This window comes from Setaria viridis, chromosome 5, assembly GCF_005286985.2.
Source record: "Setaria viridis chromosome 5, Setaria_viridis_v4.0, whole genome shotgun sequence".
Taxonomy (NCBI): domain Eukaryota; kingdom Viridiplantae; phylum Streptophyta; class Magnoliopsida; order Poales; family Poaceae; genus Setaria; species Setaria viridis.
In genome coordinates, this window is record NC_048267.2 from 2,553,292 (window position 1) to 2,622,896 (window position 69,605).

At 43.9% G+C, this 69,605-nt stretch overlaps 6 protein-coding genes, 1 non-coding gene and 1 pseudogene across 11 annotated transcripts; 2 read left to right on the plus strand and 6 right to left on the minus strand.

The window, feature by feature from the left end:
* Positions 1 to 6,230: 6,230 nt before the first annotated feature.
* LOC140222720 (uncharacterized) lies at positions 6,231 to 7,721 on the minus strand (annotated as a pseudogene).
* On the minus strand, positions 7,106 to 7,243 carry LOC117859383 (small nucleolar RNA Z247). The gene has a single exon (XR_004641181.1). It is a non-coding gene; the product is annotated as a small nucleolar RNA Z247 (small nucleolar RNA).
* Positions 7,722 to 7,829: 108 nt separating the features above from the next.
* LOC117857797 (disease resistance protein RGA5) lies at positions 7,830 to 11,555 on the minus strand. The gene is made up of 2 exons (XM_034740657.2): positions 10,191 to 11,555; positions 7,830 to 10,022 (listed from the first exon to the last, which is right to left on the minus strand). Exons 1-2 carry the CDS (start codon positions 11,024 to 11,026, stop codon positions 8,045 to 8,047), a joined length of 2,814 nt encoding a protein of 937 aa, XP_034596548.1. The 5' UTR covers positions 11,027 to 11,555; the 3' UTR covers positions 7,830 to 8,044.
* Positions 11,556 to 12,107: 552 nt separating this feature from the next.
* On the minus strand, positions 12,108 to 20,167 carry LOC117857798 (MADS-box transcription factor 23). Of its 5 annotated transcripts, none has more exons than XM_034740661.2 (8): positions 19,891 to 20,167; positions 19,345 to 19,426; positions 16,755 to 16,816; positions 16,407 to 16,506; positions 16,289 to 16,330; positions 16,100 to 16,180; positions 15,791 to 15,960; positions 12,108 to 12,598 (listed from the first exon to the last, which is right to left on the minus strand). In XM_034740661.2, the coding sequence occupies exons 1-7, from the start codon at positions 20,070 to 20,072 to the stop codon at positions 15,820 to 15,822; spliced, it is 690 nt and encodes a 229-aa protein (XP_034596552.1). In that variant the 5' UTR covers positions 20,073 to 20,167; the 3' UTR covers positions 12,108 to 12,598; positions 15,791 to 15,819. The 5 variants fall into 5 exon arrangements, with proteins under 5 accessions (XP_034596552.1, XP_034596551.1, XP_034596553.1 ...); XM_034740660.2 differs by having other exon boundaries at positions 15,782 to 15,960; XM_034740662.2 differs by lacking the exon at positions 12,108 to 12,598 and adding an exon at positions 15,312 to 15,693 and having other exon boundaries at positions 15,782 to 15,960; positions 16,407 to 16,467.
* Positions 20,168 to 34,353: 14,186 nt separating this feature from the next.
* Positions 34,354 to 35,122, minus strand: LOC117855240 (calvin cycle protein CP12-2, chloroplastic). The gene has a single exon (XM_034737547.2). It carries the CDS (start codon positions 35,023 to 35,025, stop codon positions 34,648 to 34,650), a length of 378 nt encoding a protein of 125 aa, XP_034593438.1. The 5' UTR covers positions 35,026 to 35,122; the 3' UTR covers positions 34,354 to 34,647.
* Positions 35,123 to 36,507: 1,385 nt separating this feature from the next.
* On the minus strand, positions 36,508 to 42,152 carry LOC117855239 (gamma carbonic anhydrase 1, mitochondrial). The gene is made up of 5 exons (XM_034737546.2): positions 41,853 to 42,152; positions 39,334 to 39,477; positions 37,725 to 37,850; positions 37,337 to 37,488; positions 36,508 to 37,015 (listed from the first exon to the last, which is right to left on the minus strand). Exons 1-5 carry the CDS (start codon positions 41,965 to 41,967, stop codon positions 36,761 to 36,763), a joined length of 792 nt encoding a protein of 263 aa, XP_034593437.1. The 5' UTR covers positions 41,968 to 42,152; the 3' UTR covers positions 36,508 to 36,760.
* A 264-nt stretch (positions 42,153 to 42,416) lies between these two features.
* Positions 42,417 to 48,551, plus strand: LOC117855238 (uncharacterized). Its single transcript, XM_034737544.2, has 3 exons — positions 42,417 to 43,084; positions 46,448 to 46,611; positions 46,817 to 48,551. Exons 1-3 carry the CDS (start codon positions 42,487 to 42,489, stop codon positions 47,891 to 47,893), a joined length of 1,839 nt encoding a protein of 612 aa, XP_034593435.1. The 5' UTR covers positions 42,417 to 42,486; the 3' UTR covers positions 47,894 to 48,551.
* Positions 48,552 to 53,081: 4,530 nt separating this feature from the next.
* LOC117856123 (tubulin beta-5 chain) lies at positions 53,082 to 56,842 on the plus strand. The gene is made up of 4 exons (XM_034738561.2): positions 53,082 to 53,239; positions 53,855 to 54,270; positions 55,044 to 55,313; positions 55,946 to 56,842. The coding sequence occupies exons 2-4, from the start codon at positions 53,877 to 53,879 to the stop codon at positions 56,617 to 56,619; spliced, it is 1,338 nt and encodes a 445-aa protein (XP_034594452.1). The 5' UTR covers positions 53,082 to 53,239; positions 53,855 to 53,876; the 3' UTR covers positions 56,620 to 56,842.
* The last annotated feature ends 12,763 nt before the right edge of the window (positions 56,843 to 69,605 follow it).

Below are 69,605 nucleotides of genomic sequence, written 5' to 3' on the forward strand. Positions count from 1 at the left end.
GGGACGAGAGGGGGGTGCTGGCAGCCAAGGGAGAGGCCAGGCCAATCGGCCTGACCTCTCTAGGCTGACCGGCCTAGCCCCCTCTGGTGACCGCTGGCGTTTCCCTTTGGGTGGAAGTCAAGAGGTGGTCCTAAAACTCCACCAAGGACCTCTCGCAATGCTCGCATCAACGTTGAAGGAAAGGCGCCATCTGGAAAGCTCGCAAGGCCAAAAACGAAGAACGCTCCCACAAGGCGTTCAACAAGGCTCCTCAGGATCAAGCGCAAGAGCTACATGGAGAAGATGCCCAAGTACATGCCAGTTGACTATGGAGTTGATAGCGATTGGGAGGACGATAGGAGCCTGGGATCATGGTGTGTTGTAGGTCGTGGCGACGAAGAGGATGACTACACATACTGGGATTAGGCTGAAGAAAAGAAGGAGAGCAAGGAGCAAGATGGCCACCGTAAAGGCAATGGCAAAGAGAAGAATCTAGAAGACGACAGGCCGGAACCGGAGGAGCATGATCGCTCTTGTTGCACCGCTTGCAGGAAGAACATCTAGTACGTTTTGCTTTGATAAGTCTTTAAACACCCATACTTTGATTATCTTTGCTGCTCTGCTGATCTTTTGTTTGAATGGCTAGGTACTTGACTCGCTTGCTCAGGTTTCGTTCAAGATCTTTGTTCAACCCGTTGGAGGAGTTTATAGTCGCCTGACTTGCTCGAGGACAAGCAAGAGCTAAGTGGGGGGGTATTATTGATGCTCGTTATTGACACACTTTTAGTGCTATTTAACTAGTGTTTTCATTCATATTCTTATACTAACCCGCCACTTGGCACTCGAAACAACCTTGTTATTGTATATGTATTGTATTTTGGCAGGAAATACCACATAATTAAGGGGGTTTCATAAAGAGATTGACGAATATTTGGACATGGGTTGTCGAGGGAAGCTAGCACAAACAAGGAGAGGACTAGAAGGGCTAGAAAAGGCCCATGCTGATCGGTCTGGGACCCTCTAGGCTGATCAGCCTGGCCCATTTCGGGGCCCGGTCGACCTCCCATTTTTTCAGCGTGAAGTCTACAACGTTGTCTAGGATTTTTTCACCGACATCGACCTGGAGCCACCGCCTATGAAAGACTATAAATATGCCCTCATGGATATCAAGGTAGGGGAGTTGAAGAAGAGAGGAGAACACCACGCAAACACCATTTACCGCCGCCACAAGATCAGAAAATAGAGAGAAGATTAGATCTACAGGAGGCCACGTGAATAGGAGTACCAGGGGAGGCGAAAACCCCCCAAGCCGATCGGCTTGGAGGTGCCCAAGCCAATTGGCCTGGGGCTTTTCTGCCCCCGTTCGTCGATGTCTTCGGTCCAGTTGATCTACAGTGCGTCCTTTATCCCTTTTGTGTCAACATGTGTAAGATCATGTGGTAATACATCTGTTTATCCTTGGGGTTGTATGGAGATCTTGATTTGTAATCGTCGAACCGTTAGTTAAGATCTGTTTTGTTATCATTCATATCTTAATGATGCTCTTTCATGTAAAGGCTGGCTAACGCTACTTTGGGTTGCTTTATTGCTTACCTAGAACAATCATCATGCTGTGTTTTTATGTTCCAATAGTTGAGTACTCCTATGTAGTGACAGTATTACGGGAGGGAAAGTGTTGGGCATGGTTCACATCCACTCACGATACACTTAGATCTAGTTCTTTCATGTATGGCGATCGCATCTGCAAGTGATCCTAAATCCTTAGGACAAGCGTTTAATCTATCTTGTTCACACCCTCTATTCTCTATCTTCTTGATCCTGACTACTTAGTTCTTTTATTAGCATAATCATACATTATATAAAGAGCTTTTGATTACATCGACTAGTCCTTAGTTAAGTATACAAATTCCTTATTTCGTGGATTGATAAACCTTAGGGGAATCTCTAAGGAAAATTCTATAAGTGATCCATGCGCATGTGGTACACAATTTGGCGCGCTAACTACCGTTTACATCTACCACGACAAAACTACTTTCCTTGCGGATTTCTACCCTGTTTGGGCAAGGCCGGCTCTATAATTTTAAGGGCCCTTGGGCAAGCAAGAAGATAAAGGCCGGTTGAACTAATTTTTAATATCAAAACTAAAGTATATAGTACGAATAATAAAAATTACTTTGCAATATATGTATAGCTCATAAAACATAACAATAGTGTAACAAAAAAACTAAAAATAATAACCATTATGATTACCTCAAATAAAAATATAATGCTTCAGTGCTTTGTAAAAAATCGTCTTCGGGCATTTCTTGATGCAAAATCTTCAAAAACAGTATCAAGATTAATGTCGTCCAAAACATCCTTCTCAATGTTGCACATAGCCAAGCCATTCAATCAGTGTGTTGCTTACTGTGACGAGCGAATCAGATCGGTGTCCTTGCCGTTGCCGGTCGCCACCTCGTCAGGTGAGGAGCCAATCGGATTGGCGCAGGCATCTCCTCTCCTCAGCCAGAGTGCGTCGATGGGCAGGCAGGGTCGTGACGGTAGGAAACGATCAAACAAAATCAAGGCCGGCTCTATAATTTTAAGGGTGCACTCAATCAATTGCAAGAATGTCAGGACACATTCCCATGTTGGCTGCCTGCGTTGTGTGATAGATCATAGATGCATACCTTGTGAGGAACTCAGAAATGGGTTTGCCGGAGTGGATCGGCGATGTATCACTGCTGGCAATGCGGAGTATGTCCGGCTGGAGGCCCTCGTAGGTGACGAGTGGGACGAGGTGGCGGAAGGCTTCGACGGCATCGTCGTCCGTAGCTCCGGAGACGTCGTGCCAATGCAGGTACTCAGCCGGCACGTTCTGCGCCAGTATCTCCACGAAGACACGTGGCTGCGAAACATCGCCTGCTTACTATGCTTTGTGATGGGCCTTCTAATGTTTACTATATTAAATAGAAAATTATATAAATTATATGTACTAATTACCTATATGGTATTGAGCCCCAGCTTCATGAGCTCTCAACGGTCGCACTGCCTACCCCTCCCCAACAGCCGGGCATATGCATGGGCGGCTGCCTATTTCTACCCTGCCTGGGCGGCTGTAACAACAAAGAACAAATTATCAGCCATGCACATAATAAGGATAAAAAGATCAAGAGGTCGAGCCGGCGAACATACGACTGGAGTGTAAAATTAGAGGTGCGGAAGCTACGTGGGAGGAACTATTTGTCCCTATCTTGGGTACGGCAGGTTACGTGTTTCTTTGGCACCTTGAATAGATGCAAACAAATACATATACATAGTCCCTGGAGATACATCGGCTGGCCCCTTCTACAAGCTGTTTTAGTTACAACAAATATCTTATCTCTTGTAATCTATACAGCCGGTTACAACAACCTACAGAGGCCAATCCGATTACGTCCAAGAACCTGTTACAAGTTTGTTCAACAAGTATATCTAACACTCCCCCTCAATCTAACCTTTGGAGGTTGAGATTGTTCTTGAACAACTCAAGTTGTCGAACAGTAATTGGTTTTGTAAACCCATCTGCCACTTGATCCTTTGTTGACACATATTCAATGTCCAATAATTTTCTTGATACCCTTTCTCGCGCAAAGTGATAATCAACCTCTATATGCTTTGTTCTTGCATGAAAAACTGGATTGGCAGATAAATACTTAGCTCCAATATTATCACACCATAACTTAGCTACTCTTGGCGCCTGAATTCCCAACTCATATAACAAGGTTTGAATCCACATGACTTCATCTGTTGCATTAGCCACCACCTTGTATTCGCCTGTTTTCTAGCACTCCAGGATACATGGTTAGACCCTAAGAAAATAGCAAAGCCACCAGTTGAACGCCTATCATCAAGGCACCCTACCCAATTTGCATCAGAGAAGGCACTAACAAGCAAGGAAGATGATCTACAAACCTTTAATCCAAGCTTAGTCAACTGCTTTAGATATCTTAGAATTCTTTTTACCGCTGCCCAATGCACTGTAGTAGGTGCATGCAAAAACTGGCACACCTTGTTAACTGCAAAGGATATATCTGGTCTTGTCAAGGTCAAGTATTGCAAGGCCGCAACTACACTTCTGTAGTGAGTAGCATCATTAGGTCCAAGTAAAGATCCTTCATGAGCCGAGAGCTTTTTTGAAGTAGAAAGTGGTGTGCTAACATGCTTGCAATTGATCATTCCCACTCGTTGTAATACATCATTAGCATATTTTTGTTGTGTCAATATAATACCATCCTTTACCTTGTTTACCTCTATTCCAAGAAACTAGTGTAACTCACCAAGGTCCTTCAAGGCAAACTCTTTATTCAGATCTTGCAGAAGTGCTGCAGTTGCATCCTTAGTAGAGCTAGCAACAATAATATCATCAACATAGATTAACACAAACATGCTAACCGACCCTTTACTATAGTAAAATAGAGATGTATCTGCTTTTGATGACTTACAACCAATGTCATGCAACTTTGTACTTAACCTTGGATACCAAGCCCTCGGAGCTTGCTTGAGTCCGTATAGAGCTTTGTCTAACTTACAAATATAACTTGGTTGAGATGAATTCTCATAACCAGGAGGTTGTTCATGTAGACATCTTCTTCAAGAAATCCATGTAGAAAGGCATTTTGTACATCAAACTGTCGAAGGCTCCATCCTCTGGAAATAGCAATAGACAGAATGACTCTGATAGTAGCTGCTTTAACAACAGGACTAAAAGTATCTTCATAGTCTATACCATACCTTTGTTTAAACCCTTTTGCAACTAAGCGGGCTTTGTATCTATCGAGACTTTCATCAGCTTTTCTTTTAATCTTATATACCCATTTGCAGTCTATAACATTGATGCCTTTCTGAGGTGGAACTAAATGCCATGTTTTATTGTTCATCAAAGCTGTATATTCTGTATCCATAGCTAACTTCCAATTTTTATCATGCAATGCTTCATCTAGATTCTGTGGTTCACCAGAGGCAGTAAATAACCCATACTTAACGGTACCATCAGTGTATACCTTTTCTTTTCGGATGCCACTTTGTAGACGTGTCCTGGGGCGCATCACAATATCAGGTGCTGCTGGTGATGTAGAGGGTGCAGAAGATCCCGTTGCTGCAGGCGAATCTATCGCAGGTGTTGTCTGCGTCGGCGAATCATGTTGCTCCCCCTCGCTTGCAGGACTGGTGGGTGAAGCTGTGTCGTGCTGGGACGTGGCAGGCGCAGAGAGGCTGGCTATTGGCAGAGGCGGAGGAGGACACGGAGACCGTGGTGCATTCAGTGCAGACTCCGGAGCTGCGGTGGGCAGGACTGTCACCGTATCCTCCTCAGGATCAGTTCCTGTAATTCCAGCGCCCAAGTAATTATTTGTTGTTGTTCCTTCACTGTTTTCACCAGAACTTCCACCAAAAATATTAGATTCATTAGGAAAATTAATCACATGGTCAGATACATGTTCCATCCCAGTAGAAGGGTTAAGAAGGCTGGTTGGAAGGAGGGAAATTTCGGATCAAAGATGGGCTCCAGCATTCGAGTGAAGCTTTGAGAAGGGAAATTGAGTCTCATCAAAGACAACGTCTCGAGAAATAGACATGCTATGTCAAGACATTTGAAGCCTTTATGAATATTGTTGTATCCTAAGAAGGCACATTCTTTGGAACGAAACTCAAGTTTATGCTTGTTGAAGGGACAAAGATTGGGCCAACAAGAACATCCAAAAATACGAAGAGAAGAGTAATCAGGTGTTTGTTTGAATAGATGTTCTAAGGGAGTATCATAGCTGATGACTTTGCTAGGAACACGATTAATTAAGTATGTAGCGGCTAAAAAGGCTTCATCCCAAAATTTTAGGGGCATTGATGCATGAGCTAAAAGAGATAAACCAACTTCTACTATGTGATGGTGTTTTCTTTCAGCTGATCCATTTTGCTGATGGGCATGTGGGCAGGATACACGATGGGAGATCCCTATTTTATCGAAAAAAGTATGAAGGCGTTGATATTCACCGCCCCAATCAGTCTGCATAGAGATAACCTTGCGATCAAATAAATGTTTAACGAGACTTTGAAACTCATGAAATTTCTGAAAGACTTCAGATTTAAATTTAAGGAGATAAATCCAAGTGAACTTGCTGTAATCATCGATAAAGCTAACATAATAATTTCTTCCTCCAACAGAATTGGGTGCAGGACCCCAAACATCAGAATAAACAAGTTTCAAAGGATAACTCGAAGAACTTAAAGATCTACCATAGGGCAACTGATAAATCTTGCCTTTTTGATAGGCATCACGGACTGACTCTTTATTGGACTCAGTAGAACAAGGAAGATTGTTTCTACTAACAATTCTAGCAACAACAGGAATAGCAGGATGACCCAAACGACTATGCCACCGCTCAAGGGATGGCTTGACAACTCCAAAAGCTTGCTTTATTGATGGTGCCGAAGGAAGAGGATAAAGTCCATTGCGGCATCTCCCTCTAAGGATCGTGCTCCTTGTTGCCTGATCCTTGATCACAAAATAATTAGGATGAAATTCAAGAAATGTTGATTATCTTTTGCAAGATGATGGACGGAAACTAAATTCTTTTTAGCATCCGGGAGATGTAAGATATTGTTGAGATGCAAATTGCGAGTATGGGTTGGAACAATTGTATGACCAATATGATTAATTTTCATACCTTCACCATTGGCCGCATGGATCTGATCATTGCCTCGGTACTTTTCACGAACAGCGAGCTTCTCCAAGTTGCTGGTGATGTGGTTTGTTGCTCTTGTGTAAGTGTACTAGTTGGCATCTGTCCCATAGGAGTAGGCAGAGGCAGCTAGCTTCTCATCAGGGATATAATTCTTGTCGAAGCGGTGCCAGCAGTCGGACGCAACGTGCCCTTTCTTGAGGCACACCTGACAGCAAGGGTGATCTTCAGAGGTGTTGGAGTTGCTGCTGTAGCGCTACTGGAAGTTGCCACGCCCCTGGTTGCCGCGTCCATGGCCTGAGCCACGTCCATGGTTGCCATGGCCACAACCCTGGAAGTCACGGCTCGGTGCACGACCAAAGTTGCTGCGCCCTCCTTCGCTAGTAGAGTTAGCAGATGAGAATGAGCCCCCTACTGCAGATCAAGCCTCGTCTCGAAGCTCAGTGGCTGTGAATAGAGTTCTCCAACAGAAATAGGCTCAACTCTAGTTATAATTGCAGAAATAATTGGATTAAAATCAGCATCCAAACCATTGAGAATGAATGCCACCAATTCATCATCTCCAGTTGGATTGCCCGAAGCCGCCATCTCATCTCCGAGAGATCGCATCTTCCCGAATTATTTAGAGACCTTTATGGCCCCCTCCTGTGTAGTCGCCAGAGCTAGACGGACGTTGATGGACCGTGCGCGTGTTTGGGAGGCGAACATGTCATCGATCGCCTTCCACGCCTGTGCCACCATCCTTGCAGTAGACACGTGAGACATCACCTCCCTTGATAGGGAAGTTAGGAGGAAGCTCAGGATCTGTTGATCCCTGGCCTCCCACTCCTCGTACGCCGGATTGGGGACTTGCACCGTCTTGTCACACTGCTTCTGGTTGATCTCGCTGTCGGGGGCAGCGGTCTTGCCATTGATGTGGCCTTCAAGGCGTGCGCCGCGAATAGCAGCGAGAACTTGTGCCGCCCACATGGTATGGTTTTGCTTCGTGAGCTATTCCATGACCTGAGTCCCGAAGAGAGGGTTGGAAGTGGATGAACTAGAAGCCATGACACAACTTAATTCTTGACAGCTCTGATTACCATGTAAATCAGAGGTGCGGAAGCTATGTGGAAGGAACTGCTTGTCCCTATCTTGGGTACTGTTACAACAAATATCTTAGGAACTATGTGGGAGTTACGTGTTTCTTTAGCACCTTGAATAGATGCAAACAGACACATATATATATATAGTCCCTGGAGATACATCGGCTGGCCCTTCTACAAGCTATTTTAGTTACAACAAATATCTTATCTCTTGTAATCTATACAGCCGGTTACAACAACCTACATAGACCAATCCGATTACGTCCAGGAACCTGTTACAAGTTTTGTTCAACAAGTATATCTATAACATGGAGTTGCTGTGATACGAAGGGTGGGGTGGTTGGGGTGGCCTTCAGCCGCGCGCCTCAGCACCGCCGCCACAATCTCCACCTGATCACCGCCACCACTGTACCAGAGATCCACCTTAATCTCCTCCAGCGAAGGGAGATGCTCCATGCGCAGGTCGTCCAAGCCAATTAGCCCGCCGCTGCCGCCGGCGAGATCCCAGGCCCGGACGCTGAACTCGAGCTGCCGCGCCACCGGCATGGCGCCCCCCGGGAACATGGACGGCGCCGTCACGAAGTGCAGGAACGCGCAGGCCCGCACGCACGGGAAAGCGCCGGCGCGCACTGCGGGGAGTCGCTCCGTACCGCGGTCGTCATTGAAGCGGCCGGCCGCCCGCAGGCGGAGGCCGCGCAGCGCCGGCAGCGCCCCGAGGGCCTGGAGGTCGTCTCGCCGCACCCGGCGGACCCACACGTCCAGGGAGGTGAGCGATGAGCTGCTCACCCACGCCGGCAGAGTCGAAAGCTCGCTGGTCGGACCTCTGGACAGGAACCTGCGGAGTCCCGGTGGGGGCGCCCAGGTCCGGATGAGGTCGCCGCGCCCGCCATTGACGTACACATCCAAGCTCTGGATCTCGCGGAGATTTCCTAGGGATTTCACCAGATCTTCGCCCAAATCCGTGTCCTTCTCCCAACTCATCTTTAGCACCCTCAGCCCCGTGAGATGGCTGAGCTCCTCTCTCACAATGTGTGCAGAATCTTGGCCGATCCTCAGCCCGGTCAGCTCTTCCAGGGACGTCAGATTGCTCAACCCTTTTGGTAGCTTCGTGTCCCAATCAAGATGCAGGCACATCAGCTTCCGCAGCCTAGAGATGGTCTGAGGCAGTTTTTGTATACCATGAGCTCCTCTGATGTCCAGTGTCTGCAGAAACTGTAATTTTCCGATTTCTACCGGCAGTTCATGGATGTAGGTTCGTCTCAGCCCAAGGTACCTCAATTGAGAGAGATTGCCAACATGCTTCAGGTTAAAATGGTCGCCACATTTCTTGAGAGCACAACCTTCTAGGTCCAGTACGCGGAGAACTTGGAACTGTGAGAGGGATGGCATCGAATCGACGGCGGGACTGAAGGCTGTAAAAGACCTCACTTGCAACAAGGTGGTTGTGGCAGATCCTGGTGCACTAGAATTTTGGAGGGATAATCTACGGACCTTGAATTTTGAAGATGTGGTCTCAGTGTCGTCCCATATCGTGACGAAATTTTCTTTCGTTGATAAGGAACGGATGAGATCGAGCACAATGTCATGCACACGGCAAGACTGGGCTCTGCCTTCGAAGTCGATACCTACTGGCTCGACCATACTTCTGTTTATAAGCTCATTAAAGTAACTCTCTCCCACCTCATATAAGTTGTCATTGTTGTTTTCATGTTGGACAAAACCTTCGGCGATCCACCTCCATATCAATCGATCCCTCCCAATGTCATGATCTTCTGAAAATATGCTTAGATATAATAAACATGCCTTCAGATGAAAAGGAAGATCATAATAGCTGTAGGATAATATCTCTCGCATGTTCTTCACATTATCACCAAGTCCATGACCAATAGAGTTGAGCACAGTGTACCATTGATCTTTTGCTTTTATCTGCTGGTGACTAGCCAAAAGACTAGCTATGGAAATTATGGCCAATGGTACCCCGCCACATTTCTTCAAGATATCTCTAGATACCTGTTCCAATTCAGGACTACATCCATTGCGGTGCCCAAATATTCTCATATAGAAGAGCCTCTGGGAGTCGCTCTCAGATAGAGTCATCATCTTGTAAATCTTATTATGATCATCAGTGGAAGGGCAGCATGCTTTAGCAACATCGTGTTTGCGGGTTGTTGTGATTAGTGCACTACCAAGATAGTTCTTAGGGAAAGCGTTCTTGATAAAATCCCACGCTTCTGCATCCCATATGTCATCAATTACGATGAGGAACCTACATCAATTGTTTTTTTTATAACGTTAGTAGTAGTTGTTAATAAACCAAGACATGTTCCTGTTTTCTAGAAGAGTAGAATACTATTTTTGTGGAAAATAATATGCTTTTGACACGCAATCTGCACCTTACCGAAAAGAAAAGCAATCAGCGTTTGCTGAAGCGTACCTCTTATTCTGTAGAAAACCTTTCAGCTCATTGATGAGCTGCATTGCATCCCATACAGCTTCATCAAAGTGCGCATACTGTTCCTTGTCAAGTTGAAATAGTATCTTCTTGAAAATTCTGGTGAAGTCAGGACTCCGAGACACGGAAACAAAAGCAGCACAAACAAACTGATCTTTCACCGTGTCATATACCGCTTTGGCAAGCGTCGTCTTGCCCAACCCACCAAATCCAACAATTGAGACAGTCTGCGCATGCTTCTTTGACCGATCGGATATCCTCTCGATCAGCTCATCCCTGGAGCCGTTGACGCCGACGAGCTCCGTGACCTCTCTGAACATAGCCGTCAGGCGAGGGTCAATAGAATCACCGCCGGTACCTGAACCCGTGCCCCCGCCGTCCTTTACCTCCAGCCTGTACTTCTGGCTCCATTCCCTTAGCTGATTGGAGAGCCTCTTGGCGTCTTCGACGGCGCCGGCGATCTGGTGCAGCTCCTTGCCCTTGCCGAACAACCGGCCGGTCTTCTTGAGGAACTCCTGGACCCTGCTCTTGAGGTCGCCGCGGGCAGGCTCCGTGTCCCCCGTCACGCGCAGCATGAAGGCGTCGACGGCGTCCTCCATGTCGTAGGAGAGCTCCCGCACCTCGCGCGCCCAGTGAGCGTCCTGCTTGTCGGGCTGGTCCACCTTGGCCACCTTGCGGAGCGCCTCGTCCATCCACTCCATCTCCGTCTTGAGGGAGACGACATCCTTCCTCACGCGCTGCTCCAGAGTCAGCTCGCCGACGAGCAGCTCGCCGAGCTTCCGGAGGAGCGGGCTCACCGCCCCCGCCGCCAACTCCATCGGTCGCTCGACCTCGATCGCCTCTCGGAGTCTCGGTAGGTGTGTGGTGGGAAGGAATGAAACAAGCAAGGAAGGAATTAGCTAGGACGCGAATCGCAGTCAGTTAGCTTGCTGATCCTTGCAGTTGCTGCTGCGGAGAAGCTGTGTGGGATTCTGGACGGAAATAAGAGGATGACTTTCTTCCTAGTCCATCGGCTCGCAGCATCCTAGAAGGAGGATGACTTTCTTCCTAGTCCATGGACGGCGGTTGGGGCTTAGCTCCAGCGCTACGCGGTGGCCGGTGGGTGAACTTTGACTCGATTCCGCCTCTTTCTAGGAAGCTGCGAGTCGAGCTGAGCAATTTCCACGGCCGAAGGAAGCTCTAGCGTTCGATGCTTGGAACAGACACGCGGCAATCATCAGACGCCAGACTGCATGGATGGAGGTTTGCAGTCGGCTGCACGAAATTTTTTTCCGTATATACTCCTCTCAAATATGAACAAAGTCCAAAGAAACCTTTCAGAGTTGCTAGTTGCTGCAGCGGATCCGCGGCACAGCACAACGAAGTGGACTACATCGCACTCCCGTGTCCCTGATCCGCAGTCGGCGAGAGTTGATTTTTTGGCAGCAGGGGTTGGCCCGTCGCCTTCCGCCGCTGGATTGAGAAGGTGCTACAGGATTGTCGACGGAATGGCACAGAGCAGTGGTGCTAGTTCCAGCTGCTTTCGACACTACTGATGTATCGTGTTGGTTTTGGCAGAGCTTCCGGAGTTTTTTTTAAGAGAGAAATGATTATTTGCTAATTCTGTGAGGTGATTCTCTGAAATAAACTAAGATGCTGGGAGCTGAAAAAAAATAGTTTTTCGTGATCCTCCCTCCTGATTTTAAGAGTTTACGCTAGAGAATAAAAAAATCACTTTTAGCTACAGAATCACTTCTCTCAGAGAATCAGCTCCCATAGAGAATCAGAATAGATGAAACTCTACCAAACAAGCTCTATGTATGTTCCTGACTCTACTTGCGCAGGAAATACGAGAGGGCTTTGCCAATTTATGGGCGCCCAGCAGGAAGACTCCCAACAAGCAATTCAACGATCCAACTGTGAATTTTCACTTCTGGAAAATTTCTTTTTCTGCAACTTGTCATTTCAAAAGGGTCTAAACATATATAGATTACAGACTCGTAATATTTTCGTACAATTTTGCCGGACAAACTTCTCGTCATTATTTTTGGTAGAAATTTTTTAATAATGTTGTCATTAAAATCTTTACACACAACTTTTATGTATAAGTTCTTCACAAAACTTCTCGTGGCGCCGTCACAGCACATCGAAGTAGAATGGTACTCCTGAATCCCTATTCCACAGTTGTAAGAGTTGATTTTGTCTTCACATTGGAGGTTGCCCCGTCGCCTTCAATCGATGATTGAGAAGGCGCCCCAGCTCACAACAGGATTGGCACAAAGTAGTGGTGCTGGTTCCAGTTGCTTTCGACACTGACGTATCCTGGCTCTCCTTCTAAGGCGGAAAATATCATGAGGGCTTCCTAATTTATGGGCGTCCAGTGGGGATGCTTCCAACGCAGGATCTATCAACTGCAAAGAGACATTTTATTTTTGAAAAAAAAATTCGCATAAATATTACGTATTATCAATAAACCTATCATGATTCTTTTCAGCTAAAATTTTCACAATAATATTGCCAAGAAAAGCTACCCGCGTAACGTTTCCCATAATTTCTTCACATAACTTCTCAAGGCACCTTTTCAGCACAAGTTCCACCAAATATTGTCAAGACAACTTATTCATACAACTCTATAATAACGTCTCCATACAATTTCTTAGTACAACTTCCATGTTAGCGTTGCTAGGATAGCAAGGGGCTTTCTATTTTGTAAGCTTTTCCAGACAACTTATATACATCACTTGTTCAAAATAAATCTCCAGAACTGCTCAATCAACTAAGTTTGTAAAAAAAATTCAGAACATACCATCGACATTTTTTTGCAAAATCTTGTTAAAATTATAAGTAAGAAACAATAAAGCAAAAAGGTTGATAGAAATCTATATAAATAGATCAATATTTATTAAGTGTGATGGAGACAAGCGGTATGGAAAAAAAAGAAAGAAAAAACATGACGAAAGGAAAGGTAAAAAACTGAAAAAGGAACAAAGAAAAGAGATCACGTCAAGGGAGTAGCCACCTGACAAACCACCACACACTATTAGTAGGAGATCACGCCAAGCTGCAAGCTTGAAGTCGATACCTTTCCCGATGAAGAAGTTTTGTAATTTTCATTGACATTAGCAACACATCAAATGGCATACTTTCAAAACCACTATACCACAACACCAAACTGCCGTTCGACGTGAACCGCTAAAACTAGAAGATTACCGATGTACTGGTAGTCAGTAAAGATTTCTAGCAAACCATCAGGTGGTATATATATCAAAAGTTTGTTGAGTGATCCATCGTATTCATATTTATAACTTCGTGTTGAATCATCATTCAGCAATTCCTAGTATTCGGGCCCTACAATCAGCCGGCATATATGGTCCAGGCTATGTTTTCCATCGGCATGCTGCACCTATCAGCCTCTCAACTCCTTCAATCCTAGCCTCCACCAAATTCCCCAACCTCACCCCCTCCAACTTCCCAAAACATCAACACAGCGCACTTCTTCTCCTGAATCACCGTGCATGCCGCTCTCCCAAATCGTCATGCGCCTCCAAATCCATTGCATGACTACACCGGACACATGGAAATAGAACCACACTCCATTCCAAACCTTGTGCACACCCAAGTGATGGTTGGTAGACTTCAGGGATCATCGAATGATCGATCGATAAAGTAATGCTAGCCGGTAAAACATTATACCGATGCCACTTACAATGACTAAAATGTGGAGTCAGCAAAAATTTATACCGACTAATGGTAAAGTCATGGGGGATTTTATCGGCTCCAATGTAGTTTGTGTTTTGTGTTCTGAGACGGTGGCACTACGATAACAGACACTACTACTCGATAGCTAGCGGCCCAATCATCATAGTAGCAAGTACAACCAAAGCACCAATCCAATTTCTCAAATAGGAGGTAGACGTACCTCACGGGAGATGCAACAGAGATGGACTGTTGAAGGAGATCACTTGAAGGGAGGAAAGCACGGTGGTTTTTGGTGAAGCCAGTGCCAATGAGTAAAGCCTAACCCTAAAGCTATTAGGTAGTAGGGGATATGTAAGAGCACCTCCGGTGTCGCAAACACCACATGAGAGGAAGAGGAACTAGAATAGAAGCCGCTCAATCTTCTCTATCTGCTGCTGCTATAGTGTACTCGAAACGAAAAGAAGTCGAAAAAACTGGGAGGATTGGCTAACTCAGAACTCAGTAGGCTGCAGTTTTGAAGGTTTTCTTAGAAGCTACTCCCTACATTTCAAATTATAGGTCGTTTTAGCTTTTCTAGATATATAACTTTTACTTTGTATCTAGACATAGCCTATATTTAGACGTGCACAGCAAAAGATATGTACTAGAAAAGTCAAAATAACCTATAATTCGGGAAGAAGGGAGGGAGGAGTACCATGTATCTGAAATTATTTGCAACCGCATCTATCAGATACCATGGCACATACTATGCGCTGGTCGTTGGACTTCCTGTGAGTCATAATGCCCAACAAATAGGCCCACTAGATATGCTAATGAGGACCTAGACTGTGCAACTCTTTCCACGTGCCAAACAAACACGGCACTGAGCATATATGATCCAATTGTAGCTTTTGTTACAAAATGCTTCAGCTATATTTTGTCGATATTTTGTTGTTCCTGCTTCCTCATCCACCAGTTTCGCTGCATCACATATTATTTCTACATCGCAGCAAAACTAGAACAATATAAAACAGGGAAATATAATTGTATTTTTTTTTCAGCAATGTCCATAGAGAAATGGCAGCACATTTTGATAGTTTGGCTCTAGACAACCCAAGCTTCACTTTTTTTTAATGGTAAGTTCGTGATCGTAATAGTTGCTAGAGATTATCAGCACCTAATGAACATTAAGAGGGTATTAATACCAAATAACACAGCAGATCTTTAGTTTGTAAAAGGATTTCCAATAAAAGATTCCCTTGCTATATGTACTTATCATCTTTCCCCTGCACCAATCTAGGGACCCATACAACTACGTACTAGCAAATTTGCTCCACTGCAACAACACCATTGTGAAAATTATCATACATTTCTAGATCAAATGTGTACAGGCCACACTAGTTAATAACACAACAGAATTGCATTCTAATATTGTATCCCAAAACATAAGAAATCCAAAATATATATAGCAACATAATGAAATGACTATAGTAAATTAAGGAGGTTATGATATAAACACATCCACCTTGAGTTGGATATGATGTAATATAAAACCCCCATCCACCTCTTTGAGATGGATACTTAATACAGTACAGAGAATGTGACTATCAAATGTGACCTTCTCTAACCCCCTTCTTGCAATCCAAGTATTAAACAAAAAGTTTCACTTATAGTACCTAATGTAATCCACACTGTTTTACTGTACTTAAACTTATAAAACAAAGTAGTATAAAATCTAGGTTTTGAAGTTAATTTCCCACACAAACAGCATCGATGAAGGGCCAAGCTTTGTCCTTTGGAATGGCTCCTTATTATTAAATTATAACATCTGTTCAAAATGAATCAATCAAATCTTGATCACGTTATTTCTTCATTCTCTTGATGGCATACTATTCTATTTAAAACAACAATCTTACCTCCCTTACTTTGTATTTGTAGATTTCGTGCACAGGTGTCATTCATCTGGATGTCCTTCTATGCTTAAAGAAAGGTTAATATGTTCGGATGCATCATGTGCAGTTGATCTACTAGGAACTTTATCAGAGCTTCCACTTTCTCGGTCACCATCACCTGATGATGTGCTTTCCCCGGAGAGCTGATGAGGGTAACATATTGTGGAGTGATTATTATGCAACACACAGAATGGCTTAATGTGTTTACACTATTATAGATGAGCCATGTAGAAGTATTCGATTAATAAAGAGTGACATGCTTGTATGACATTTCATGTATACCTTCTGTAACTCTATTTTGTGCTGATGAGCAATGCTGACCTCCTTTTTAAGTTCAACATTCTCCTTTTGAAGGACAATTCCCTATATGGAAAAAAATTGAGGAACCATATATCGATGAGCAAATTTTATCCATCTCTATAGTTTTGTACATCAACAATATTAGTTTATATAGTTGAACATGGTTTCAACCTTTTTGTTGAGTTGCATGATCTCCTCCGCTAAAAGCTGCTCCTGGAAAAAAGAAAGTATTCACTCTTATTAGTTAATTGGATGTCACGGTCCACGAATTCTATTAAGAGCAAGTTACCTTTTTCTTTCTGACCGACTGCAAACTAATTTCAATTTGGCTCTGGAGAAACTGCAAGTCTCTAATTGTCAAGTCAGAGAGTTCCTCTCCCATTAGTTTACTGTCAGTGCAAATATGTACATAGTTTAATAGCATAACTAACAACAGACAATGCTTAGTCTACATATATGAGAATTAGTGTATTTGTCTTCAAAAGTATTTTCACAATATCATTTTTCTAGGTTTTATGCATATATAGAAATTAGTGCAGAGCTATATTTGGAGATCATATGGATATGCAAACTGATAGTTGTTTTCGAATGAAGGAGAATTAATTATATATACCACCAACAAAAGTAATTAAGTTACCGATTGTTGTTTTGTAAGTTCTGCACTTGCTGCCTGAGAGTTGCAACCTCCATCTGCCAAAACTGCCCAATAAGAGCACCAAAAAAAAACAATAGAAGGGTCAGACCAATTTGTAGGGTGAATCACCCCATGCTTCCGAGGCCTATGCAAGCACCGTATCTTATCTTACTAATACTAATTGGAGGCTCCTTTTGAAGCCTCCGCATGAAGCTACCTAGGAATCCTAGAGGGACACTCTAGAAAAAGAGAGACATCTTAGAAATTATCTCAAAAAAGAAAAATATCTAACGATCAATTCAGTATCTCAAATCGTCATAGCCATTAGATATATTATATTTTCTAAAAAATTACCCACCTATACCATTATGAAAATAGCCTAAAGTAACCTCAAAAAATATATCTAAATTACACATCTCTATCATTATATAAATAAACTGTAGTAACCCCTCTAATCTTCATCCATATTACCCACTTATGCCATTATAAAAAATAAATAAGCTCCTAATTTGCATCTAAATTGCTCACCACTAATATTATAAAAACAGCTTAAAGTAACTCTTTAAATTTGAATTGAAATTATTCACATATGTCATTATTAACAATTATATATCTTTCCTTTCAAAAAATAATTTTATATCTATATAAGTATTGTGTTAGAATATTTAACAAATAAGATTGCTCAAGCTAACAATGTGCCCCCCTTTTTAGTTGGAGACTCCATATTAATTTTCATCGAGAGGCGCTAGGAGAAAAAATAAATACTATAAATTCTCATAAAAATAAAAAAATATCCGGCCATCAATCCAATAGACTCTAATAATCATAGCCATTGATCTATTATATTTTTAAAAAATATGCCCACCACTGTCACTATAAAAATATTCTAAAGTAAACCCTTGAATCGACCTGAATTACCCACCTTTGTATTATAAAAAATAATTTAAAATAATCACATAATCTTCAGCTAAATTATCCACACATATCATTATAAAAATAACTTTAAATGACCTTCTAAATTTATATCTAAATTATCCACATACGTCATTATTAAAAATAATCTAAAGTAAATGCCCAAATCTTAATCTAATTATCTGCATGTTCATTATATAGAAATATCCAAAAGTAAACTTTATATGATTCTAAATTATCTATTTTTAACATTATAATATAAATACTAAGTTAAGGTATATATGCATGATGTGTGTCACCATGTAAACTATTTATACATGTACGGGAGGAAGCGATGAAAAATACTGATTTTCATGTTAAACACATTGTATGGAGGTGCATTGTAAATGAAAAAAGTATGAATGTGGATGAAAAAGTGTATAGAGTAATTACTAATTAAAAGTCAATCACAACTTAAGTATTCTGTTACAATATTAAATAAATTAGAGTCTTTGACTTTCTAATATAATATTTTTAAAAATTATTAGTCCATGCCCGGGTTGATGAACTAGTGTAGTTCTAATCAATATGAGAGTTATGATGGAATTCTCATTGAGCAACAAAACACACATCGATTAACAATTTTATTTGATATGTGAGTTACGGGATATATGATGAAGATTAATTAAGTAGTAAGTAAGTAGCAAAAAAAAGAAGAAAAGAAGAGTCTAGATAGGTTTGGTTTCAATTAAAGTGGGCGTGCAGTTGTGGAACTGAGATTTCCATATCCTTAAGAAAAATAGAGTGCATCACGTGATCTGCACGACGGGAGCTTATGCTCAGCAACTAATTTCACGAAACAATCAAATTTTTAGTCTCAAACTTCGTTCAAAAAAAACTTTTTAGTCCCAAATCAAACTCCCGGTATATATAACCACCCAGACAGAGATACGGAGTAACTCCCAATCTGGAACTCAGCCATCAACCACAAGCATGCAACGCCGCAAGACCGAACAGATGCCTCCTCCCGAATGCCTTATCTCTGCCACCTTCCCAAAGCTTTCTACTACATCCCCGTTGTCCCCTCCGTGGTACAAACCCTCTTGGTTGGAGAGGGCACTAGCTGGAGGAGCCGAGAGGACAGAGGAGGTCCCTCTGCGGTGGCACCCTAGCTCAGACAGTGAGTGAGTGGTCGACTTTGTGGAGGAAAAATAAAGTGAGCTAATGGAGCACAATCTTCCAGCGAATAAAAACATGCCATCAATATGTTTCCAACCAAAATGTTGATTACCAGTACACTGAGTCCCGGATGACAAACTAACTTTAAAATTTGTTTCCTATATATGTTGCCGCACCCTTTTCTAGTCCACTGGATTTATATCTACAACAATTCTGCTTCATAAATGCATGTTGGCAAGTGATACACATTCTAGGAGGAAAACATTGTTTCCCTTACACCGACGTGGCTGCACTGATACTCCACGGATGAGCGATTTGTATGCGGAATTCGTGTGTCCTTGCATGTACTTATATGGGCAGCAAGCAGTTCGTCCAATTAACTTTTTTTCTCACTACAACGTAACATTATTCGGCTGACAGTTTTCGAATTAACCTGGTAATAAGGATCACACGATGTCTAGCACACCCTAATTTCCATTCTACACCAGAAAACATACAGATAAGATTAATATGCATAGCGCACCTTTGCCTCAGAGATTGGATTTAACAATCGACAATTATTGTCCTCTCTTGCCTCCTGGTAGCGTTCGATTATTGGTTTCATGCTGATAAAAAGGTGCATAAAATTATATTCATCTTTAAAGTAACACAATCTAATAATGGGCATCCTTAGAATGATTCATTTCTTTGGTTCAAGGATCAAGCCTAGCTAGGCATCAGGATGCAAATACTATATCTTTCTAGTGCAGTTATCGATTCGCAATCAAAATCAATTATACTCAACGGCATCAAATAATTTATAATTTTATCTCTAGTTTATTAACCCTACTATACAGTATATATCTATACTCGTGAATAACATGTGGATACAGGTGAATCTTTCATGGGGGAGAATCGATCGACAGAAGGATTAGGGAGAAGGTAACAAAGATACAGTAAGAAAAGTTGCAGTTCCATGTTATTAGCTGAAGGGGTTCAGAAAACCAAAAAAAAAAGAGAGAGGGTACTGGGGAAGAAGCATCATATGAGCTTATGTGTGTATGTGGATCATGGACTTTTGTCACCATACCTGGAACTGGTGAACTCGTAGAGGCGGCCGGTGCAGGAGAAGACGATGAGGCCGACATCGGCGTCACAGAGGATGGCGAGCTCCCGGGCCTTCTTCATGAGCCCGCTACGCCGCTTGGAGAAGGTCACCTGCCGGTTGGTCCTGTTGTCGATCCTTTGGATTGCGATCTTCCCTCTCCCCATATTCACCTCTCTACTCTTGCTCACTCGGCCGGCGAGATCTGAAAATAGTGCTGGCTGAACAATACCCAGCCGTGAGGTGCGTGCAAATGATGCCATCGAAAGGTAGGTGTTTAATAAGGAAGCAAGTTGGAAATAAAAAAATATTTCGACCAGCTGCATGCTGTTGCTGTACGGCTGCTTGCATCAGGTGATTGTTTACTAGGTCAGAAATCTATCTTTCCTTGGCTTGCATCTTTCCTCTGCATTGACGTATAGATGTGTTATTATGTTCAAAAACAAAAACGTATAGATGTGTTAATCCGTTCTGTTTGCGAAGATAACGACCACTTGTACAAGTCCATGTGTGCGTAGCCCTGACAATAAATAAAGAATAGTGAAGCACCACTAGTCTTTTCTAGGAAATGTGATAGGGACGCCCATTAAGCTATTCTTCCTATCGAAATTTGGCAACTTCTGTGTGAAACAGAAATCACTACTTGTAATTGCCAGATTTTCAACATAATGTACATAAGTATCAAAACATGAGATTACATAAGTAGATTTTTGTTTCACAAGAAACATAAGTCAAACACTGAGAAGGTCAAAAATCTATGAATCACTGGTAAGTCTGCTTGTTTCTAAGTATAACATCCATAACTCATTTTCTCTCGTCAGCACCCTTATAAGTGAATGTGATGTCCATAAACACTTGATAATCATCAAAGTGCTCCTGCTACTTAGTATGTTCTTGTGAAGGAATTTGTTATATATATAGTCTTCAAAACATATACTCCCTCTGTCAAAAAAATAAGTCAATCATCATAGGAATTTTAGGACAGGTTAACAAGAGGTAAAATGATCTCAATTGCCCCTATTTATTAGCCATATTTGACGTTAATTGACTGCTGCATGTCCACATTCACATGCACACATGCCAAATTGAGTATAATGACTTGTTTTTCCGAAAAATTTTGAATCGCAGAATGACTTATTTTTCTGGGACAGAGGAAGTATCTTGCAACCAAAAAACTGTGTATCAATCCACATAAACATCAGCCAATTACATGGGAATTGAACTCATACGAACTGACCATTAGATTTGAGCATTATAGTGTCATATTAGTTAAATTTGTGTATATCATTGATCCAATTCAAAATACACAGGTTGATCATATGAAATATCATGTACAGTAAAGAATAATGGTTCTTTTTTTGTTTGGGTTGTGGGGAACCAACATGTACAATGAAAAAACAATATTTGCTACATTTTGTCTGGGGAATGTGGGTGGGGGGGCAGTTGAAGAAACATTTTCTCGTATACACCTAAATAGTTGTTTATTAGCCCGTTTAAACGCAATTTAAACGCTATACATAGTGGCCATCCATGTCTATTTAATTGGCTATTTATCCATTTAAACAGATGTTTAAACAGATAAACAATAGGCAACCCACTATTTAGCGTTTCAGTGGACACTATTAAGCATAGATGAACAAAAGGATCTTGATTGGACGCAAGTTGCAAATTCATGCAATTTAAATTTTCTAAAATGAGAATCGACCGAACCCACAGATCAAGTACTATGGTTTATAATGAAACACACTATTTAGTAGACACAAAATAAATGGATACCATTAAAACTGTGCTCCAAGGCTAGATTAGTTCTGAGTTCTGGCTAGTGGAGCAGTGTCGTACCGTGAAAATGTATAAGCAAACGGATTGTTCTGATTTTCTGTCAAAATCAACTGAGAATTATACATTTTCTTTGGAATTGCACGCCAACCTGTGACTTTGCCGTACCAATGGTATCTCGACACGTTGGCTTGTATCATCATGAGAAAAAAAAATTGAGAAATTGTAAGGGGTTATTTGGATACTAGGGGCTAAATTTAGCTCTTGTCACATCGAATGTTTGGATGCTAATTAAGAGGACTAAACATGAGTTAATTATAAAACTAATTGCAGAAGTCCTAGGCTAATTCGCAAGACGAATCTATTAAGCCTAATTAATCCATCATTAGCAAATGGTTACTGTAGCACCACATTATCAAATCATGGACTAATTAGACTTAATAGATTCGTCTCATGAATTAGCCTCCATCTGTGCAATTAGTTTTATAATTAGCCTATATTTAATATTCTTAATTAGTATCCAAACATTAGATATGACAGGGCTAAAGTTTAGCCCCTCGAGTCAAAACGCCCTCAGCCTTTCGGAGCCAAAACGCCCTAAGCCTTTCGATGTCATTGTCTTCCGCAGTCAGAATCATCGTACAAGATTCCAACTTCCTCCATATAAAAAGCTAGATCCACCTCGACCAATGAACATGAAGTTAGCGTCTCGACCAATGAACATGAAGTTAGCGTCTATTCTATTCTGTGGCATTTAGTACGGAGCAGTAACTTATAAGTAACTAGTCAACTACTAGTTCCTCTATTCACCAGGTTTCCTCTATTTGGGCTTAATTATCATATTGTGCTAGGTATTGTTGGTGGCTTATGAAAACTGGGAGTATAATTGTAAAAAGGAAGGCCTAGTTGTTTAGGTTTTAGGTGTGTTTTACTATATTTAGTCAGCATCTAAGTTGAGACTGTTGAAAGTAGGAAGATAGACTGAAAGAATGAATCTGAGGATTATCTTCATTGATTGAATGAATAATCTGGTTACATATTTATAAAGGGGAAAGGGTATGCCAAAAGGGCATCATGTCTCTTGGGAGTTAGCCCCTTCATGAAAGGTCCACACCCTTTCATAAAAGGTCCTCTACAATTATCTAATATTAATTGATCACTAACTAAAATGTTTCACAACACTCCCTTGATCAATTAGCTCCTTGTAAGCTTCATGTAATTCTTGTTCAATCATCTTTGATTATCATATATGAAAACTCCTCCAAAAATCATGTTCAAGTGTGCTCAGAGGAGGCACTGCTGCTTGCTGCCGTCGGCGCACTGCATGGTACAAGCCTCGAGGGGCCAGGACAGACTTGGTGGTGGATCATGGCGAGGCGTCCATCGATGCTGACCAGTGAAACAATATCCACGGCCACCACGGAAGCAGTGACCATTGCACCACGACGTCTAGGAGGACGATAGCCATGTCGGGCAGAGAAGAGATGGTCCCTGGTGCGGAAGCAAAGCCTGGGGCGCCGTCTAGTGAACCATTGCCGGTGACCATGAAGAGGAAGAACGAGGAAAACGTCTTATATGGCAGAGAAATGGAAGTGACTGGGGTCCATTCTTACCTAGCGTGATGTTGAGGCCTTCTGGCCTGTCACCGTCTTTTGTGCTTAGTACAGAGCAAAGTGCATGATAACATGTTGAAAGTACAAAGATGGACCGAAAGAATGAATCTGAGGATCCTCTTCATTGATTGAATGAATAGTCTGGTTACATATTTATACAAGAGGAAAGGGCATACCAAAGGGCATCATGTCTCTTTGAAATTGACCCCTTCAATTATCTATATTAATTGATCGCTAATTAAAAGATCCATGCCCTTTCATGCTACAATTATCTATATTAATTGATCGCTAATTAAAAGATCCATGCCCTTTCATACTACAATTATCTATATTAATTGATCGCTAATTAAAAGATCCATGCCCTTTCATGCTACAATTATCTATATTAATTGATCGCTAATTAAAAGATCCATGCCCTTTCATACTACAATTATCTATATTAATTGATCGCTAATTAAAATGTTTCACAATAGAGGCACTGGCTTTATAAAAAAAAAGTTGAGGCACTGGAGGCACATCATTAAACGGCATTTTGCATCTTTCAGTTAGGGAGATAATGTGTTTGAGGTGTGGAGTAGTTTGATAAGAAAGCTAGTCTATCATGTGCGGCTGCAATTGGTTAGCTCGTGCAGTGTGCCCGCATGTGGTGCTTCGCGCTGTCCAAGGTTGGAGTATATCCAAGCACGCAGCAGCCACAGCTACATGTGGTGCTCCATGTGATCGACCAGGTGAAAATTGGCAGGCAGATCGAAAAGGCACATAAGCACATGCAAAGCTCCGAGAATGCTTAGTTTTATTCTTGTTCATTGTATCAAGAAAGAATCATCACTGTCGTCTTGTATAGTACGTACACACGTACCCTAGCTAATCAAAAGGTTCGTACTCGCCATCGTCTTAATAGATCCTACATGTGTTTAGTAGGATGCAAGCAAGTAGTACTCCATCCGTCAAAAAAAAATAAGCACGTACCCTAGCTAATCAAAAGGTTCGTACTCGCCATCGTATTAATAGATCCTACATGTGTTTAGTAGGATGCAAGCAAGTAGTACTCCGTCCGTCCAAATAAATAAGTAACCTAAGAAATTTAGGACAGATTAATAAGAAGATAAAATAATTTTAATTGTCTCTTTTTATTAGTAATAGTCGGTGCTAATTGATTGTCGCTCGCACGTATAACAAACTAAGTATAATGGCTTGTTTTTGATAAATTTTAAATTGCGGAATGACTTGTTTTTAGGATGGAGGAAGTATATATGAAGACCCATCCATTCCCTTTGATAGCTAAGAAATGGCTGTTCAAGCTTTTTCCAGAATATAGAATATTATTAGAAAGAATGAACGGAAATGTGTAGTGTATTCCATAGAGTATACAGTAGAGAATTATTAGAACATTTAGGTCCACTTTAGATACTCTACAGAGTTATGGCCCAACAAGATGTGGCTTTACCCTACCCAAGACCAATATTTATGTACTGAATTCCCTGTTTATTATTGAGCCTGGGAGCAGCTAACGAGCATAGAGATGGAGAGTAGCGTGTACTATAATCTCCCATCAATACAAGTGGAGATTAGTAAATTACATAACAACTTTCATAACAAGGAATCTAAAGATGATTTCCAGATAGTCTCCGCCTCGCTTCAAAGTCCTATTTGACATATCACGTGGTTACCACCACAAACGCATGACAAGTTGGTCGCTCAGGGAAATGAAAACAACAGCTGAACAGCCGTGGAAGGAATCTTCGGTATGATAAGAACGTGTGGCGTGTAAATGTTCTCTTAGCATCTTCACTAGATCCAATTCGGTGCCTTGTACGTAGCAGTGTAGCTGCTTGTTCATGGATGCATGGCTTCCTCCCTCAAGCTGGCCTATTCAAGTACACCGAAGCACCGTAAGCAATGTTGAAGCACCTGGCATTTTCCTCTTTTTCCAAGTTGATGAGTTCAGAAGTTCAGTCCGGCCTCAAAGATATTACCTTTGTTGTGCACATCTACGGTGGCATATAAATCTCAAACAACATAGTCTCAGCTACAAGCTCAAGATGAAGTTTCTTTGTGAGGGCTACAAGAAACTACGTAAACACAACAAGTTGTTGAACAGGATCAAATGTTGAGTCACTTGAAGATAAAGGCACAAGCTTCAAATGCAGCAACGAAAACCACTACAAGAAATGTGTTGATCTATGACGAAAATTCTATGACACATTTGTTTTCATCATAGATTTATGACATTTATGACTGAAAACGTCATAAAGTTTCACATCCGAGCAAATTTAGTGACAAAGTTACGGAACATCATAAAAGTTACCACAGTAGCCAAAAAGAAATCGTCATCGCTATTACACGGTGGTCTTGTGATGATATAAGGTCCGCGAAAATGTCATAAACCAACTAGGATCCCACATGTAAGCATTTGTTGAAAAATAAGGTGTGCAAAAATATCATAAACCGAGGGGGGTCCCAAGCAAGCATGAGTTGAGAAATAAAGTGTTCCAATTCATCATAAAATCTAGTAGGGTCCCATGAGTCAGTCTGTGATTAAAAAAAGGGAGGAAAATTAAAAGGTAAGAGTGTTCAGGTCCGCGTTCGAACATGTGACCTCTTGATTGTGAAGAGTCAGCACCACCACTGAGACATAATGTAGTTTATAGTTTTTGAACAAGGCAGTTTCTTTATATTACAATTCTAAAAAGTGTGGTCCACTTCCCAGTTGCAGGCCAGAGCAAAGGGTATATTTGTAATGACGTACACCGCAGGGGACTCACCGGCACGCTCTTATTGGTTGTGGCAAAGACTTGAGCCTAGAGGCGTCGGTGCGTAGATCTGCAACGGGCGGTGGGAATGGCGCATCCTAGCAGCAAAGGAAAGAGTAGGAGCTACGGTCAAGTCAGTCCCCTATTTTGTGCTGCTACTTTCCCCTTTCGTCAAAGGGAAGGGGATTTCTGGAATTGGGGATTTCGGTTGAAGGCAGTAGATTTTGATTTCGTCCTACCCTTCGATTTGCATTTTGATTGGTGTTAGAAGTTGATAGGCTATAGTTTATGAAGTGCAAAACTAAACATTGATTTCCAAGTTACAATGACTTTTATGAAGCATCCAAGTATTCCATCATCTTCTTTCGTTGGTAGCTACTCCTCGGAGACATCTTCCTACAACACTACCCATTGGCATCCTGAAAATAAGTGCAATCGTGGGTTGAGAGCTGTGGTGAAGTATTCTTGGACCTTTCTCAACCCTGGCCGCCGGTTTGCTTGCTGCCCAAAGGTAATGGCTACCTGCTTCACAAAGATTTTGGTTCTGTGGTTTCATGTTACTTTCGTCAACGGCGATTTGTAAAGGGGCATTTAATTTGCAGGAAGAACAAAAAAGCAATGCGGTTACATGATCTGGGTTGATCCAGAATGGGGTGATAGGGCCTTTGGTGTTCTGGTGAAGCTCATGAAGAAGAAGGTGCAAGCTGAAGAGGATGCAAAGAAGTGGGAGGAAGAATTAGGAAAAGCTAACTGCGAGCTTAGAGAGATTAGGAATGAGCTCATGATGGTGCGACAACAACTTCAGAAGGCTACTGCCGAGCTGAAGTCAATTGGGAATTATAGGCACAATGTCAAACTTGTGCATGTGTTGCTTGCTTATTTGTTGTTGTCACGGGATTGATGCTTGGTGGCAAAGCTAATTAAGTAGATGGTTCAGAGGTGGGATGGTGCTCTTACATTATGCCGATGATGTACTGTCACTTTTGCCAATCTTATTCCATGATTTCATTTTGTTATTTCAAGAGTGCGACATCAACAAATAAAAATGAAACCATGGATGAAACTCTAGGTCTTCTTGGTTGTCTTGCCCAAGCTTGCCCACTAGCCTTGCTTGCCAAGACTTGGCAACGCAATCCTTGCTATGCGGCAGTTGCTATCCACCACGGTGCTACTCAAATGTTTTTGACTAAAACTCCACACTCATAACAGTTTAGTCCACTCTATTCATTTTTCCGACAATGGAATTTACATCTAGCTTTGTCAAGAATCACAACCAATTGTATTCAGATTGAAAGGTGCCCATTGCCTAGCTTCCTAATGAAGCCGACGTAACTTCCCATGGAAGGCGAGGAACTCCTTATTTAATCGCCTTCTGAACCTCACTATTCCTTCTTTGCTATCACGTAGCTCCCGGTGCCTGTTCGTTGCCTCCGCCAACATTTCCCCCAATGGACAGCACCGTTCCTCATGTCCCTCGCATCCGAGCCGAAGCGACACAATGGCCATCCTTGACGCTCCCCCTCCCACCGTCCCCGCCAGCCACCATGACGGCAGGGAGATGCAGCGATTGCGGCGCGACGAAGGCGTTGCAGTGGAGGACTAGCCCGATGGGCCCCCGCACGCTCTACAGCACCTGCGGGGGTCGTCGATGGTCAGCCAGGGAGTAGTGTGGGAAGCTCCGACGTTGCTACCAGAATACCACGACCCCCGTCTCCCACTAGGTGCCATCACCACCTGGAGCTAGCGTGCAGTGGGTGGAGTGCCCTAGAGGCCGGGTTGGCTGGGCGTGGGTCCCGTGGCCGGTCGTTCAACCACTGATGTTAAGTGTGCCCACCGCATCGACTGTCCCAGTGAGCGAGGGGGTCCTGCTGGACCCGTTCCTGCTCGACGGGCCAGCGCCACCCATGATCATCGATGAACCGTACTGGATGGCTCCATAATCCTATATACACCTCACCAAGAATAGCAAGTGTCACTTTGGTTATGTTGCCTTATGTTTATCTTTGCTATGCTGTTAATTAGTAACGTTAGATTTCATTGGAACCCTAGCCATCTTTGCTATGCTATTATCTTTTGTTTGTAAGATCAATGGACTGTTTCCTTTGGATGGAAGATCAATCCACTATTTTCCTGCTCTATTTTATGTTTCATTTAATGTGAATGTATTTGGAATAGAGCATCGGTTTCATTTAATCAGGTTGCCGCACCGGTTCCAGTTCCTGCACGTTCTTCGAGGAGTCGGTTGCCATCCTTGAGAGGCGCCGGTTGCCTAGCTTCCCAAGGGAGCTAGCGCAACTTCCTATGGAAGGTGAGGAACTCCTTATTTAATAGCCATTTCCCCCACCATCGGTGTTGTTGCTAGCTCCACTACCATCCCATCCCCAACATGTGCGCCTCACCCCAACAGCCCAGCCGACGCCATCAAGCGATCTGTCTCCCCCTCGGCCCCCGCCTGCTCTGGCTCCCCGTCGCGCCGCCTCTCCCCCACCAGCTCCCCCTCGCGCATCGAGCAATCCTTCGGCACCTCCTCCTCATCGTTGCCCTACCGTGGCGGGTTGTCGCCACGCTACCACCGCGCTGCCCCCTGCAACTTAACGGCAGCGCTATGGCGCTACGTCCACGTGGTAGGGTCGTCCCGCTACGGCGGCACTTCCGCATCAGGACCCCGCTCCGACGCCGGTGACCTCGGGTGGCCATTGCGCTCGTCGTCAGGATTGTGCTCCAACGTTGCCGACCTCAACTCACGTCGCTTATGGATGGTCGCCGCGGAGCCGCTGGGTGCTCTCAGGCACGTTCCCAGCCTCCTTCGGCGGTGGGGGCAGCCTCCTCCACCCCCACGCCCTCGCCGCCACCTCGGAAGTTGACCTTGACAGTAACCCTTCCAGCTGATGCGTTCAACTTCGACTCCAACTCCTAGAATGAGACGGACTCGTCTGAGGACCATCACCGCGGCTACCGCACTCCCTTCCCCCGAGGTGACACTCTGCGCGTCTTCCGCCACGCTGACAACACCTTCGTGTGCCCCTTCTGCCCTGGCACAAAGCATCGGTGGAGGATCTTGAATGAGGTCAAGGACCACGTCCTTGGGATGGCAAAGTCCGCGCCCCTGCGGGGCGAGAACAAGGAGAAGTGGAGCCACCACTGCATCGTGGCTCGGAATGAAAGGTGGATGGAGTGAGCGAGCCGCGTCGATGGAAGATCAATGTTGTTATCTTTGCTATGATATTAATTAGTAACTTTAGATCTCATTGGAACCCTAGCCATCTTTTCTATGCTATTATCTTTTGTTTGAAAGATGGAAAGATTGATCCCTGTTTTCTAGTCCGAAGATCAATCCCCTTTTTTCCTACTCCATTTGCTCTGTGATGGGATATCGGCAAGAATCTGTTCATCTTCCATGGTGCTTTGGTTTTCCATGGTCATGATGTTGCGTCATAGCCTGCCATGCCATGTCTTGTCATGTGATTATTTATTTTTATCCCACCGCACCGCAACTAACTACAAGCAACGGTTATCCTATACTGTGTATTTAGAAACAAATGACTATCTTCCCGCATTGATTTTTTGAGTGGATGAAAATCAATATGTGATGAAAAGTTTAATCCATCCTATTTACTTTTCCAATAACGGATCATACATCTGTACCTCACCAACAATTGCTATTTCTAATCATTGTGCCGATGATGTATTGTCACTTTGGTTTTCTCTCGGAAGCAACGAAATCCTTGCTCACCTTGCCAAAATTCAAACCATTTTTCCAACAAAGGATCGAACATCATGGTCCGTCCTATTCACTTTTCCACTAACGGATCATATTTTTCCCAAAACTTGTAACGAATTCTAATTTGTACCTGAGGATTAACATGGCAACCGTCCACGTTCTAGCGCCGTGTAATGTTACATCCTCCACGTCCACGCAGCCAGTCTTCCTTGCTTCTCATGTAGGCATGGTTACTTGAAACCAATTTATGTTATTCCCTCATTTAATGCCCAATGGGTCGTTCTCCTACTCGCATACCCCTAGAAACCAAGATGGATCGAATTTTATGTTTCATTTAATGAGAATGTAGTTGGAATAGTGCATCCTTCTTTGAGAAATCAATATGGGACGATTATTAACAATGTGATCCTATTTGATTTTCTCTCAAAAGCAAGGAAATCCTTTCTGACCTTGCCAAAATCCAGACCAAGCATCTTTTTCCCAACAAAGGATCGAAAATGTTAGTCCAGCCTATTCAATTTTCTGATAACGGATCATAAGTCTACACATCACCAAGAATCGAATTCTTTATTTTACCCGATTATTAACGTGGGAACCATCCACATTCTAGCGATGTGTAATGTCACATCGTCCACATAGCTGGTTATTTTGGGAGGCTTGCCAGCGAAGGAGCAGTGGTTTTGTTATAAATGCGACACGCTTCAACTTCTTCTTCTTCTTCTTCAGCCGACCTCAAGCGCAAGAAAACCCTTGGGCATCTCCTCTCAGCGCAAGAAAACTCTGTCGCATCTCCTCTCGGCTCAAGTACAGTACTCTCTCCCTAGTCTGTATCAATTTGTATGTGCATTTGACCTTGCCCCCTCTTTGATCAAACTAATTTCTATGCGCATTTCAGGATCGTGGACATGGTTGCTGCACCTCCGCAGCAGGAACTGACCGTCTCCTTGCCCGTGCTGCAACATCTTGGTCTCCAGGAGGATGAGGTCGACCGGGTGGTGGCAGCTTGTGTTAGAGAGCAGCACCAGTACAATCCTTGGTACACCGCATCGGTCTGGATCAGCGCTGCGCTTGGTCACCACAACTTCAGGATGGCGAACAAAGACACCTCCCCCCTTGTCTTCGTCGTGCTTCCATCCACCCAGGATGTTGATCGCCTTCACGGTCACATCTAGTAGTTGTGGAACGAGGTCATCATCTTCCGCCGCGTGAGCTGCTTCTACCTCTTCAGGACCCACTTCTAGGAGGGCCTGGGCGATCCTAAGGAAATTAATTAGATCCTTTATCTTTGCTATGATGTTAATTAGTAACTTTAGGTTTCGTTGGAACCCTAGTCATCTTTGCTATGCTGTTATCTTTTGTTTGTAAGATCAATGGACTGTTTTCTTTGGATGGAAGATCAATCCCCTATTTTCCTATTTTGTTTTATATTTCATTTAATGTGATTGTAGTTGGAATAGTGCATCGATTTTTTTAGAGGTTGAAAATCAATATGAGATGAACATTAACAAATAATGTAATCATATTTAGCTCTCTCTCAAAACAAAGGAAATCCTTACTCACCTTGCCAAAATTCAAACCATTTTTTCAACAAAGGATCGAACGTTTTGATCCGGCCTAGTCACTTTTCCTATAATGGATCATATGTCTACGCAGTCGGTCTTCCTTGGTTCTCGTGTAGGCATGGTTACTTGAAACAAATTTCTGATCTTCCCTCATTTAATTCCCAAGGCAAGTGCACCCTTTTTAATGTGATTGTAGTTGGAATAGTGCATTGGATTTTGGAGAGGTTGAAAATCAATATGGGATGATTATTAACAAATACTCCCTCCATCTATCTTTATAAGGGATGGTATGACTTGGCACGATCTTCCAAATAACACTTTGGCCATTCATTTATCTTATCTTATATTATTTATGGTTACAAACTTATAATCATTATATAGCATATTTGATTACGAATCCAACCATATAAAGTTTACATTATAAAAAAAATAATAGTCAATTTATCGGTTAAAGATTGCAAAGTTTGAATCTTGATACGTGTGTACGCCTTATAAATAAAAATGGAGGGATTAATGTGATCCTATTTGGCTCTCTCTCAAAAGCTATGAAATCCTTACTCACCTTACCCAAATTCAAACCAAGCATCTTTTTACCAACACTACAAGAAACTATTTAATCTGTAACGGATTTTTCATGACGTTTTTAGAGAACAAAAGCTATGAAATCCTTGCTCACCTTACCCAAATTCAAACCAAGCATCTTTTTGCCAACACTACAAAAAACTATTTAATCTGTAACGGATTTTTCATTCATGATATTTTTAGAGAACAAAAGCTATAAAATTCAAACCAAGCATATTTTTGCCAACATTATAAGAAACTATTTAATCTGATTTTTCATGACGTTTTCAGAGAAAATCACTGATCAAAACTAGATCGTACATGATTGATCAAAACTAGATCGTACATAATCTGTGATGATTACCATGGATATATGCACACGGTACCAATTTTCTGTCATGGATATATGCACACGGGAATTGCACAACACGGGCTTCGAACTTGGGCCTCAAGGACTAATTTGGTGAGCCTAACCACTGGGCTACGCATTCATTTATGAAGTTATTTAGTATTTAACAGTTTTATAAATGTATGCGCTCATGTTTTGCTACCGTGGCATGCTAGCCAAGCCACGTCACCAGTCCAGTTAGCTGCCACCTGTCCGGTACAGTCAGCATGGTACTACTAGTCAAGTCCTGACCACTGGGGTCCGCCTATCAGCAAGAGCAGCAGGAGTACCGTCAGCATGGTACTACTGGTCAAGTCCTGACCACTGGGGTCCGTCTGTCAGCAAGAGCGGCAGCAGAATAAATTCCGCAAAAATAGTGTTGTGAGGGATAGTCGAACCCAGGTCAACGGGAACAATGTCTCGTGCCTTACCACTGAGCTAAGTGTTCAATTGCGTATACAATTGGTATTATATGGACCTCCCTCTCCCATATCCTTCCACACGACTGAACAGGAGAAAGAATAATGGCATCCGTAAGAGGGAGATGTCGTGGAAGTAGGGGAAGAGAAGGGGATGCTCCTATTCCTACCATCACTTGACCAGGTTCTTTTGACCCAACGGAGTATGAGGAACCCCTTGACGACTTCCCTGTATGATAGGGCTAACTACGTCCCTCCAAACTACCTTAGGCCTTATGACGACAGCCATAATGCGTGGCCAATGTGTCACCATGGCGTGGCTTGCGTCGTGTAGCTATTTGATGGCTACGGTGATGGAACCCGGCATTTCTTTCGATGCCCGTATGGCTTGGTAAGTCATGTTATTACTTCCTTACTCTTGCTAAGATTTTCGTGCTACAAACTAACATCATGTTCAGTCTTATCTCGATGAAGAAAACTATCGCTATGCAAAGTGGGTCGATCCTCCACTTCCTGAGCCAACCCAAGAGTACATCCACTACCTCCAGTGCAAGATCTTTGACCTCGAGTGTAGGGTGGAGGATCTTCAATCCGAAGTTAATGCAAATCCTTGGACGGTTAACATCGCAGGTGACTTGATGTGTACCGATCCATGGTGCAAGTACCACTACCACCACAACAAGGATCCCCCACCGTCACCGCCTTCCTCTAGTTCTACTAGAAAGTAGAGATGGCTCTATCCCTGGCTATTTCAATTAGCTAAGGCATGTCAGGTTTAGCAACGGCACATGTTTAGGATAGCATCCGTGCCACACATACCACTACAATCTATAATTAATTGTTTAGTCTATAGTCGTTGGTGTTCGTATGTTGTGCGCAAATTTCATTTTTATACGTTGCAATTTCGTTGGAAATAGCTATGTATTTAATGGCCGGGAATTAATTCAATTTCAATTATTTCCTCGAAGCGCTCTATCTCTCTCGTATTTGGAATTTCATATTGCAACCAATAATGACATATTCGAATATTTAGTGCTTCCAATCTAACTTCATATTTTTTTTAACTCAGAGAAAAAATTACATGAAATCAAAATAATAAAAAAAATTACTCAAACTTATAACCGTATCACACGGCTATAGCCGTTTCAAGCAGCTATAGGTAGCAAGTGCCACTGGCAGAATGGTGGGGAGGGGTCGGTATGGTGGGGGTGGGGGAGGACTTACCACCGTTTCAAACGGCTATAGCCACTTCAATCAGCTATAGCGGTTTCAAACGACGGTAAGGCCCCAGCCGCTGCCACATCACCACCACGTAACCGACCGCCATTCCAACTGGTGGTAATTGTTCTTAAATTTTTTTTTAACCTACAGCCATCTCCGGTGGGTATTTATTTCTACAAATTCATAAAAGAAAATATAAAAAATAAAAAAATTCCCGGCCACGAACTCGAGCCCAGCTCAGGAGCTCTGCTCGATCTACCTCCTATCCTCTTCTTCCTCCTCCCAAACATGTATCCAGAACATTCTGGTGGTTTCTAGACCTCGATTCGCTCCTCTCAGCTTGATCGAACCAAACAAGTGGGTTGCTAATGCGTTCTTATATTCAATCGATATCAACACACAAGTATATTATAAATAATAATACAGCAGGCAGAGAAATATAAGCTTCTGTTTGTTTGAGATTATAATCCACCAAGATTATATAAATTGGATTATAAGTCATGAGTATTACGGTAAAAGTTCATTTTGGACCACTTTGGGACTATGGCTAGCTTATTTCAGATTATTTGTGGTCCCAAAGCGGTTCTATCTTTGATCATAATCCAGGTAAAGGTTCGTGTAAATTCACCGAGTTATAGCTAGAACCCGCTTTTCCATCACTTCACTATATATCCTTCCTTCAACCATGTTTATAACGAATTTAGCATACAGGCAAGCAGGCGCGCCGATCAGTTGTCGTAGGTGCGGCACTCGTCGGTCTCCGGGTTCTCCTTGCAGTACTTCTCGAGCGGGTCGTTGTCCTCCTTGAGCTTGTCCCGGGCGTGGCTCGCCGCGGCGCTGAGCTCCTCCACCTCGTCCCACGCCGCCGCGCACTCGCCGGAGCCCTCCTCGCCCTCGCACGTCTGCTCCGCCTTCTTGATGCTCTCCGACACCTGGTCGGAGATCCCCGGCGGCGTGGCCGGCCCGCTTGACCTCACCGCGAAGCCGCGGCGCGCCGCGGCCGGGAACCAGACGCGCCCCGCGGCGGCCTTCCTCCTCATCGGGAGCACGTCGGCGGCGGCCGCGAAGGTCGCCGTGGTAGAAAGGCTCGCCACCGTCGACGCCATCTTTGCAGCTAGCTAGCTGTGTGTCGCGAAGTTTTTTCTGTGATTTGTTGTGGCTTTACTTGAAGAACTGTACGAGGCGTTGTTTTGGATGGATATGAGGTTTATTGTATATATAGCTTTGTTCGTCACAGGCTAAGCCATTTTACGTGCACTCGTTTCTTATCGGCTCTTGGCCACTCGTTGCGGTGCACGTCGCTGCGTTTAAGATACTTGAAGGACAAGTGTGACTTCGGAAGGAGATCTTTTGCTCTAGCAGACTCGCATTGTGCTTGCAAATTCGTGTAGAACACGATACTCGATGTGAGGTTCGTGTCGTGCCGCTTGTATGAAACGTGAATTCGAAAAACTTGTTTCAAAGCTGCATTTTCGTCAAAAGGCAGTAGGGCCTTTCTTATTGCCTACTACTGGGGCACTCGTACGTCGTGGTACGCGTCACTGCGGTAGAGATATTTGAAGGGCAAGTGTGACTTGGGAGGGAGATCTTTTGCGCTCATGCAGTAGTGCAGGTGTGCAAGCGTTTGTGCGGTTTTTGCGCTTGTAAAGTTCGTGTACAACACCATTTTCGACGTGAGGTTTGTGTTGTGCCGCCTGTAGGTGCGTGAATTCGACGAGTAAAATCTCGTTTTCAGCATGCACCAAATATCTAAGATATTGTGAGAGGTTAGGTGCAGCTTTTTGGACAACTTCTAGTGGAGCAAACAACAAAACGTAGCTACATCTCCTTTTGAAACTTTTGAAAAAGTTGAAGTTGTTATCTCTGATGATGCTATTATACTCTCCATAAAGAATTGCAGAAATTTTACGACACTGAACGAAATCAGTTTCAATCGACATACCACAATATTTCTTGTCTGAAGGCCACCACGATAGATCACTTGTTGATGGTGCCATTTTGTTTTCCAGCAATTAAACCGCAACCGGTCGAAAAGGTCGGTGTACTCCAGCAGGAAATGGACGATCATGGAGAAGTCAGCTGCTTGAAAACAGGTTCCCAATCAAAGGAATCAATTCCAATTTCCATCACGTTCTTGTCCTAGCTGGATGTCTGTCCAACCTTGTTCTTGTTGGTGCAAATTATAATTTTACAGGCAAGAGGCTCGCATTCCCTACCATCAAAAGGTTGCGAGGTTCATCCGCACCAACAGAATTCCAATACTGGATTGTGCCCCCACAATGACAATAGCTAATTCCGTTGGAAGCATGATGTTCCCACGAAATTCCTTCGGAACATTAGTTCTCGCAATTGTTACCGGTTGCAGTAATCCACTGGATACGCCCAATGTTCAACCAGTATCAATCAGTTCATAAAGGAATCCTGCTTTATGGCTTATGAACGATGATTCATATGTTACAGAAACCATGAAAACTTAGTTGCAAACTTTACGGGTCCAATCAATGGTGCTGATTGCTGAAACCAGCCTTCAAAGGAAATGCACTACTGCTGGCCAACCACCGGAAGAATAATGTAATTCAGTATCCACGTCAAAACAATGCATGTCTGTCTATTTAGTGGGGTCTGTCTTTCCAGGGAGCACATCTTAAACATACTTGGATACAGAAACTGGAAGAAGTGCATGGCCAGCTTTATAACATTGCTCGACCCAAAGATTATTGGGGAGGAAAAAGTAGACATAAACCACCAGACTCATGGAACAGTGTCCCAATCAACGATCCAGCACTGTCCCAATAGAAGACGATAATGGCAGCAAAGAGAAAACAGGAAAAAAACAGAGGTTTATTGGGCTGGAGTGGGAGGCGTCAGCTCTGGTGGGGCCTCTCGAGTGACACCGATCGTGGAATCATATTCTTCGTCCTGGTGAGCAAACTTCTTGGGCAGCACCTTCTCGAACTCAACCTTCTCAAGTGGCTTGGCATTCTCAGCAGCATGCTCCTTGGACAGACTAAAATAGTTGGCAGCCGATTCAGCAATAAAAGCTATTTCATCATCAGTGAGCTTCCTCAGAAATTTGGCAGGGTTTCCTCCCCATACCTAAATCCAACAGAGATTAGTCAAGAAAATATTTCAAGAAATAAGATACCAAACAAGACCCATGTAGCATATCCTTGTTCCAATTCCACCCATGGACACTAGAACTTAATATGCCACATGGATATTAGACAAGGACACGTATAATAAAGTGGCCTGTGCAATCTAGCATAATCAATTGGGTTCCCTCATTGCATGTAAACCCTGCTTTGGGTATGTCTTGGTGGAACCAGTTGGATGAAATAAAAGAAAAAAAACAAAGGTGCTAGAGATGGCTGAAATAAGAACCAAAGCTAAAGGACAGTTGAGGAAACGGTGCGCCACCTCTCCAGAAGGGATCCTTGTATTCTGTCTTACGAGGGCTCCGGCAGCAACCATTCCATGCTTTTCCACAATGACACCATCCAATAGGGTTGCCCCCATACCAACAAAAGCTTCATCCTCAATGGTGCATCCTTGTAAGACAGCGCTATGACCTGCCAAATGGGGTTTTCCAAATGATAATTTTTGTGTATTATTTCAGGATCAAGAGCTTTGAAGAGCTGAGACATACAGAGAGTTGTGCCAAATAGTATCTTATTGTGTTTGCTGTGCTAGATTCTGATGTAAGATCGTGACTCATCATTCATCAATAAAGTGTGGTGATATGGGACAAAAATGATTAAAGAAAAAATACATGTTGCTTGAGACAAGAACCAAAAGGTATATTTACCTACTGTGACATTTTCACCGATAATTGTTGGAAAGACTTTCCCACTTAGATTAGACTTCGCCACATGCACAAGAGAATTGTCTTGTATATTGGTCCCAGATCCAATCTGAATGTTGTTTGCATCCCCTGACATTGAGTTCACAAACTAGTTCAGGACTAAAAAAACAACTTAGAAGAACAAAATGTAGCATGATAGACAAAGAAATTTTAAAAATTGTAAAAAGAAACAACTAAATAATACTAAGGATTGTCTATTTGTAGGTCAAAACTCTGCAAACTAACTATCCCATAGTCTTAAATACCAAGCTATCCTTGCAAAGGGAGAAGGCTGACCTAGGCAAACATTCTAGCATCATGAAACCCATTAGATGAAATGAGCCACTAATCCAAGGTTATTCCAGAAAACCCTGTTGGCAATGGCCAAGGTAAGCTCCCTGAGCTCACTCTCTAACACACGCACACTCTAGAGCTAGAGGTAGAAGAAGATGATAGGAGCACAGCGCGCGCACACCCAAACTCTTTGGTGCTGCTGAACTGGGTAGAGCTGCAGCTGCTCTTCCTACTTTATAGACCCAAAGGTCAATGTAGAGTACACAAAACCATGAGTGAAACTACCAACTATCTATCTACTCTAGTACTACAAAGTGACTGGGCATACTGCCCTTCTACTGATGGTACTGCTGCTGAGTACAGCAGGCAGTAGCCGGCTACAGGGCATGGCCCAAATCGTGGAGCTTCAACTGCTCCATTGACTTTAGCAAAAGGAAGAGATAAGCAATGAGCTGAGCAATTAACTAACAAACCCGAGCTTAACACCTCCCTCCCTCTCTCTCATTTCCTATTTTCTGTAGAATAAGGAAAGTCCATCGCCCAAATCCCCCCCTACCCACAGTATTTCAGCAACCACCTTTCTCCAACCAAGCATGCAAACCAGATGAAAAAGGTCAAATGAACACGGTGTATCAAGTTACAAACATTGAGAAGCACGAAAGCACACGTCATGGAAAAACAGACTTATGAACCCACCTATTGTGGAGCCAAGATCCATGATAAGGGCAAGATTTAACCCAACCAAGCAGGCCCTAAAGGATATTTTATTTATCCACAAGTTGATTGTGTTTTGATATTTGCTCTTTTTGCACAAAAACAAACAGGGTGCATGTGCATCCCACAACTGCAAACATATGTCAATCACTGAACCAATCCCTATATAAGTTGCAAGATTAAGAATGGTATACATAATCAAAACAGTTGCATTAGAAGCAAATCCCACCCAATATAACACCAAATTGAAATTTCAACCCAACATTAACACTACATATTCATGTCAGTTATGTAAAATAATGAAAAAAAATTATCACCAAAGTTATCCAGAAATATACCTTGACACAATTAAGTCACATAAGGAAAGACCTTCGAAGAGAGACAAACAGAAAGCAAATGACTATTCTTTTTCCTTTTACATTTCAAGTATTGAATGATATGCATGAGCATATGAGCTTATAATATGGTTATAGAGACAACTTAGAAGTAACCACCACTTAGCTCTTCTTTTCTTTTTGTGTGTAAAATGATACAAATAATGCTCACTGGGATAGGAAGCACAAACCTCTTAGAACGCACCCGTACCAAATGGAAGCTCCTGGTCCAACTTGAACATCACCAATAAGTGATGCACTTGGAGCAACAAATGCATCTCTATGAACATGAGGGGTTTTGTCAAAGATGTTCATGAGTGTGCGATGCCTTGAAACTGAAATTGTCCAAAGAGCAATGATGTTAGCATTTGGATATACAAAAGTTGCACAAACAACAATTGTATAAGAATCATAATGCTGTTGAAATGAAATAAATCGTAGTAATCTTACAAAGACAGCATCATGCATAGAAATACCGGATTGAACAAAAGAAAATATATAAGATTTCATCTGAACGCGGTAAACTAGGGGCCATGGACATTAGAAATTATCAGCAATCATGGTCCAAGAGAGAGAGAGAAAAGAAGACAGAACTCGAAGGTACCACATGACGGACGACCATTTTATTTCACACAATCCAGTTGGACCATGAGAACCCAATTTATCTGAGTTGTCAAATTGATTGATGTTGACAGTCTAAAACCAGAAGGATAAATAATATCATGCAGCTTACATGCATTCTTCAAACTTTCTCCAACATGAAATATAGCATAGAACAATTGTTAAATGCTTCCAAGCTGGAGTATAAATATATGTATGACTACTGCAAGATATATCTATTATTTACACATTAAAAATAAATCACGAGATTTATCTTCCCACAAACAATTATTGTTGCATGCTAGCATGGCAGCTAACCCTATCATGTTCAGAATGTTCAATATGAATGAGAATTTTTAATATGCACTTCTTTTTTTCTCATATCATTGCAATAAGAAGGAAAAAGGTTCAAATACAACACACCCTTACAGTCTTAATGAATTACAGTATGTACCACCAGATAAAAAAGAACCCTCGATAGCTACTCATAGCACTAAAATCAACTCACAGTTGTGACAACCCTTGACCCCTGCCATACACCAAGGCTAGAACCAAGTACACTTCTTATTTAAACCACAAATGCTATGCATTCAGCACACCTAATGTACCTTTTAGCAATATGATTCTTAGCCACCTCAATGCGCTAACATAAACTGCAAATCTATGCTGTGTAAAACACCATCACAGGAGCAGCTCATCTCTAGGAGAATGTAAGTATGCCATACATGAACACATAATTAACTATAGAAGTTACGATTTCTGTTCCATACATGTTGACCTAGACTTGGAAGTGGTTCTGGTCCCATTAAGTCCTAATTTCAATGGCTTAAGCATTTTCAGTTTCCTCACCAAATGGTTCTCCCCTAATATGCTTCATTAATGATACAGTAATTACTTATTAGGTCCAAACTTCCCCTGAATCAGTATACCTCCTATTCATTGGTTGACTGGTCAGATTATCATCCCACCGGTCTTCATAGGAAAGGGGAAAAAATACGTGTAAAGAAGGCGGTAAAATGCATCAGTTCTATGCATGGCTTTCCTATGAAGAAAACAAGGCAGCAATGCCCCTTGGTTACTGGAATGTGGCTGCACGGTGCTCCTCACAGTTCATGTCAGGTCCTCGGTTCAAATCATGGGTTCTACAACACTTTTAGGTACAAACTACAAAGATGTTTCAAGGGTCCAGCTAGATGGCAGATTCTGCTGAAAGACATCTGGTTCCATAATATGTTCTCCTGTGCAAAGCAGCTCACGTGTACATACAAGATTAGCTAAAGAAAATGTAGGGAAAAAACAAAAAGAACCCAACGGAGTTCTATTGCATTTGAATCATTCCCAAAAGTATCAGTTTAAAGATGAATAGGCTTAAGAATCCATATTTCTGGTCCCAACTATTACTCATTATATAAAACAATGACATACTCTAACAAAGTAAATCTTCATTGACATAAAAAAAATGATCTAAATAGCAACACTCCTGGTCAATATAAACAGTGTACTCAGCAAAAGAAAATCAGCAAGTACAGTAGTTGCAAAGAAGAAATGCAGTAGGGTGGCACCCTACAACGGTACCATACATGTCCAACTCAACACCATCATTAAAGTCATTAACACAACAATTTGACATCTCAGGAACTTCAAGTTCTACAGAATTTGCACCTTCTTGTAAAACCCAATACTGCACAAAGCATGATCCACAATCCACAGGTAATAGTTGGCCTCCTTAATCGGCCAATCTTACCAATTCGTGAATTATAACACAATCAATTACAGAGCAACATCAATGAAACTATGCACACATTAAACAACACTAGATTTCACGAAAATGCATTGAGCTCACAAAAAGGTAGGTCCATTTCGAGTCGAATCAGGGCACAATAACCTAATAACCCAAAACCCTGGGGCAGCTCGACCTAGCCGGGCGCAATAGTGCGACATTTCCCTAACCGCTCCTAACCCTATCCAACAATCCCGATTCGCTGACTCCTCTCGGGCCGCTCAGGACAGACGAAACCCGCTCCACTCGCGGAGTGCTTGGGCGAATCGACGGACACCGGAGGGTGATTCGGGGGGAGAAGGGGTGGGGCGGAGGGGCAGCGGCGCTTACTCTGCTCGTGGAAGAAGTAGTTGCCCTGCAGGCGGCAGCCGAGGCGGTCGAGGGCCTGGCCGGTCTCCCGGATCCAGAACCCCACCGCGTACATCGCCTTTCCCAGGCCTGCCATCTCCCCCGGCGGCGGCCAAAATCGCTAGCGGCGGGCGCGGCGGAGGCGGAGCGGTGCGGAAGCGCTCGTGGCCTTGGAGATCTCGAGGAGGAGGATCGGAGTAGGGGCGAGCCGAGGTGAGGGGAACGGGAGGGGGCGGAGAACAGAGGCTGGGGCCTGCTCCGCTGGGGTTTCCTCGGTGCTCGGAATTGACCGTTTTACCCCTGGGAAGAGAGTGAAATGCGAAAGGTGTGTGATGTCGAAATGAAGATGGAATCTAACGGGTTGACAAAGGAAAATAGGCCTAATAGCCCAGCAGCGACGGGCCATGGTCCATGGGCCTATACTTCCAAAATGCCAGATCAAAATCATCAAACCCCCAGAGTACAGGCCCAAGACCATTAAGAAACGTTATGGGCCTCAAGCGGCCGGCCCATCGCCCCATGTCTTCCCCTCCAACTCCGTCGATCTCACCGTCGCGCTTCCTTGATCTCCTCCTCCACTCTACCACTCCACTCCACCGCCACCGCCCAACCTCCAATGGCGTCGCCTCGCCGCCGCTTCCTCCCGCTCCGCTTCCTCCTCATCATCATCCCCGTCTCCCTCTTCCTCGTCCTCCTCCTCCTCCAACGCTCCACTCATCCCACCGCCGCGCTCCTCCGCCCCGCCGGCTCCGAACCCAGCCCCGACCCCCGCCGCTTCTCCCTCCTCATCAAGCTTCTCGCCTACGACCGCCCCGCCGCGCTCCGCCGCTGCCTCCACTCCCTCGCCGCCGCCGACTACGACGGGGACCGCGTCGCGCTCCACGTTCTCCTTGACCACCGCCCGCCCAACTCCTCGCTGTCCTCCCTCGCCGCCTCGCACGAGATCCTCGACTTCGTCGACGCGTTCCCGTGGCCGCACGGCGAGAAGCGCGTGCACTACCGCGCCGCCAACGTTGGGCTCCAGGCGCAGTGGATCGAGGCGTGGTGGCCCGGCTCGGACGACGAGTTCGCCTTCGTCGTCGAGGACGACCTCCAGGTCTCGCCGCTCTACTACAGATTCCTCAAGCGGGTCGTCATGAAGTACTACTACGACCGTGAGAACTACAGCCCCTACGTGTTTGGTGCGTCGCTGCAGCGACCTCGGTTCGTTGCAGGTGAGAGCTTATTTATCACTGAGTTGCGAATGCTTGTTTACTCTCTTGCCTTAGTTTGGAAGAAAGGATCCGGGAAAGCAGGCTGTTATTCGCAAATGGGACCTGGCGTGGTAGATGATGTGTTTTCTGTAGTTCGGGGAGATGAAGCTGCTATATACACCGCGGTTTTTTTCCCTGCCCCATTTGTGCAGATGTGTCCCGTTCTTTGAGATTAGTTAGAAGACTGACTCTGTTTTGTGTTTTCATGCCTGATTACGAGGATTTTGTGCTTATAATGGATTTCTGCGCTTATGATTTATAAAGTTAATTGTCATCTTGTACAAGAGCTCCTGACACTGGAACTTTAAACACTGATGTGAAAAGAAACTAAGTAGGTTTTTGTCCAAGAGCTTCTGTCCCTAGAATTATGAACACTATCTGAAGCAACTAAGTAGGCTAAGTTAGAAATGATTATACCTTGCTATTTTGTTCTAATCTCTGGCATCATCTTGTGTATCGGTAGAAAGTTGGAGTCTAGCAACTTAAAGTTTTCTGCGAGCAGGAATAGTGCCTCCACAAGTTCACCTTAAGCATGCATTCATAGTTCGGAGGGCATTGATCTCATAGTCTCTCTCTGCCTGTAAAGTTGTTTGATTTTTTTGGTCTTTCAGTTGCCTGCAGCCATGTCATATTTGGTTAGTGGGGTGTGATCCTGGCCTATTTTTGCTGACTTTTTTTTCAGGATAATGTGCTTTGTTTCTGATCTTCAAGATCCAGTAAGCTTTATTGACATGGTCTAGGACAAACAGAGGTGCTCATGGAAAATACTGGCTGCCTGGAATCTAGGAGTGACCATCTGGTTTCTTTATTTAGATTGATTCTGAAAAATGTGACTGAGATACCCAAGCTGAAGATAGAAACTGAACTAATTAACTGATATCAATTGGTTTCTCACCTAATCCATTGACACTACCTTATACTAGGGTAACACAAACATGCTGAAATTTTTACTTCGATTCAAGAAAACAGCAAAAGCACCTTCTCAGTGGCAAAACTGCCAAATTGAAATTAGCAAAATCACTTTCATCAAACCAATTTTAGATTTCACTAAGCACACAGCACCTTGGAAGACGAAGAATCCAAGAGGCATGAGCGGTGTTGAGATGCTGAGCTCATGCCCCTCTTCGTTTCTTCTGCATCCCTACCGGCTTGAGAACTCGGCGTTTGGTATTCTTAGTGGGCGGTGGCCGATGGGCCATTGGTTGGCTGCAGGTTATTAGGGATTAGGCACTGCTTTGGACAAGGAGCAAAGGTTGTGGTGCAGCCAGGGCGAGGGACAACATCGGGCAGTGTGAGGTGAGGCTGTGATAGGTGAGTTAGGCGTGGCAGGTCTGTGGGAGAGGGGTTTCTGCAGCAGGGGTATTAGGGTGTTCATAGCCTTACTCCATATGTGTTAATCGGACTGTTGGGCCAGTGGGTTGCTAGGATGGCCAGGTATGTTCAGAAATCTCAACTGATCAGTTTCTTTGACCTGTTTGGTTTCCAGCTGGTAAAATCCAAACCTAACGCCGAAAACTGAACAAAACACATTTTGAAACCACACCAAGCACCAAAGAAACAAACAAACCAAGAAATTTAGGTAGTTTCTCATCATTTTCTATTGTTGAGGTAGCCTGCGCCTACTATAAGATGTAATTTCGTGTTTTCACAGCGTAAGCTTCGTTTTGTTTCAAAGCTATGGGATTGCTGGAGAATGGTACAAGGAGGTGCTAAAGTAATGTTTGTTTTGTGAACTGTCATAATGCAATATAATATAAATGCATATAATTCGATACTACAATTACATTAGTGTTGTTCTGTAATGATATGCTCCTTGCTAGATGAGGAAAGGCCGTAGCTACTGGTGGTATTTGTACAGGTTCATTAACCCCCAGTTGTATGATCCTCATGTTGGAAAATTGTTTAAGCCAATTGTCCAGAGAAAATGAAAGAATGGCATTTGGGAAGTCTGTAAGAACTAAGGACCTAAAAAACTTTGCTTTATACTATATCAAACATGAATATGTTGCTAAGTATCTAAAATAAAGTGTATAAGAATGTACCTAGTGTCAAATCTGATCCGATGTTAACACCTAGCAGCGTATTTTTTAACATTCTAACTTGGACAGTAATCACAATGCTTTAGCTGCAGCATTTATCCATCACTCTAACATGTTAGCACCTATATTACTGTAGAGTTACTTTGTTCAGGTTTCAGCTTGTTCATTAGTTGTCACTACAGTTTTCTTCTTCTATTTGTACAAGATAAGAATGAAGACATCAGTAGCAAGTAGCCCTGGCTCCAACCTTCAAGTAGAAGCTTATTTACTTTATTATACAGGCAGTAGTCATCATGCACCAGCCACCAACCCAAACTGTTACTCGTTGATTATGTACTCCACTATTTGAGTTATTGGTAGTATGAGTAGGTGGTGGTTTCTTAGGTGCCATATGTTTGGTCTAGGTAATAGCAATGTTTTCAGTTCCACTCAACTCCTCTGGATACCTTAGTTTGGATAATGGCAGTTCAGTTTATATTCTGCATTATAACTTAATGTGTGAGTGGTCCAAATACTGAACCCATGGGCTGATCATTGTACAATATAAGTTATTAATGTACAGGCCCAGGCTTTGACTAAAATGTAGGCCCACACCTGGAGACTGATATGTTATTCAGATTGTGCTCCCGGTTCAGAGCTGACTAACCCTGTTAAAATGGGGTTGGGCCGTTTCTAGTCTAGTCCAACATTCAATTTGATGACATCAGTCCATGATAACCTGCAGTTTTATTGTACGCTGATATGGTGTACAAACTACCAAAATATGCAAAAGGTTCTATTGCAAAAATTACGTGTATGTTACCAGTGTTGTTCAAGTATCTTTCTGGTATCTAATTAGGGAATCGCAACCGTGAATTTTGTTTGGTCATGTTTGCTTTATCTCTTCATTTTGTAAGCTAGACAATTAGAGGTTTGGTGTTATGGTCGTGCAATGCCATATCATGAGGGCACAGATTTTGTTAGGTACAATACAACATAACAAAACAGTCACACTTGAACTTACAGGTGAATTTGTGGCGGCTATTCTTTTGTAGTAATTTGTATGCGTATTGTTTTTATAATCACATTACTAATAACTCTATAAATTTTCCTCTAGATGTGTCTTATGAAAGTTAGTTCTTTTGCATTCTTTGACCTGTAGGACTCTATTGATTTTTCGACTCCAAAGAAAACATTGTATGATACTTATATACACACACATTCGTTCCTCCTTATATGATTACAGCAAGTGCTGGCAGTTTGACAATAACTCTATGTTAACCAGTTTGGTCTTGAACTAAACCAGGTAAACATGGAAACAAGATACAGCTGGACAGTGAGACTCGGCTTTTCTTGTATCAGATGGTAGGCACATGGGGGCAACTTCTCTTTCCAAAACCATGGAAAGAATTTCGACTATGGTACGATGAACACAAAGCCAAGGGACTCAAGCCTATTCTCCAAGGCATGGTAAACTTTCTTTTCCTTAATATCTATGTGCTTCTTTAGTTACTGTGGTAATGGAACGATTTATGTAACTCATGTCAAGTTTTTAGTGTGCCAAAGTATGAGATATTATCTTTAGCATGTTTCTCCCTAAGATAGTATATGAAGTTTATATTCTGTCAAATTTGTTAGCTTGACTGATGCTGTTATTTACCTCCAACCTTCGCAGAAAACTACAGGATGGTATAAAAAGATGGGCGAGAGAATATGGACTCCTTGGTTCATTAAATTTGTGCACTCACGTGGATACTTCAATATCTACACAAACTTCCTGAAGGAAAGGGCCCTCAGTGTATCTCATAGGGATGCAGGAGTGAACTATGGGAAAAGTGTTGGGCCGGATTCTACTTTGTTGGATGGGAAGAATCTTGATTTCAATTTATGGGAATTACAGCCTCTAAAGAAGCTAAAGTGGTATGATTTTTGCTTCGATGAAGTTCGACCAGGAAGAGTTGTTAGAAAATTTAGTGAACTTGTTTCTGTGCTCAAATCGGTGCAACTAAAAAGTACTGTTGTACTTGTAAGTTTGTACTCAATAGAAGAGAGATTTGCAAGAAACTTGATTTGCCATCTTGACAAGGCAGACATGCAGAACTACATTTTCCTTGGTGACAAATCAGAGTTTCTGAATGATATTGCTCATAGAGGATATCCTGTCATTGATGGTATTGGATTTCTTCAGAGCATCAAAATGAGTAGTTTTATGGGCTCTGATTATTTTGCTAAGGAAACATTGGTTAAATCATATGTGATAAAAGCTTGCTTGGACCTGGGCTACAATCTATGGCTACAAAATGGAAATATGATTTCACTTGGCAGTAAGTTGATTGAGCCATCAGATCAGTCAGTTGACTTCTTTAGCGCAGATGTAGGATTGATGTTTATAAGGAGCTCAGTAGAGTCGAAAAAAGCATGGAATGAGCATACTATGTCAAGAGTTAAAGCGATGTGTACGTCTAGTGATTTTTCTGCTTCCCTCGACCAGAAGAATTTTGTTCCTATACTGACTGAAGTGTTGGCAAACGGTGCTGGTGCTAAGCTAGGAAAACTGGGTGAGGAGATGAGAGTTATCGAATTAGGGCCTAACACCTCAAACAAATCAACATCAGAAGGTCAAAGTAATGTGCTTTTCTGGTCTCACAGTATGGCTTTAGATTCAGTTCAAAAGCAACTTGAAAAGATGGATTTGTGGTTGATTGACTCAGATTCATCTTGTAGCGCTGTTGTTTGTCACCAGAAGCATTAGTAGCCTTTGTTGTTCTGCAAATTACTTTTTCGCCCCCAGAAAAGCATTGATTGTCATCAAAGGGGTCCAAGGAAACAGGCTGACTTGCTCCTACGTTCGAAACATGTGATGACATTTATGTTAGGATGCACCAGGATCAGTCATTCTATGGTCTTTGTAAATTATGTGACCTTGAAGCTGTGCAATCAAATGTGTCTGTTGTTGATTACAGTTGGTTATGCCACCAAAGATGACCATTTTGGAGTTCTGCTTCTGCCATGAATTATAAATGTGCTGAACAAGCTATGATTTTAAGGTCCTGAATACCTGGATCTTTTATTGGGTTGGTGAGGGAAAAGTATTTAGTTGGCTAAGCTGATAATTCAACTCACGGTGGTAGTTTTGGATATGATATTGATGCTATGGACCTCATTGATAGCAATGCCCCAACTAGAGTCCCTGCAGACACTAAATCATGGGAGGCTGAAACTGGTATGATTCTTTTTGTCCAAAGTACGAAGTACTCATTAGTCTGTACTCTAATTCTGTAGCGATTCAATATTGTCTGTACTCATTAGTCCAAGCCTCCAAGGCACAAAGGGATCATGAACAGCTGCAACAAGAAAAGTTGTCAGATATGCACATAGCTAACTAAAATGTGTGGTTTTTTCTTTTGGTCCGTGTGACTAGCGTTTCCCTGTATGCTTCAGAATTGAGATGCAGGCTTAACATCATCCTCTTTTTTTTTGTCTCGGTCCAGAGCAATGATATTGCAACCAGATCCGGGGCACGCGATCCCTCTCCTACACCTCTCTAATGGAACAGATGTAGAAAGTGTGTATCTGAAGAAAAATCGGAAGATGCGGTTGGTGGCTTGGTGCGTGCACATTTTCACTGGCAGAAGCAACGTCTGCAGGTTAAAGAAAAGAAAGAAAACCCAGCTGGAAAGTGGCTTGGCGATTTTGGCAGACTGATCATAGAAACCCAGAGACAATTATATGCAATAGCAAGTGTGCGCTTGAGGAGATTTCCCAACCAGAGTTGACGCTGGACGTTTCTTAGCATCACGATTTGCGCCCACTTTGAGCACAAGCAAGCTTGTAGTTGCGACAGAAACGGACGCCCCCGAAAATGACATGCAGATTGTCCTGGATGAGCCGTTGCACCTTTCGCATAATCGCATATGACGTAAAAATAGTATCGTATCAGGTTGGGATGCGGGCATTCTGAGCGTGGCGTGTGCTCTATGCCTCTACGGCTTGAAGCTGACATATCATGATGGAGCAACAGTTTGCAGCTCGTTCATGTCAAGTGACCAATCCTTGGCCTGCTGCCTCGGTTCTTGCATAAGCTCGTGTTAGTTAGGTACTTAGGTGGCATCTCAAGTCTCAACCCACACACAATTGGCGAGCAGGCAACTAGGGACATGTGCTTCTTCAGCTCGATGCGTTCGGATCACGGATCTCCATTTGGAGCATCGGTGAGATATTACAAGATCACCTAGCAGGACCATCACAGAACCAACCAGCGATGCTTTTCCGATGCTCCTTTGATCTTTATGATGTTATTTTTAAACGGTTCTGGGTTCTCCATTAACACGGGTCCCTTTTTGCGACAGCTGGTGAGGACATTGTTTTAACCCTTCCAACGAGAAAAAAGGAGCTGTCGGCGTCATCTTATGGAAAGGACAAGGCAGCTAATTAGGTCTACCAAACGATGCGATCAGGGAGCGAGAGATCCCCATCAGCGAGTTGTTAATCGCCTCTCCACCACCTTATTTTTAGATTAGATTAGGATGGAGATATTGTGCGCTTGTCCTGTCCCGGGCTCCCGGCACAGCCGCGCAGGGGAGAGCAACGGCGGCGAGTGACCACCTTTGGATGGGGACACGACACAAACGCTGGTACAGGTGTGCAAGCGAGCTGCCCATGTGCCTGCGGCTGACCGCCTCGGCAGCATCCATCCGACTCCCGATCGATCTGTAGCGGCACATGTGGTACGGGTGGCTGGCAACAGGGATCGGAGCGCATCTCGCCGGGGCGCCGGGCCACACGCGGGGAGGTGGCCACTGGCCAGCGGCGAGCAACAGCCGCATCTTCTCCGCCTCTCTCCCAGGAAAGGGAAAATAACCGCCGCCGCACGGCGCCAACAACAAGCAGCCGCGGCCGCTGCCCGTTCGCGCAGAGGTTTTCCTGCGGTCCGCGCACATGTGACCTGCCGCCGCTCGTCACGGGAAACCATCTCGTTTCTCCTCTCACGGGAGACGATGGGGATAGCCGGATAGGCCATTCCGTTCGTGGTGGCAAATATCTGCGGCCCACCAAGGAAGGCTGCTGCAGGCTAGCCTTTCGGATCAGAGGAGGTGCGCGATGGACTCAACAGCACGCAAAGGCATCGCAGCGCATCCACAGCTCGGGGTCGGGGCGGACCGGGCGGCCGTCTTGGCTTTCCTTCATGGCTGGCTTGTTGCCCTGCGGTTGGAACCAGCGCTGCTCGACAGTGCCAGCAGGGACAGAGTGATCGATCTGGATCCGCCGCTGGAATCCTGGTCTCTCTCTCATCTCATGCACACAGCAACACACGCTAGTACCATGAATGGGATTGTGAGGCCTACTACAATGATTGAATTACGGAGCACGCACCGTGTTCAGAACAACCCAGCCAGCGCCCAGCGTCCCTTTCCGACCAGCCTGGCTTTTGCTATCTGTTCATCAGCAGTTCTGAGCTTGTTCGCTTCAGCTTATAAGCCGGCTGAAAAGCTGAAACGACTGATTTATTATGAGAGGAAAATACTATTTAATGGCTAATAAGCCGGCTGAATAATCTGAAGCGAACATACCTTCTGTCAGTGCCCTCGAGCTACAGTCAAAGAATTACCATACAATGTTAAATGTTTTTATGCTTTTCCTGTCGAGTAAGTAACTAGCGGTAACAAAACGAGACGATGCAGCTGGAAGGAAGGACGATGGGATCGAGATCCTGTTTCTGTCTGCGTGGCCTTCTGATGCACATGTTGGTTAGTACTACTACGTGGTAGGACAGAGTGTGTGCCCGTAGGCCGTAGCCATGTGCGAGGTGGTGTGCGGACTACGGGAGGAGAGTGACCGTGTCAGCAGTGCGTCGCCGGCGCCCGGCGGATATATATAAATAAATAAATAAACCCGCTGCTCGAGCCGAAAGGTCAAACCCGCTGCTTGACTACGATGATTAAGCCAAATGGACGCTCCTCGCCTGCTGCTCCGTATCCATCGCCACGGCCTGCCACTTCCCTGTCATATGACCCATCTGCCCCCCGCATCATTTTTCGCCATAAAGTCTATTGTCTATGGTCTATCCTGTACGTTTCACTCGGCCAAATAGCCTGGATCTTGGCCGCACAGCATGCCCCGTGCAACTCGTCTGCTAAAAATGTGAAGAGTCAAAGTTTCTGTTTACGACTTTTCCCTTGTAGAGTAATAGAATATTTCCATATTTGTCATGTTGATAGAAATGAGACGAACGAGATTCAACCACCCATCTCCCCCTAACGAGCTCCCTTTTGCACCAAGTCACAGCATGCTGTTTGCCAGTTTTCTGTGCTGAGCAACACTAATGTGAGCTTTTCGAAAAGAAAAAAAACACTAATGTGGCACCATTGAACATCCCTTCATTGCATGCTAACAGCTACGATTTCCTCCGTTTCTCACCTCTCTGCCTCTTGTCATTGTCTCCCAGTCTTCTTATTCCTATCGCAATGATTCTTCTTTTGTATACGCCAATATGGTACATGAGGTCTTGGTAGAACAAAACATCTTGTGTAACTCCCTTTCTATGCCAAAATATGTATACCAATTTTTCTCTTCTATTATGCCAAAATATGTATACCAATTTTTCTCTTCTATTTTTCCTACCATCGTAATACACAATTCTAGATGTTTATTTCTATTTACATGTGAAGATCAGGTTTTCATGTTCGCTCTCATTTTCTAGCCCTTTTTTCCATCATGTGTGGTCAGACCAATTGAACCCCCTCCCCACCCCCTTTCTTTTTTGCCAACAACCACGTGTTTGTGGCTATCTTCCATACCGCCATAACAACAAGTGATTTTGCTTGCACTATGGAAAACACGTAGGGTGCTACCATGATCACCATTACGTTGCAAATGCATAGGGATATGTGATAAATTGGCACACCACCACTCACCAAATCCTCCCATCACCACCACTACTTGCAAAATCCTCTTTACATCACGTGCTTAGGCCCCAATCCAAATGTTACCATTCATCACCGACTATCATAACCAACACGCCAACTCGAACACTCATTTTCACAACTAGCCTTGGTATCTTTGAATTCTTAATCTTCTTAGATATAAACAAGTATCGTAAGTGCCTATTTCCCGTATGAAAACAATAAGTGCTAAATTGCAGCTCAAGTAGTTGTTTTTAGTCTAGTTTATATGGAGGTAAACCTGTAAAAGTTTATTTATATATTTGGTTTGAGCAAAAATGAAGCATATGAAAGCAACAAGAGCCTTTTGGCATGCCATAACTTGGGCAGTTAAGTAGCTGCTTAGTAATGGTTAACCTAAGTTAAACGATAAGCTAACATATGTAACTCAGTGTATTAATAGAAAATCAACACTATTCCGGTAGTGACAAAAATCTAATTGAATCGTGAAATACTAATAAGGTAACAAATACTCACTAGATATCAACACGCCTTAAAATAACAATGACTAGTACTCTTCATTACAAATTTTTATAAAACATAGCAAAAGCATACTTCTACACGGAACTACATTTTGAGATAGTTATTTTCAATATACAAACTTAATATAAAAAGTAATTTATAGCTAAATTTGAAATTGTTAACAAAAGACAATAAAAAACCCAAGACTCAAGTATCATTCTCATGCCACGTGTAACAAATCTATGATTCTGAATTTCTGATGTACTCGCAAAACGAAACAGGGCAATCCCTCGCAAAAAAAATAAAATAATCGGAAGCTAACAAACGCCGAGACCGTGAGACGCGCCCGGGGCAGTTACGTCACTTCGCAACCTCCGTTCCGTTCCGCGGGGCAACCACGTCATTTTCACCGTCCCGCAAGCGGACATCCGAAAAATTTCAAAATCCAAGCGCCCAACGGGCCGTTTTCGAACCCGACGCGGCCGGCCGCCCGATGGGAGCGATCGGACGGCCCTGGGCGGCCGAGGCGCGGCGTTGGAGGGAACGCGGCTGGGCCGTCCGATCCGCCGCCCTAGCCCCCGCGCCCACTATAAAATCCAACCCCTTTCTAGGGCACTCGCCCTCTCGCCCATTCCATTTACCATACCCCTCTCGCCCCTCTCCCTCTCAACCGACGGCCCACTCGCTTCTGTGAGGTAATGCTGCGAAATCCTTGTCCCGTTTCCTGTTCCTAGCGCCGGATTTTTGTGAGATTTTCGGTTTTGTTATATGTTTCCGTGGGGGATTTTCGCTTGGTAGTAGCAGATTTTGGGATTTTGTAGGTTCCCATTTGCGGTGAGGGTTTGTTTGAATATGGGGGCTAGGTTTGGGTGGATTTAGCGGTTCGCGTCGCTGCTGGCGAGGCTAGTTCTGCGAAGATCTGCAGCGCCCTGAATTTTTTTGTGGCGTTTGGTTTTCAAATCATGTATCACCGGGCTGGCGAATTCAAAAGTTCTCGGTTCGTATTTGAGATTTGGGGGCTTGGGTTTGCTCATAGGGTCGCTGAGGTTTCTCTTGGAAATTTCAAATAGGTTTCAAGCTGCTCTTCACTTGCGGCGAGATGCTGCCGCCAGCGGTTTAAGTTTTCTGCGACCCTTAACTTTTTTTGGGCAACTTTTCCCCTGTTTCCGTTGCATTTTGTGGCCGGATCTGTTTGATTTCGAGCTCGAGCTAGTGATTCGTCCACAGATCTGGTCCTGAACTCGCATGTCGGAGTAATGTCCCATCGTTTTCTCGCGACTAACCACCCTCTGCTCCCTTCCCACCTGCAGCTACCTACCTTGAGATCCAGCCATGAGGGAGATCCTCCACATCCAGGGCGGCCAGTGCGGCAACCAGATTGGCTCCAAGTTCTGGGAGGTGGTGTGCGACGAGCACGGCATCGACCCCACCGGCCGCTACGTTGGCACCTCCGACCTCCAGCTCGAGCGCGTCAACGTCTACTACAATGAGGCCTCATGCGGCCGCTTCGTCCCGCGCGCCGTGCTCATGGACCTCGAGCCTGGTACCATGGACAGCGTCCGCACCGGGCCGTACGGCCAGATCTTCCGCCCTGACAACTTCGTCTTCGGCCAGTCTGGCGCGGGGAACAACTGGGCCAAGGGCCACTACACTGAGGGCGCTGAGCTTATCGACTCTGTGCTTGATGTCGTGAGGAAGGAGGCTGAGAACTGCGACTGCCTGCAAGGTTGATTTCTATTTGGCATCCTGAAATGCTCACTGTTATTACCTTTTGACCTGAAAGCTCGCTGTTAATTATGCTTGCGTGATTGTTGTGATGCGTGTTAGATCTGATAGGAGCACTTTTAGATTTGGTGCTATTAGCTTTTTGGGAGGCGTGATCATTTGATTATTTAGCTTTTAAGTTTGCTTGCTTTCCATTTCTAGTAGTATTACTTTTTTGTTGGCTAGTGTGTTTGCATCTGATGAGCTTTAGTATTGTATAATGTTGATTCCAAATGCATTGCAAGATCTATTTTTACTGTTGTTTGTCATTGATATATGCTAGTACTGTTAAGTGCAGCCAAATGAGCATCTTTCTGAATATTGTTTTTTCCTGGTTTTAACTGCAAAATTAAGTTCACTGACAAGGATTAGCATGTTGTTTGTCTAGTGTTTTTTATATACATATTGCTTGATGTGGTTTGACCGATGTTTGTGGTTTGATTCCTTTCATATTTTATTAAAAACTGTTTAAATGTTTAGATTAGATATGGGATATGTGGTTGGTGTCTGCAATAGATATTTCTCTTGCTTATATTGGACCACACAATCCTTTTCTTTGTGATAAGTAAAATGTGATTGTCTGCATCTGGTTTGTGCACAAGGTTCTTACTATGCAACTTTCAAGATAGTCCTTAGTCTAAACAGTTTAATTTTATTTGCATCTAGATTGTAGTTTATTTGCATCTAGATTGTGTACGCTGCAACTCATGGATTTATTTGCCTTTCTGTGATCAGGCTTCCAAGTTTGCCATTCCCTTGGAGGAGGCACTGGATCTGGAATGGGCACCCTTCTGATCTCAAAGATCAGGGAGGAGTACCCTGATCGGATGATGCTCACATTTTCTGTCTTCCCTTCGCCGAAGGTCTCAGATACTGTTGTTGAGCCATACAATGCAACACTATCTGTCCATCAGTTGGTGGAGAATGCTGATGAGTGCATGGTCCTTGACAATGAGGCTCTTTATGACATTTGCTTCCGTACTCTGAAGCTAACCACTCCTAGCTGTAAGTTGATTTATACTCAGTTTAATTATCCTGTTTGAACTGTGATAGCCTTATCTGATAGATTTATGCTCCTGATGTAGTTGTACTCGGTAACTCAATTCAGTTCTTGTATTTTGTACTGGTAAATCTGTTGATGTAATTGTGGTATGTGCGTGGTTAGTAGGTAGATAAATATGGCTGCCCAAGCAAGCAAATATTGATGTTTATGGTGTATCGGGTTCAGTTAGTATGTTTTGCATTTGTCCTATGCATGAGCCAAGCCAACTCATTACTTCACCATCTTGCTGTTGATGAGCTGGTTGAATCCATTGCAGCCAATGTACATATGATGCATGTTACTTGTTTGTCTCATTATAGGTAGTACCTTGGCATGGCAGCTGCACAGTTAGATATCTAGCTATTAGGTTGTTATCTAACTAAATAATTAATGCTGGGTTATCAGATAATAAGTCTTTACACCTGTTTGCTGTTTATAGACATTTGCCATTTCTTGTTGTAATTATAATGTGCACTTGCTGAGAAAACTCTGGTCTTTTTTTAACATAGCAGTGAACTGTTTGCTGTTTAGACATTAGTTGTTCATTATATTGAAATTCTTGATACTTATCTGACTTGCTTTTGTTTCTGAACAGTTGGAGACTTGAACCACTTGATCAGTGCTACAATGAGTGGTGTCACTTGCTGCCTCCGCTTCCCAGGACAGCTGAACTCTGACCTTCGCAAGCTTGCTGTCAACTTGATCCCCTTCCCTCGTCTCCACTTCTTCATGGTCGGCTTTGCGCCACTCACCTCGCGTGGCTCGCAGCAGTACCGTGCCCTCACCGTCCCTGAGCTGACCCAGCAGATGTGGGATGCCAAGAACATGATGTGCGCTGCTGACCCGCGCCACGGCCGCTACCTCACGGCCTCTGCCATGTTCCGTGGCAAGATGAGCACCAAGGAGGTGGACGAGCAGATGATCAATGTCCAGAACAAGAACTCTTCCTACTTCGTGGAGTGGATCCCCAACAACGTCAAGTCCAGCGTCTGTGACATCCCGCCACGTGGCCTCTCCATGGCCTCCACCTTCATCGGAAACTCCACCTCCATCCAGGAGATGTTCCGCCGTGTGAGTGAGCAGTTCACTGCTATGTTCAGGAGGAAGGCTTTCTTGCATTGGTACACTGGTGAGGGCATGGACGAGATGGAGTTCACTGAGGCAGAGAGCAACATGAACGACCTGGTGTCCGAGTACCAGCAGTACCAGGATGCCACTGCTGATGAGGAGGGTGAGTACGAGGATGAGGAGGCGATCCAGGACGAGTAAGGTGGTCTGGACCCCTGTCGCCTGTTGTACCCTCGGGATCCTGGTTTGCTTTAAGCTGGAGCTTGCGTATGTTTGGTTATTGTTATTCGCGTATGTTATGCTGAGTATGTAGTACGTACCTCCGTGGTAGCATGCTGCATGCTACCGCTTATCCTCTGTTATCACCAGAAAGACATGTTCGCCTGCACTGCTTGATATATGGGAGGAGTATTGGATTATTGTATCTGCTTGCTTGTTCGTGTGATGGTTCTTTCCATTCCTGTGCCTGTGCGAATTTGCCAAAATTAGTAGATCAGCACCGCTCGGCACCGATTTTGCTGTGTGAAACGAAACAAGTACTGCATCGCGTCCTGTTTGCCATCAAATGTATCAGCTCGCAACAAATGCATGTAACGAAATAGTAAACCAGTAGGTAGGTGTGGGGTTTTAAGTGTAACCTTGCCTGTAGCGGCGAAAGAGCTCGTGGTCTTGGCTGAGGCGCTGAGCGGAATGCGTAGCAGCCCATGGCGTCGACGGCGAGGATGATGTCGGCGCGGTGCCACTCCCTTCGGAGATTCTGGAGCAGGGCACAGGAGTAGCAGAACTTGGCCCTGAAAATGTACCGTCAGGCATGCGTGGCTGCAGCAGGTGGCACCAATTTCTGTGAGCAAGTCATCACATCAAAACTGGCATAAAACCTATTTACACAGCAGATGCAGTATTTAGCAGTGCAGCAATCTATTTACACAGCAGCACCCCACAATTGTTCCTTCCCATCACAGCATTCGTGGGGGTACACGGACGCCGGCGTCCGTCAGGCACACCTGTACTGCAAAGTATATATACAGGGCGGCCTGCTCTCTAGTCAGGCACCATTTGATTACAGTTACAGGTCGCTGCCGAAGTGCCGACCGTATCACTCTGATCCAGGCGCGCGCTGGTCAGGTTGGCGAGGTTGCGATTTTGAGATAGGTTCAACAACGTCACAGCTTTCAGGTCCTTGATGTTCTTCACGCCTGCATCCGTGATCAACCCACCACAGGTCTCCAGAGACTGAATATTACTGAAAACTGAAGCAACAGTGTGATGTTTAAGATGCGTTGAGATTCTTATTTACAAATGGAAAGAGATTCGCTGATATAAATAGACGCAATGCTCCTGTAAGATGGTTGCAAAGAAATGGAACGGATCCCCTAGCTAGATAGTTTGCACAAGAAACCCAATGAACTATATTTTTCAGTGCCAACATAGTAAGTAGTCCACATGCAAAATCTTTTGAATATGTGCACTTACATCTGGAGCAGTTTGTGCCAGCATCGATCATGGAAGCTCCAAACAGGTCAAGGTGCATTAGTCCAGTGAGACCTGCATTAACCAAATGATAAGGCTAATGCCATGATATATGCTTAGATGATCTGAAGTCTATAACAATGCAAAAAAATTGCTTACTGTCACTAGGAAACCCATAGTACAATACAATTTATATGCAAAACAATCATCATCTTCAGAAAATGAAATGAGCTGATCAGAGAAATGATAACAGCATGCAAAATTAACATAACTGTCAAACAATTTTCTGTCAATGAAATTCCTTGTAGGTGGTAAGATGCTTTTGTTTAAATAAAAACAATCATACTATATCCAACTAATATGAGGAGCGTAATTGTAAGAGCTGCTAAACCAGTATCTGTGAATTATCGATTGTCAAGATTAAGAGACTTCAGTGAACTCAAGCCAGAAATTTTCCTCAGACCAATGTAAAAGAGATATTGATGCTCTGCAAATTACATAGACCTGCAGAAATAGAACAACTTAAGAATTGTTTCTGAAACAAATGCAAACGACAAATTTAATAATTTAAAAATCATCCTAGTGTGTAACAACTTAAAGCAAGAAATGATGAAGTGTATGAGTAAGAAGCATCTATTGAGAACACATATCAATTTTGTAAAAGGCTGCAGCACCAACAGTGTAAATTAATAACCCAATACGGAATATAAACGGCTCTATGGGTAGCTATTAAAAGGAAGAGAAAAAAACAACAACTGTGATACTGCTAGCATAAACAAACCTGAGAGATGTCGAAGTCCATTGCTCCCAACTTCAGTGTTTGAAAGCTCTAGGCTTTTTAGCTACATGAGGCCTACAACACATCAAGATGCAAATATAGATCAACTGATACTTAGCAACTACAAAAGAACACTCAAACTGTTAAATGTAGTAGCAAACAGTGAAAAAAAGAACATATATTGGATTTCAGCAGACGAGCAAGGAAATAAACAAAAAAATAATTAAAAAGCATGGCATATGCCATTTCACAAATGGTATGCTATGACTCAGGTCTTACTGCATGAGTCCATCCATTCAGTGTGTGTTTTTTTGTCTTAAACTTTTTCTTAATAAAACACCAGGTAAACATATAATAATTAATAATTGACAGCACAATGTAGAATTTATCAAATCATTGAAACTTCACCTTTCAGGTGAAATAGACCCTCATCACCAATCTTGCATGAGTCCAGGTTCAAGGGCTAAGTTGATCAAATCTGAAAGGTACAAAGGGCATCAGAAAAAAAAGCACTTTCCTTATTATGTGTCAATTGATACACAGTGACATTATAATTCTGATGTACTTCTGGAAGGATCAATGTAAGAATTGTGTGCTTCCATGATTCCACTAAATGTTGTACTTATAGGCTTATTGCGTGCACAAAATGTCATGCCAAAGAGTGCAACACCTTCCTTGAAGATGCTATCCAGGTTTGTATCTGCTTTCATTTTATCAGCATTACTTGCACATGAAAGACACAGTGAACACTGATTTATTAGAAAATCGTCTGGTTATTTTTCTTAAATGATATGATACTGATCAGTGCAACATGATTGTTACTTAGATATAAATCCTAAGGTGAATTATTTTAAAGATAAAGAATAAAACAATTTTTACCTTTTAAATGAATTAAACAGGCACCTGTAATGTGGTTGAGCCCTAAATTTAGAGCCTTCCATTTGACAAGACCTGCAAGGCAGCACCAGGCAATAAGCTAAACAAAACTCGTAGCCTTAAAGGATACGGAATGGTGCTGCATTTGCATACACAGCCAGCTTGCAGCAAAACGACATTAGGTGAAGTGCGATATATATTGATAACCTACAATTTCAATAATTAATAGCCAAGAAAATTGCTCGCTCAAGATCCTGTCGAAGATGATGATGACCGGGCTGCAAGGTCAGATCGCGTCGCTGGTCGATCCGGACCAGACTGGATTCATCAAAGGCCGATCGATCTCCGAGAACTTCATCTACGCCATGGAGCTGATTCAATGTTGTCACCGGCGAAACCTCCCGGACACTCTAAGTTGGATTTTGCCAAGGCTTTTGATTCCGTTGACTGGAATTGCCTGCTCTCGATCATGGAAACAAGAGGCTTCCCTCAGCGGTGGAACAACTGGGTCTCCAACTTGCTACACACCTCAAAGCTGGCGGTGCTTGTGAATGGTATGCCGGGGCCATGGTTCACCTATGGGCGCGGCCTGCGACAAGGGGACCCCCTGTCCCCTTTATCTCTTCCTGCTGGTAGCCGACGTCCTCCAACAGATGGTGAAGCAAGATCAAAGGATCCAACACCCAGTTGACACTGATCTGCCGTGCCCAGTTCTACAATACGCCAACGACACGCTAATACTGCTCAAAGCTGAAGCGACCGGGTTGCTGGCACTAAAAGAGGTACTTGATCAATTCTCCTGCAGCACTGGACTTCATATCAACTACCACAAAAGCACCATAGTGCCTATGGGGGTAACTGATGAAACAGCTGCACATCTGCAACAAATTCTAGGCTGCCAACTGGGAGGTTTCCACCAAACTTATCTTGGATTACCGCTGTCCAATGAAAAACTGCGGTTAACCGCTTTCAGTCCCCTGATCGCCAAGGTAGACAAGAGGCTTAGTGGATGGAGTGCATCCCTGCTCAACTCCACCGGCCGGACTGTTCTGATCAACAGTGTAGTCGACAGTCAACTCACCTACGCAATGTCGGCGCTCTTGTTACCCCCGGGTGTCATTGATGCTCTTGACCGTCGGAGACGCTGCTTCCTTTGGACTGGTGAGGACAATGTCAGCGGTTCTCAATGCCTTGTGGCCTGGGAAACGGCGTGTCAGCCAAAGGAACAAGGGGGGCTCGGCCTCAAAAACCTCTCCCTGCGAAACAGAAGCCTCCTCCTCAAACATATTCACAGGCTGCACCATCCTGCTGACTCCTTTTGGGCCTTATGGGCGCGTGATCGCGTCAACATCAGCAACCTGCAAGGTGATGTCGTGGGAGCTCATTGGTGCGACATGTCTGCATTACTGCCGATCTATCGGGCCCTCACCTGCTCTGCGGTATCAGACGGGGCATCCACAAGTTTTTGGCTCGATCGCTGGCTGCCCAATGGAAGGTTGTGTGAATTGTTTCCCCTCCTCCTCTCTCATGCCACCAACACCCAGCTGTCTGTAAAGCAAGTGATGGACGACAGTCTGCATGTGCACCTTGTCCCGCGCTTGTCCCACCAGGCGGCTGAGGAGCTCTCTGAACTATCGTCACTACTGGAACATGTTATACTCAGGGACGGAGCAGACCTACGAATTTCCCCCCTGACCAGCGACACTTCAAGCCTCCGATCGGGTGATGTTTACAGCAAACTTGTGCAAGCCGCCGGATCACCTGCCCCGCACTTTGTCAAATTCGTCTGGAAGAATCGAGCGCCGCCGCGGGTACAGTTCTTCCTCTGGTTGTTAGTGCAGGAACGAATTCACTAACTTACAGAAGAAGAAGATCCTGGCGGACGCATCGTGTGAGCTTTGCGGCTCGGAGGAAACCTGCGATCATATCATCTTCCAGTGCCCCTTCGCGGCCAGCATCTGGAGCTCCTTGGGAGTGAACACTACTGACTCCTCTGTCACCAGCTTGTGGACTGTTCCACGTCCGACAATGGCGCCGGCGAAGCATTACAGCACATTTTTGATCCTTCTGTGTTGGATTCTGTGGAAGCACAGAAACGACGTGGTCTTCCAACGTGCTCCGGCCTCACGCCAACGCTTCTGGATGTCATGCCGAGAGGAAGCTCGGCTCTGGAGGGAACGCTTTAGGCCCAGCGAATGAACAATTGCAGACGCCTGGTGCTCCATCTTTAGCTCAATGTAATCTGCTTAGGAATGTAATCAGTCCCTACCCCTCTCTTGTTTTTTCTGTTGAACTAAACCATGTATGATGTTTTGGCCTCCAAAAGGCCAGCTGAAAATCAATGAATCAGGTGGGGGTGCCCCCCCCCTGTGACCGTCAAAAAAAAAATAGCCAAGAAAAACGATGAACCACTTCCCTAGAACAGATAATTGAGTTCACCAAAAGTTCACTAATCCGCGTCATATTTACCTTCCAAGTTCTCACAGCCTTCGTCACATATGCCACACCGACTTCAATTCAACAAGACCACCGAAGCCAATCTTGCAATAGCATGACTCTTAGTCTCTTAGTAAATTTTGGTATCCAAGTGGCTGACTTGAATCTGTTTACGCAACAGTCTAAATGGATACTACTGTAGAGCCCATCGTCAGACTACCATGGTTAGCCTTCATAAATGAGTACACCCTTTGTCAAAACAAATGCCTCCAGTCAACAAGTTCCTTTAGAAACTAACTACAGAATGATAACTACAGAAATAGAAATCTTGTTACTGTCATACTGTATATATACTGTGTACTTATGTAGCAGTAACCTGTCCCTATTGTAACTGAAAAGCACTCTCAGGTTATGTAATTTGACAATTGGGAACTTTCGTGTTGTCTATTGACACAAGCACTTATAATTTGATCCTTATTCATACTCTTATCATAACATATGTAATAACAACGGTATAGTATTGGTAGCACTGATACTATTCCCATGGGCAGAGGGAACACCTACAAGGATTTATCAAGACTAAATATAAGACATTTTCGCAGAAATAACAATGATGGTACAGTATGCCCAGCAGCCCAGGAAAAGATACAAACCTGATATAACCTCCAAACAAGCTGCAGTGACTGAACGGCCCTCCAGGTTTAGACGAGCTAGCTTGTGTAGACCTGACTCAAATGAGCCAACAATATACAACACGAGCTAACTTCAAATGAAGTTTCATGTTACTGAACAAGTAAAAGCAATGAGTTAATCAAACAAAAATATAAGTTCACCTACACAAGGGCATGTAACTGTAGAGAGTCAAACCCACCAAAGTAAAACAAGAAAGTTAGAGAGTCACATAGAGTGATTACAACAACTCAACTACATGAAGTCTGACAAATACGATTATATGAACCTACAGATACCACAAAAGTATGAAATTTTCGACAAGAATCTGACTTAATAAGTCTACAAATTAAAGAATCAGAACTTAGGGCCTGTTTGGCTCCAACATGTTAAAGTTTAACACCCGTCATATCGGATGTTTGGATGCTAATTAGAAGTATTAAATATAGAATAATTACAAAACTAATTGCACAGTTGGAGTGTAATTCGCGAGACGAATCTATTAAGCCTAATTAGTCCATGATTTGATAATGTGGTACTACAGTAACCATTTGCTAATGGTGGATTAATTAGGCTTAATAGATTCGTCTCGTGAATTAGCACAGGGTTCTGCAATTAATTTTATAATTAGCTCATGTTTAGTTCTCCTAATTAGCATCCGAACATCCGATGTGACACTGTTAAAGTTTAGCACCTCGTATCCAAACACCCCCATAGAATCTCTGCAAGTCTGCAACCAGTGACACTGACACCTGTCCGGACATAAACATGCCACAGCCTGACTAGAGGACGGCGAGGCAGAAGATGAGGACCCATTTCTGTGCTGGCCTCGATCCGAGTATTTGGCGGGTGCAGGAAGATGAGCCTGACTGCCAGTCATCAGATGCCGCATTATATTACTGCTTGTATGGATCAGCAGAGACTGAACCATTCTACATGTGCTCAAACTCAAAGGAATGGGGAGGTTGGTCTCTGTTGTAATAATTTAACCTCATTCCCCCTGCATGCTGTTGGCGTGAGTGATCAACACCATCACCAGTCTCCATTAGGGATCACCAGCAGCACCACTACCTCGTAAACTGGCCATCTTATCTTGTAGCAGCAACTAGCTGATGACGGCCCCTACAGCATCTGATGTATCTTTCATTATCTATGAGTTTGCTGGTTGCAGATGTAAGAATATTATTGGAGCAATGACCATGCAAGAGGTCCCGTTTGACATTGTGGTAGCTTTTAGAAAAAATCTTATTAATTTCTACATTTGGGACGCAGTGTTAATTGAAGCATCTTTGTGTTAGTAAGATGTAACAACAAAAACTCCACTAGAAAAATGGCAGATAGTTCTAGACTAACATGATTCCACGGCACGGTGCAAAGTGCAAACAGTACTGTACCAAGTTAACAGCAACCTTATGTGCCTTTTTTTTATAAGACAAGGAAGAAAAATTACATGGTTATCTACATTTGTCGACGTTATTGCCCAAAGGTTTCGTCTGGTAACAAGGAATGGATGGCAAAAGTACCGCCATATTGCGTCGCATCGCGTCCCTATTTTAACCCCGTGCATGAAGCCTGGAATCCTCGATCACGTGCCCTTGACTAATGTGTTAATAGGTTATTTAACTAACAAGCCTTTGATCATCAAAATGTATAGCTGACTCCGTGGCCCAATGAAAAGGCGCTGGTCTATGGAAACAGAGATTCTGGGTTTGATCCCCAGCGGAGTCGGGTTTCTATTTTCCAAATTTTTTTTCATCAGAAAATGAATAAGTCAACAATCATAGGAAGTTACAAGACAACTTTTTTTTACTAAACGTTGAAAGCACCCTGGAGATTAAGATTTAAGGAACCTCATCCACCAGGAAAAAAAATGTATTCTTTGCACTCTATTGCTTTGCAGCTTCATAAAAATTGATTCCTTAAAGTCCTAAGTTCTATTACCACTGAAAATCATGAAAGAAGAATTGCCTGTCCAACTAGATTCCTAAGAGAAGTTCCCAGTTCATGAGACAACTGAAATTTGAGGATTAGTGTCTATGGTTGCTGGGTAACGACAAGCTCTAACAAAATGTTCCAGTGTATGTTTGTCAAAATAAGGCAGATAAAGAAAAAATGACAATCCCCAGCTCAGCAACTTGTACAAAATTCAGGCAGTAGTAAAAGCAAGCACACGAAACTTCTATTTTCAGAAGATACCTGCGAATCAACAGAGCGGTCAGAAAACAATCTATAAAGAGACGAACAACCGGCCTTTGACAGTCTTATCATCTCACTGGCTGTAAGAAGATGAACCACAGAGCATACGTTCACTGCACATTTACTGTGAATTGTGAATAACCATTATAATGTACACTATCATCTTTGCTATGATCACATATTCATCATTTTGTAATGAAGATGAACTCTGGCCTTTTTCACGAAGCGTGCAGCCAATCATTCTTTTACTAAAACATTCAGCAATAATCAGTAGAAAAAAGTGCCAACAAATGGCTCAAATAAGTAAAAATAAACATGATGAAATTGAAGGCTAGCGCAAGGCCTATTTACTGATAGTCACTCATGCTCGGTGAAGATCTCCATAATCGGTGAAAATTTGTTCCGAACTGTATTTTCAGTTGATATTAGATTTCTAATCAGTCCTTTGATGTTGGCAATCCCACAAAGCTAGAAACCTACAGATTCGTTATGCTGCCAGCAAGGTTAATTGTCCACATTTGTCAAACCGTGTCATCTATCTCGCCAAAAGTGCAGAGCTTGTTCTGTCTCTGGTACTGGCTTGACTTCTCACTTTTCGAAAACAAGGTTGCAGCTTGCAGTAACATAATATAAGGCCTCCGCGCAGTAAATAGAATAATATAAACTTTGATCCTTTGCTTTGATTAATCAGTCACATAGAGCGATTACAACAACTCAACTACATGAAGTCTGACAAATACGATTATATGAACCTACAGATACCACAAAAGTATGAAATTTTCGACAAGAATCTGACTTAATAAAGTCTACAAATTAAAGAATCAGAACTTGGAATCTCTGCAAGTCTGCAACCAGTGACACTGACACCTGTCCGGACATAAACAATTAAACATGCCACAGCCTGACTAGAGGACGGCGAGGCAGAAGATGAGGACCCATTTCTGTGCTGGCCTCCGAGCATCTGACAGGTGGAGGAAGATGAGTTTGACTGCCAGTCATCAGATGCCGCATCATAGTACCTCATTCCTGCTGCATGCTGTTGGCGTGAGTGATCGACACCGTCACCAAGTTTCTGTTTGGGATCACCATCAGCATCGCCACCACCTCCTAAACTGGCCATCTTATCTCGTAGCAGCAACTGCTGATGCCGGGCTCCTGCAGCTTCTGATGAAGGGCAACAGCTCCTCATACGGAGCCTCCATCTGTAGTAAACTGCAATCCACGGTGAATGGATAACCAAGGGAAGAAGTATAAAATCAACTTGTGAATTAATATAATTGCAGTGTTGACGATCTGAATTTATCGAGTTTCCTGAAAAAGACTAGTAGTGGTGCATTTGTGATGTTACAAATAAAACGATCATCACTTTGTGACTCCATGTTTTGTGATGTTAATACGCAAGGAGTAGTAACAAAATTATTCAATCAATTACTAGTTGAAAAATGGTACCTTTGAATTTGGCATCAGTGGAAAAATTGCAAATTTTAACAAGAAAGAAGAGGAGAAGGCCAATTTTGCAGAGATGGAAAGAGTTAGGAGTACTTGAATTTGATTGTTGAATATACGCAGCAGTACAATAATCGGATTGAGCACGCGGGCTCCCCTTGTGTCTTATTGCTGAAAAGTGAGAAGTCAACCTCAGGAGGGCTGCAGAACAGGGAGTCCTCTCCCACCCGGCTGATAACGCCATATGCCATCAGTGCTCTTTATACGCCGACGACGTGATAATTTTTGCTAGACCAGTGGCCCAGGATGTAATCGCCATTAAGGGGATTCTTGACTTCTTCGGCAACGCTTCTGGGCTGCACACAAATCTGCAGAAGTGCTCCATCGCTCCAATTGCTTGCAGTGATCAGCAAATCGAGAGAATCAGTAGTATTTTCCCCGCTCAAGTGGTAGGGTTTCCAATACAGTATCTTGGCATGCCCCTATCGGTTCGGCGACTGAGGAAATCCCATTTCCAGCCCTTGATTGACAAGGTGGCCGGTAAAATCCCGAGCTGGAAGGCTCAACTCATGAACAAGGCGGGGAGGCTGACCGTGGTCCAATCAGTCCTGACAGCGACCTGCACCTACAACCTAATCTCCCTTGACATCCCGGCCTGGGTATTTCATGAAATTGACAAACTCAGAAAAGGTTTTCTATGGGCAGGAAAGCAGGCAGCCAATGGAGGGCAATGTGCAGTGGCCTGGCCAATTGCATGCCGACCTAAACTATTTAGTGGTCTAGGAATTCAGGACCTCAAAATGGCATCGTTGGCCCTCCGATTGCACTGGTTGTGGTTCAAGAGGACTGATGAACAGCGGCCATGGAAGTACCTAGCCAATACACTGGACAACGATCATACCCTACATAAAATCTTCCAAATTTCCATCTGGGTACACTTGGGCAATGGGAACATCGCACTCTTCTGGGAAGACTGCTGGCTAGGCGAGCTTTCTCCCTGCATTTTAGCCCCTGACTTGTGTCTCATGGTACAGCCAAAAATCAGAAAAACAAGATCTGTTGCAGCTGCACTTCAGGGGAAAAGTTGGATCCGGGACATTGCCGGACGCCTAACAGTGGCTGCGATCTCACAATACGTCCAGCTATGGTACGCCGTATCTGAAGTCCAGCTCCAGGAAGGAGCCATTGACACGATCTCGTGGCGTTGGGAGAACTCTGGAACTTACTCTGCTAGGTCGGCCTACAACTTCTTCTTCATTGGATCAGTAAAATCCCCAGCTTTTGGCTGCATCTGGCGAGCTTGGGCTCCCCTTCGAGTTAAGCTTTTCATGTGGCTTGCTATGATGCAACGACTATGGACCTCGGCTCGCCGTAAGAAACATGGGCTACAGAACTGGGACGAGTGCTGTCTTTGTTGCCAGGATCCCGAGACCTCTGACCATCTGCTTGCTAATTGCAGCTACACAAAGCAGGTCTGGTACTTAGTAGATCAAATGACAGGCAACGCCTCCTTCCTGCCAGTCCCCGGTTCTTCAATGAGGGATTGGTGGCTGCTCCGGAGGCGAAGCTTCCATGGCGCCAGGAAGAAAGGGATTGACACCACAACTATCTTGGTCTCCTGGCGAATTTGGAAAGAGCGAAATAGTCGAGTCTTCAACAGAGATCCACAACGGACGCCGCAACAGCTAGCAGTCGCGGACGAAGCGGCGATCTGGTTCACGGCTGGAGTGCACTGCTTATCTAGCGTAGGATGGTATTTTGATAGTTTGTGACGCTATCTCGACCGATGGTGTTGGTCGTTTACTGTCTAGGAGCTCACGTCTCGCGTAATTAGCCCCTAGGATCCCTGCTACCGTGTGCGTGCGCCCGGTTTCGGCCCGCGTTGTATGAGTACTATCTATTTCTTCTTAATTAAATGATGCGCGGCTCTCCTACGTATTCTAGAAAAAAACATTTTTTTACGAACAACATCAAAGCAGTAACATAAGATAAGATCACAGCTAAATACATTATAAACTTTGATCCATTGCTTTGATTGATATGTCAGATGGAGCGATTACAACAACTCGATCACATGAAGTCGACAACTATGAACCTAAAGATACCGCAAAAGTATGAAATTTTCGACAAGAATCTGACTTAATAACTCTACAAATTAAAGAATCAGAACTTTGAATCCCTGCAGTCTTGAACCGAGTGAGTAGTAGAACCTGTCCAGACATAAGCATGCCACAGCCTTACTAGAGGACGGCGAGGTAGAAGAACTCGAGGGTCGGATCAACTAGCGGCTCCTCCGCAGCCACAGCAGCAGCTTCCGCACCGACTCCCTGCGCAGCACCAGACGCGGCGGCCTCTTCGCGACTGCGCGCGCCCTCGCCCACGATCAAGCCACAACGGGGGCGGCAGCAGGACGCGGAGCCTCCCCGACGGCGCAGGGCGAGGCCGCGCTCCACGACCGCGGACGACCACCCGAGCGCCGCGTCAGACTCCTCCCCTCGATCCATGCCCCCGTCGCGGCCCCTCTTCTTCCTTGCGTCGCCGTCCCTCTTCTTCGCCGAGTCGCCGTCCCTCTTCTTCATCGAGTCACTGTCCCTCTTCTTTGATGCGTCGCGGTCGCGCCGGCGCGCGAGCTCCTCCTCTACGGGGTCATCCGCCACCACGGTGGTGATGGCGCCGTCGATCGTGAAGGTGAAGGCGAAGGCGCTCGCGCCCAGGAGCGCGGTCCCGTCAGCGGCTATCCTCGGCGGCGGCGGCGGCGGCGGCGGAAGCAGCGACGGGATTGAGATGGGATGGAATCGCGATTGCAGTGGACAAGGCGGTGGCGGCGGGATTGGTCGCATAAGAAACTAGAGGCCAGACCTCAGCTAATTGCCGAGAGACCGAACAACTACGCTCAATCAGTGAGAGCAGTTGGGGGCATGCGCTCGTTCGCCGCGAGTGCGGGGTTCTCCGGCCACGCATGGATCGGGAGCTCCCCAACCGAGCTGTACCCAGGCGCGATTCTTCGCGAGCGGCATGGGATGACCGCTGCCCGAGGACGAGCTGGAGGCGGCGCCCCGGGGGTCCGTGGGCGCGCGCCGCAGCGCGTCGCCCTCCGCATTGGACGCCGACGCCACGGAGGCCAGCGACAGCACCGCCGCCGCAACCACCAGCGCCGTAGCCGCCGCCCATGCCTCCTCAGTGCTCTGGATTGTATTGCGACGAAGTTTCCCGGAGCTCAGAGCGGGGCGACGAGCTCGGAGCGGAGGAATTGCAGTGAGGAAAAAGATGACGGCGAGAGATTGAAGATGATACTTACAGGCGGATCCCACGTGTC

Excerpts from the sequence above, each read along its gene's own strand:
- LOC117855238 (XM_034737544.2), top strand. The coding sequence starts at position 42,487 with ATGGCGTCGCCTCGCCGCCGCTTCCTCCCGCTCCGCTTCCTCCTCATC. Across the intron at positions 43,085-46,447 it reads GCGACCTCGGTTCGTTGCAG|GTAAACATGGAAACAAGATA; the intron begins GTGAGAGCTTAT and ends GAACTAAACCAG. Across the intron at positions 46,612-46,816 it reads AGCCTATTCTCCAAGGCATG|AAAACTACAGGATGGTATAA; the intron begins GTAAACTTTCTT and ends CAACCTTCGCAG.
- LOC117857797 (XM_034740657.2), bottom strand. The coding sequence starts at position 11,026 with ATGGAGTTGGCGGCGGGGGCGGTGAGCCCGCTCCTCCGGAAGCTCGGC. Across the intron at positions 10,023-10,190 it reads GGTTTTCTACAGAATAAGAG|GTTCCTCATCGTAATTGATG; the intron begins GTACGCTTCAGC and ends CAATTGATGTAG.
- LOC117856123 (XM_034738561.2), top strand. The coding sequence starts at position 53,877 with ATGAGGGAGATCCTCCACATCCAGGGCGGCCAGTGCGGCAACCAGATT. Across the intron at positions 54,271-55,043 it reads GAACTGCGACTGCCTGCAAG|GCTTCCAAGTTTGCCATTCC; the intron begins GTTGATTTCTAT and ends TTCTGTGATCAG. Across the intron at positions 55,314-55,945 it reads GAAGCTAACCACTCCTAGCT|TTGGAGACTTGAACCACTTG; the intron begins GTAAGTTGATTT and ends GTTTCTGAACAG.
- LOC117855239 (XM_034737546.2), bottom strand. The coding sequence starts at position 41,967 with ATGGCAGGCCTGGGAAAGGCGATGTACGCGGTGGGGTTCTGGATCCGG. Across the intron at positions 39,478-41,852 it reads CTACTTCTTCCACGAGCAGA|TTTCAAGGCATCGCACACTC; the intron begins GTAAGCGCCGCT and ends GGACAATTTCAG. Across the intron at positions 37,851-39,333 it reads GTACGGGTGCGTTCTAAGAG|GGGATGCAAACAACATTCAG; the intron begins GTTTGTGCTTCC and ends ACTCAATGTCAG.
- LOC117857798 (XM_034740661.2), bottom strand. The coding sequence starts at position 20,072 with ATGGGGAGAGGGAAGATCGCAATCCAAAGGATCGACAACAGGACCAAC. Across the intron at positions 16,817-19,344 it reads ATCCAATCTCTGAGGCAAAG|TTTTGGCAGATGGAGGTTGC; the intron begins GTGCGCTATGCA and ends CTTATTGGGCAG. Across the intron at positions 15,961-16,099 it reads ACAAAATAGAGTTACAGAAG|CTCTCCGGGGAAAGCACATC; the intron begins GTATACATGAAA and ends TACCCTCATCAG.
- LOC117855240 (XM_034737547.2), bottom strand. The coding sequence starts at position 35,025 with ATGGCGTCGACGGTGGCGAGCCTTTCTACCACGGCGACCTTCGCGGCC.